Genomic DNA, 72,089 nt, shown 5'->3' with positions numbered 1-72,089 from the left:
TAATCAAATGTGAATAATAAAAATGTTGTACGATTGATACAAATGTTACAGACTATATTATGACCAGTGTTTTGAATGATTGTTACCCACATACATTGGTACCAGTATTTAAAAGGGTTTGGATCTCTTTTAGCATATTGTCCTGAGAAAGCTTATCCCAAAACATATTGAGAAATTCACTTCTTGTGGTATCCACAGAGTGCAATTGGTATACCTACTGGAATACCAATTGCAAAGTAAGTGTCTGAATTATATAAACATGTCAAACAATCTCTAATTGTAAATTGTAAGCATACTTTTGAGCTCTACAGTACTTCCCACTGCTCACACCCGTAGACCCTCCCCTGGCTTCCTGTAAAAGCAGACCACTTCCACTTCCGGGTTACCAGTTTAATGCACCTTGTGCACAAAAAGGAGCACACCTGGGATACCTGGGATACCTGGGATACCTGGGATACCTGGGAGATATGCTAATAGATGGATTAGCTGCAGGTGTGAGCAGTTCAGCTCAAAACTATGTTGTGACAGTATTGCTACCGTTAAATTGCTGGCAATCCCGACTTCAGGACACTGAGGGGGTATCTTTAAAGGTTGAAAGGAAACAATTAGAAAACCAATTGTTGCAACAGAAAACTTACCTTGTATCGTATAGCCTCTTACCTTAAAGACAGACTACATAAGCAGGTACATTCCACACGCAATGTAAATCAATATTTAGCATTGTAACACACACTGTATCTTTCTCATTTCATTGTCAGCAGTCATCTAGTATAGGCTTATAGTATAACATAACATCTTATCTCTGGAACGTTGCGAAGGAAACATATATTTAAAATCATGCATGGCTGTAAGGCTCCCTTCCTAGATGAACAAACTGTATGGTGTAACCTGTACCGGTGGGTCACAGAATCTGTTATTTTCAGGGAAGTTTTGTGTTGCCTACAAAAGATAAACATCAAAGAGACTAAACTTGGCATGTGTATTCGCAGAGAAAGACAAGAAAAATGGTTTGGTTTGCAGTTGTGGCTTTAAAAAAGGTATCGAGTCTCCATGCCATAATTATACCTGCCCAGAATACTTCTCATGAAACAGGCATAAGCTGTGTTTATAAAAACATCCAATTATGATCTATTGACATGATGAACAGCATCGTTTGTTGTGTGTGCAACTGATACAGGCAGAACCCTCCAGAATAAAATCAAATAAAAAATGGATTTTCCTAATCTCTTCGTGGAGTTAAATTGACTACTGTAAATGATATATTATAGTGAGAGTTTCATTAATCTGTAGCTTGGCAACAAAACAGCAAACAACTTTTGTTAAAATAAATCTAACTTGGCTTTATAAGAGATTGAAGAAGCATGGAACTTCAATCATATTGTATTGTAAAATGTTTAATTAGAAATGGTTTACATGGAGATCGCCATTAAAATCCAATTTCCAAAGTAAAAAAGCACTTCAATAAATATTTCAATAGAAAAGGGACATTCGCATGGAGTTTTAATGAAGTGTTTATATTTATTGTTATTTTACTGTGAGTGTACACTAAGAAATCCCCGAATCCACATCTCGTGTCACTTTGCTTTCAGGGCAGTTACCGACCACTTGAACGTAACTACGCAGCCCATCCAAAGGGATGCAAAATCAAAATATAATTTCCATGTTTTTGCTTGAATCTGATCTCTTCCTGCGTTATTTCCCACTTAAAATATGTACTTTCCTTCAATGCCACCTTTTTAGTTCTGCATGAGGGGTTTGGAAGGGTGGAGTAGCCATGCATAACAGCACAGGGCAGCAAGAAAGCATTAGCAATATATTAGGCATACTATAGGAATTAAATCCTTTTTGATTGTAGCGGCTGGTGGTTTAACCCCGCAATCACATTCACCATTGGCATTTTCTGCTTTAACTTAAAATCAAGTCTTGCAGTTAGCACACAGATATAGCTGCTCTATCTTATCTCTGATTGTACACGGCAACAATTAAATAGAAGTTTAGAAGTTCATTACCGTCTCCTTCATCAGCTTTGCTTAAAAATAATAATAATAATACATTTTTGAGAAATCTATATTGCATCAAACAATCCCTCCCTTACCTACTCCTAAAACCACAACCGATAGCTCCCAATTAATTCTATAACTGCCCCCTACAACTCCATAACTTCTCCTTTAAAAACTCTTTAATCCACGCAGTGAAGCAAAGTTGCAAACGCTGCGGCAAACAGAGGCAACATGAGATAACTCATCAACTAAAGTCATAACATGCCCATACGCGGCCCTGAAAACATATATCCCACAGTAACAATGCATGATGGGAAGTAAAAGGATGTGCTACACTTAATCCCGGGACTTCTATGAGACCCAAATTGCTGAGAACCACTATTTCTGGATACTCAGGGGGGCGTCCTTCAAGGCTGAAAGAAGACTATGAGAAAACCAATAGTTGCAGCACAGACGTTTCGGATATATGTATTTAGGGCCACATATGGGGATTTGTATGAGACTTCTGTGTAATTTTATTAATATCCAAAACATATATCCAAAAATTATTTCTATTAATTCATTGATGAGTCACCAAAGAATAAGCATGAGGTTTACTATTAAACACATACATTTTGTTTTGAGTTATAATTGTTCTTAGTTTCATTTTTCTGTTGCCTGTAATTAGGTTGATGTGTTAGTCTGGTGTTCTTGCAGTCTGTAATATTATTCATATGGTTACTGTATGTGGATATTGTTTAGTTTTGTTTATGTCATATGGATGTAGTTTTGTTTACATTGTATGAATGACTTTGATCATTGGGTATATATCTGTCTGAACCATTTTCATTGGATCTCCGTATAGCCAGTGGTGGCTGTTGTCTTTTCTACCTGCTCTTGTAGCCGGGGGCGGATTCCGACCTCAGTCTTGGTATTGGAGTTTTTTTGTATGATGGTTCCAGCTTTGGTTTTTGCTTTTTTTGAACCTTTTGTTGCTCCTTTCCTCTTTCTCTCTCAGAGCAGTGTTGACGTCAGGGAATAGTGCCGATCAGTGCGCATGCGCTTTGAGATTCACGTCGTGATGTCACCACGCTATTTTTGGCATGAAACAGAGCGCAAAAAGTAGGTTTAAAAAGACTGCAGAACACCAGTAATGTTAACTCCTTGAGAAAGAACATATAGTTCGAAACGCGTAGGAGGTTATCCTCCATGCATTGGTTATTCCAATAAATATGTTTTGCTCATTTGGATCCTCTCCTTGCTCTTTTTGGCTGTGAACTACTCCTCATTTCTAAACCTCCGTTTATTCGAATCAGCCTTTCTAAAGTTTAAGGACTTTGTTGAACCCAAGAAATATGTTTTTTGATAAATTATTTCAAATGAGGCCATGTTATGATCACTGTTACCCAAATGTTCCAGGACTTGAATATTTGTTATTACTTCTACATTGTTTATATTACCAAATCCAGAACTGCCCCTCTCCTGGTTGGTTCCTCAATAATTTGGGTCATATAATTGTCTTTAAGCACCCCCACAAACCTGTTTCCTTTTGTTGTAATGCTAATCTCATTGCCCCAGTCTATATCCGGATAATTAAAATCCCCCATTATGCAAACATGACCCAGTTTTGATACCTTGTCCATTTGCAAAAGTATTTTAGCGTCCTCAATCTCGCAGATATTTGGTGGTTTATAGCATATCCCCACAAACATTTTCTTTATACTTTACCTCCACTCCTAATTTCTATCCACAAGGTCTCTACATTTTCATCATTCCCGTCATAAACATCTTCCCTTATAATCGGTTTTAGATCCGGTTTAACATATAAACATACTCCACCTCCTCTTCTATTTGCTCGATCCTTCCGAAAAAGGGAATGAACCTCTCGGTTGGTTTAGCTTATCTTGTCTATGTACTGTATATAATAGCCAATATATTTGCCATTATATATATATGACACACAGGGTTAATGCCAGCCTGGAGCAGGTGATAAAAGGGCAGTATTTAGGGCGTTAATCCCGTTCTGATAAATATTGGAACTTGATGTATGGCCATTAATACCTAAAAATGCAAAATACGGTCTGTTATATAGTGCGAGCAGGTGCGCTATCGTGCGCATCAATGATATTTGACTGTGGGAGGCTGACGTTGATACAGTCGAGGTGGCGCGGCAGATCAGAGCAAATACAAGAAATGTGCATTTTTGCGCAGCTGCCGCATCACATGACACCGCAAGCCAATCACAGCTCGGCCTAACGCTGTGACATCAGAGCCACGTACCCTAGCCATGCGCATCACCACTGGCAACATACAAACAAAATGTGCGTTCCACGTGCACGCGCAGCGCCATGCGCGCCCGCACGTGCACCAGCGTGCACTAAATTACAGACCTTAGGCCTCTTTTTATCGGATCTGATATTTTTAACTTATCGGATAAAAATTGCTATCTTTTTTGGTGGTGCAATGTTATGTATTGCACTATAAAAATAACACACTTTTATTTGGTGATAATACTGCATTTTTAGGTAACCGCGGTCTGATGTATCCGGACCTATGTATTGTAGAATAATGTTGTGAACAAGTGATATTGAGGTTTTTTTCACAGGCCGATTCCTGCCTTCCTGGGGGTATTCCTTTTTACGAAACCAAACCACTACATAGGCAAGTGAAACAACTTAGTAAATCAAAGTAATAGTCCATATCACAAAACTGGTAGTCCTCTTTAAACTGTAATGGTAAAACCTCAATTAATATTTAAGTCCCATTGAAGAAAGTAAAAACATAACCAATGGGGTTTACCAAATAAAACACACCAAGGGTGTGAAAGTTGTTTTTTTTTTACTGAGCAAAGTACAAAGCAAGACTTATGTTCAACAAAGACCAGTTACAAAAGAGGAAAGCAGAGAACTGAGCACAAAAAAGAATGAGTCCAATTTAAATACAACCATCCAGTGAACTAAGACATTCCGACCTTCGACCTGTGACCAGTTAACCTCAAACATATTCTATGGTACAATAGCAGGACTTCACAGAAGACCATTGGGGGATTTTTTTATTTGTTCTTGTACTTATAAAATGCAGATGATGGTTGGGTAAATGGGCTACTTTTAGTTTCGGGGCTCAATCAGGCTGATCTGACTTGACATGGGAATCTGAGCACTTTTTTTCCATTTGATTCTGCTGCTGTGAAAAAAGCTTTAGGACAAATATGGCTTATCCCAAGATCTGTAAGGAGAGGGCATGGTCTGGTTCAAGATAGATATGTTTGGGTTTGTCTTTTAAAGGCCTTCATGAGCCTTTACAGATCATCTCCAGTAGTTTTTAGGAATATTGTTTTTCTTCTACAACTGAAAACCAAACAAACTGCAACATGAGGACACCATGTTTCTACTAATATGTTATAGTTCAAACTTCTAGCAGCCCTATTGGATGTAGATAAAGTTTTATACCTTATCATTTGATATATATATATATATAATTGTAGGTTCTGATACCTTTTGGGGGATCAACATGAAGGTTCTTTGTAGCTGACATTATCATGCACAGTTTTACACGGTGCACTTATGACATTTTGATCACAAACCAATCGTTTGCTCCTCAGTTACACTAGGATATACTCAGGATAAGCAGAGAAAGTAAAATCAGACTGAGACGATCTTACAGGCGAGAGTTTTGTGGTTCAGATACATTCCAAACAGTGCCTCGTGTATCCTCGTACTTTGTATTGACTTTGCTTGTATTAAAAAAAAGTCAGTGATACTGCTCAATAGGTGGAGTAACTCAAAATACACACTAATCACCCGTTTCACTTTTAGTGAGCCTGGTCTTATCCCATATTTATATTGAGAATTACTGATGTAGCTGCCTTCTTTATTCCTCCAGAAAATATAACATATTCTGTTATAACTCAGAGTTTCCATAGGACTCAATGGCAGGGATGGGGCAGTATATCACAACATTCCTCCCCCATATACCACCAGAAGGGAACAATGAATACTGCTACATCTGTATGTACCCACATCTGTGCTGTCTTTAATCTAGTCTGCCTACAATTGTAATAAAAAAAGCTTTTTTGCAATTGGTACAGATTACAAAGTGATCATTAATCTGCCCCAACATCCCCCATATTCTACTTGTTGTCATGGCGATTTTGATGAAAATGTAGATTGCTGTGGGGACTCAGCCTTAGGGTCTCAGGCTACGAGCGCTAGAAGCAGGCAGCAGGATAGGATCGCCCAATCCCTTTAAAAAAAGCTTTGAGTCCTATTGGTAGAAAAGCACTAAATAAATAACGCTAATATTATTATTATTGTCTTTTTCAGCGAGCACAGAGAACATACAGAGACATAAACACATAATGGCCATTATACAGCTTTCATACTTGTGTGAATACACAGAACCCCATCAATTATTTTAAAGAAGATTGACTAAAGAAAAAATAATGCAATTAGTCAGTCCAACTTAGTAGCAGCCGTTCCAATAAAATGAAAGCACCCAGAAATGTAGTAGCTTCTCGTTTTAAACATTTGCTTTATAGTTAGGGTGACCATTTGTCCCCCTTTTGCCGGGACAGTACCGTTTTTTTGTGTCCTGTCCCGGCTCCCTTTGTGTCCCGGATTTGTCCCGGGTTTTGGCCCCGGTCCCGGTATGCGGCGAGGCGGCGGCGGTGAGGAGGATGCCGTGCGGGAGCAGGTAAGTTTTTCCTATGTAGAATGAATAGTTGCCGGGGGGCGGGACTTAGCATGCCGGCCGGGTCGCAGGGGATTGGCTGCAGGTCAGAGGGTGCCGGGGGCGGAACTTCCGCTTCCTCCTGCAGAGCACACGTGGTGTGTGTCTCTTCCCGCTCCTGGCTCCTCTGATGTCTGCGCAGTGTCTCCCCCCCTCTGCCCGCCCGGGGGGATAGGAGGTGGGTTTTTGTGCCTTTGCCTCCTGTCGCTCCCTTCCCCCCCGGTCACCTTGGTGTGGGAGATGGGCGCGACGGCCAGGCAGTGGTGGCTGCCCACTGTGGGGGAGGGGGGCGGCAGTTTGTACCTCTGCGTACCAGCACTCCCATGGTGCGGGGCTGGGTGCAGGAGGAGGCAGGGAGCCGCCTGCTCATGGCTGCCTCTGTGTGTGTGTGTGTGTGTGTGTGTATCTGTGTGTGTGTACCAGTGTGTGTGTGTACCAGTGTGTGTGTGTGTCTATGTGTGTGTGTACCAGTGTGTGTGTGTGTGTGTGTGTGTGTGTGTGTGTGTGTGTGTGTGTGTGTGTGTGTGTGTGTGTGTGTGTGTGTGTGTGTGTGTGTGTGTGTGTGTGTGTGTGTGTGTGTATCTCTGTGTGTGTGTACCAGTGTGTGTGTGTGTGTACCAGTGTGTGTGTGTGTACCAGTTTGTGTGTATCAGTGTGTGTGTGTATCAGTGTGTGTGTGTGTGTGTGTGTGTGTGTGTGTGTGTATCAGTGTCTGTGTGTGTGTGTGTGTGTATCAGTGTGTGTGTGTGTGTGTGTGTGTACCAGTGTGTGTGTGTGTGTGTGTGTGTGTGTGTGTGTACCAGTGTGTGTGTGTTTGTGTGTGTGTGTGTGTGTGTGTGTGTGTGTGTGTGTGTGTGTGTGTGTGTGTGTGTGTGTGTGTGTGTGTGTGTGTGTGTGTGTGTACCAGTGTGTGTGTGTGTGTGTGTGTGTGTGTACTAGTGTGTGTGTGTGTGTGTGTGTGTACCAGTGTGTGTGTGTGTGTGTGTGTGTACCAGTGTGTGTGTGTATCTGTTTATCAGTGTGTGTGTGTTTATCAGTGTGTGTGTGTGTGTGTGTGTGTGTGTGTGTGTGTGTGTGTGTGTGTGTCAGTGTGTGTGTGTGTGTGTGTGTGTCAGTGTGTGTGTGTCTCCCTCCCTGTCTCCCTCTCCCTCCCAGTCTCCCTCTCCCTCTCTCCCCGTCTCCCTCTCCCTCTCTCCCCATCTCCCTCTCACCCCATCTCCCTCTCTCCCCATCTCCCTCTCTCCCCATCTCCCTCTCTCCCCGTCTCCCTCTCTCCCTGTCTCCCTCTCTCCCCGTCTCCCTCACCCTCTCCCTCCGTCTCCCTCACCCTCATCCTCTCCCTCCCTGTCTCCCTCACCCTCACCCTGTCCCTCCCTGTCTCCCTCACCCTCACCCTCTCCCTCCCTGTCTCCCTCACCCTCACCCTCCCTGTCTCCATCACCCTCACCCTCCCTGTCTCCCTCATCCTCCATGTCTTATCTTAACTGCCGTATACCTACACCGAAGTAACCTATCCTGCTTTCTTCCAGATCTGACTCAAGCTTCACACGGGAGACATCGGAAGACAGGTAGGGAACACCTCCCCTCCAGTATAGTACCTTGAGGGACTGCGGATCAGGTAAGATCCTGACACTGGTTAATGGGTTCAGAATCATTCACATCTGGGTTTTTTTTTTGTTCGATTAGTGAGGTCATCCGACACACACACACACACACACACACACACACAAAACTATGTAACAAGGACTAATGGTAGTAAAGTATAAGTGTACTACAATAAATAAACTGTTATGTAAAAAAAAAAAAAAATGTGTCCCGGTTTTTCATTTTCAAAATCTGGTCACCCTATTTATAGTTTAAAATGTTATTTAGAAACTCTCAAATTTGGCCCATAACGTAATGTGGCATATCACTATAAATTCAATAGTGGGAAGGCAGTGGGCACTGAAGAAGTTGAAGAAAAAGTATCTTTATTGAATGTACATATTCCTCCTACGCGTTTCAGTCAGAGCTGGGATTGAAATGCATAGGAAGAATATGTAAATTCAATAAAGAAGCTTTTTTTTCAACTTCTTGAGTGCCCGCTGCCTTTATACAATGGAATCCATTCATACTACAGGATCAGCACAGAATCAGACACCTGACAGCACACGGGGCGCGACAATTCTTCTGTTCCAGTACAGTGAGTACAAGCATACAGTATCACAACCCTTATTAAGGTACAGATAATACAAGCAACGTAATTCAGGAGCTAGCATGGCAAAGCAGCAGGAAAGATGCATCAGTTACTGATGCAGCGGACGTTATTCGAACACTTCACGCGTCATGTACATCGGAATCGCGATTTGAAACCGCGGGATGAATTCCAGCCTCCCCGCACTAAGATGCGAGCGCGGCGAGAGCAGAAAAACGCATTTTAGTGTTCTGGCTTTTAAAAACATGAAATTGACACAGTAGCACAGTAGCACAGTAACACAGTGACACAGTAGCACAGTAGCACAGTGACACAGTAGCACAGTGACACAGTAACACAGTAACACAGTGACACAGTGACACAGTAGCACAGTGACACAGTAGCACAGTGACACAGTAACACAGTAGCACAGTAACACAGTGACACAGTAGCACAGTAGCACAGTGACACAGTAGCACAGTGACACAGTAACACAGTAACACAGTGACACAGTGACACAGTAGCACAGTACTGTACACATTACAATTCATCCATTTTATTGCAAAAGAAGAAACAGAATCCATGAAATTCAAACAAAACATCCGCGATAAGCACGGGTCCCCGGGGGGATAAGCGCGGGTGCCTGGGGCGATTAGCCGCGTTCATGCTGCGTGGGGAACAGCAGAGAAATCAAAATCGGCGCCGAGATGTGTTCGAATAACGGCCGCTGCATCAGTAGGTGGATTTTTAGACCTGTAACTGCTCCCACAATTCCGGAATATTTTGCCTGATTCCTTTAGTACCCCAAGTTGGCAGCTCTTTCTGTATCAAGTCCATAGCAAACTCTGTCCTTTTGTACTGGGAAGCATTATCAGGTATTGTTCCTGAGTGCGATCTCACCTGCACTGAACATAACTTGTGCTGGTTACAATAATCTGTGGCATGAACATAGTTATGGGCTGCCCGACCGTAGCATTTCCTGGCAAATCAGGATTTCAGACATCTATAATGTTTGAATTAAAAAAACAGAGTTAGACAGAAATGTTTTTTATTGTGTTCTGTGTGAGATGCTCAACAGCATATAATGGGGAGCTAGGGAAATACACTGCAAGTTATGGGCAATATACTGTATACATGCCAGGAAAAGTGTAGGCCACATTCAAATGAACAGGTCTTAAATCTTCCCTGATAAGGAGAAAACAGCTTTACATCGAATTCAGCGGGGCAATTAATCATGTTTTTGTAAGGGCCATTTGAAACAAAAGAGAGATAAAAGCAAGGTATTTGATTTGAACATTTTTGGTATATGTGCAGTCTGCAGAAGTGGAAGTGCATCTTTGCTTCGGCTGCATACCTTTGCATTTTTTTAAGAGACCGAAATCCCTAATGTTTTTGGGGTGATCTCAGGATTTTGCTTCAGGTTCAGTTTAAGCATTTTCTTTGAATTTTTATTTGCTAATGATGCATACATTTGCTGTTACAAAAATAAATAGGGCTAATTGTAAAAATCTCTACATATTATTGTACAATTGGACGTGTACAGTGTCTGTATAGGGGTTACCCCAATACTCCCTGACCTCGTTCCTCACACTTTGTAACATGAAACATATGATATGATGAAGAAATGTCACGGGTCTCCGTACAAATCTGTCTGTAAATTCAGAATTACGGGTCTCCAATGTATACTGCTTACTTTGCGTTTATTAACTCATATCACAAATAGTTGTACTTTAGACACAACAGGCAGGAGCGTAGCACCCATATAAGCAAAAAAGCACAGTGTTACCATTTCCGCAGCACATAACAGTATGCAAGTATGTGTCAAATCATTGTACATGTGTATATCACATGTGTATTGCTGTATACTGTATATTGGTGTGCCTGTTTTTTTAATATGTGCATCAATGTATTTTTGTGTGTATCAGTATTGTAATGAACCTGTACTGCAGTAATTGTGCATCATATGTGTAATAGTTTGTTTTGTGCAGTGCAAATACAGTAAATAGTATCAGGTACTGGCATAAGTGACCATCAGCTTTAAATTGCAGAAAACACTTTTAGACCCAATATATACCTCAATACACAATGCACAATACCACACACCTATTACACCGACGTGGTTAATATTAGTGCTTACACAATATTTCCCTTTCTGACAGGCTATTTTGTTCTCAAGCTTAATGTTTTGAAACATGGTTAATCTCCAAACCAAAGTAATGTTGTTATGGATTATAGACACTTTTAAGCTTTTGTCATGTTTAAGTAAGACAAAAAAAAGATCCTCTCTGTGTAGGTTTATGTATATTTCTTAAAAAGATAAATGTATAATCCTGTTTCTAAGCCAACATATGTACAATATTTCATAAAGTTTTGTATGTACCGAAACATCATAAATTACCCCAGTTAAACTGCTGACCAATATCCACACATTAAGTAACTGAGAGCTGTTGAAAGGGAATTAGCTTCTAGTTGTTGGCTATATATCAAATTATTTCCCTTTTCAGCTGAACTTCTAGCTAAAAGGGATGTTTGAATGATTGTGACATCATGGCCTAAACATTTCTCTTTTTTAATGTAAATTCTTTTCTACATTCCTTCCTATTGCACAACTTTGACTTTATTTTTCTGCTAGACACAGGAAAACCCAAATGTTGTTTGGTTTTGCATAGTTAACATTGTGCTAATAGGTAGCCAAGATTCTCTCAGCAGCTCAGCAGCATTTTCTATAGCACACTCGCGTTGTTGTAGCAACTGGTGGCTGATATGTGAATAAAGCAAATGTCACAGAGGCAGTGCAAAGAAAGCAATCTATCACAAAGTTCTTAGCACTCTCTTTGCCCAAGCAAGTTATCAAAATGACTGTTTGGTTCTAGTACTCATTAATTACATAGTAAAAATGCATGTGTTCATGTCACTATTGGAGAAACTGATATGCTGATACATGCTTTGAATATTTCTGCACTTCCCAAAGGTTTTCATAGGAAATAATGAATGAACAAAAAACTGATGTGTGTACTGTCAACAAAAGATCCAATGAGAAGACACAATGATCTATTTCAAATATATAACGAAATATGTTTGGATACCATTTCTTACAAATAGGTGAACTCAGAGGTCCTCAACTCTAGTTCTCAAGACGCGCGAACAGGTCAGGTTTTTAAGATATCCCAGCTTCAGCACAGGTGGCTCAATCAGTGGCTCAGTCGAAGACCTGTGTCCAAGCAGGGAACAACTGATGGAGCCACCTGTGCGGAAGCAGGAATATCCAGAAAACCTGACCTGTTGGTGCGTCTTAAGGAGTGGAGTTAAGAACCCCTGGAACTGTAAAACGTAAGCAAAAAAGGGTTTCAATTCAGTTACCACAAGAAACTAAATCTAGCACCACTTCCATGGAGAATTCTGTATTAAGATATTATTAGTAATAATTTAGTCGCCTGTTCATTGAGAATAAGCGAGAAGTTTATGAAGCTCTAAAAGACTCAATACCTACTTGTTGTAGCCAATGAACAATTAAGGGATTGGATATACTGTATGGAGCAATAGGTTTGATTTAGGGGAGGAATTACATGATGTGTATATTATAATTTGATGTATCAAGTTCTGTATCTAATTTTTCGACAGAATCAGCAAAAGGATTGTGGCCCAATAATAGAGCAACCAAGTTTGTTAACTTGGAAATCAGGAATCAAAGTGTCAAAGGTGTTTACAAAATAGTGCTCCTTCAGAGTGGCCCTGATCGGTGCCACAGTGAATTTCAGTCCGTTGGTGGTTTGTTATATTCACTTTGAGTAATTCTGGAAATGTTTAAAGCCTTGTGTGGACAACATTGGTTATTTTGATTTAGGTGCATTTAAGTGAAGCAATCACTTAGAAAATCAATCTACGGGTTTCATTTACTTGAGTGGACATTAACCACTTCAGTGCCGGAGAGCATGCAAAACACTAGAGTGGTTACCAATCCTGAATTGCTAGAGCAAATTAGTGAATATACCCCTTAGTTTGCTTTTATTGCTAAAATATTCAGTTGTGGTTCATCATGTTGACACTAGGGGCATTACTGCATAGAAACTCCCATGGAGGGTCTCAATATAGCTCTACCAAATCACAAAGATGTCATCAATGTAGCGCAGCCAGAGCTGCACACACTTTCTGCATCTGGGTTGCAAAAATATATATAGCTACTTATATTCACTCTGAAGATATATATATATGCATCTCTCATGTTAAAAGGATGTGGCCATGTAGACATTCTGTCAAATTATACTCTCTGATTATGGCAGGATAATGTTAATATGAGATATAAGAAGACAAAAATAGTCAAGGTGATCACTAAAAAAATTTAAATATAGCATGAATCACACAGACAGGGGAAAGCAATTCCTGATAAAGTGCATTTTACTCACGTCATATTAGTATAGGTAGAGCAGGACAATAACATTTCTGGGCAGCAGCTCCTTCATCAGATCCATACTTTCTGCTCATTTTACTACATTTGAGTATTTTCTTACCATGTTTCCCAGTTGGCACCAGTATGAAGTGGTAGATCTGACATGCCTTCTGGTATCTGGTGCCAGGAAGTTGAGAGTATATATAACAAACTCTATTCACCTATTCTATATAGAATACTATTTATCCCAGACTGCAAATCTCAGCCCGTTACTATTCCTGTGATGCCACCTTTAGTATTTATATTTGCTATGGCCTCACTTCTTTTCAAATTATGCACTTATTTCAACCAACCTCATGTCTCCAACACTATTAATATATCTCCATCTCTCCTTTCTTTGACACTTCTCAGTCCACATGAACTATTTTCTTACCTGCACCCTCTGTCACTGCACAGCTATACCACCTGCACTAAAACACACCCCTACAAATCATCCTCACACATGCTCTTTCTATCCATGCTTCTCCTCCTTGCTTCTGGGGATATCTCTCCCAATCCTGGTCCCTGCTTTATTTCTACATGCTCTCGTCCTCGCCTGCCAAATGCAACTTCTACTCATTCTGGTGTCAACCCCTCCAACCTCATACCCATCCCCTGCCACCCTCCCTCCTCTCTCCCTTTCTCCTGTGCCCTTTGGAATGCTCGCTCCCTTTCTAACAAGTTCATCTCTGCGCGTGACTTCTTTCTCTCTCACTCCCTGCTTCTCTTTGCTATAACTGAGACCTGGCTCACTCAGTATTATTTGTTATTTATATGATTGTTATGTATATTACTGCTGTGAAGCGCTATGTACATTCATGGTGCTATATAAATAAAGACATACATACATATACTGTATATACAATTATGCATGGATACACTTATACCACTATTGCCTCTGTTTCTTCTAATCCTTTCCTCTCCTTAAGTCATATATGAGATTTATCTAGCAGTTATTCCCTTACATTGAGTATTGAGTTCCTACACTGTTATGTAATTAAACATTTACTGTGTAGTCTTCTGTGAGTATCCTGTCCCCTCTAAGTACCATCTGTGTTCTCCGTCCTGTGTAGGAATTGTGTATTTGCTCTTTTAATGTGAAATATCCCTTGTTTTATAAGTAGGTATCCTTAACATAACGCTTTATAGTGTTTCCAGTTTCCTCTCTGTTATTTTATGTGTCATCATGACACAACATAGCCAGCATAGCATAGAAGATGCCAATCCTCATCATTCCCATCTAACCTCACTCCAGAACCAGCATGTTTTGATGCCATTTGGGTTGGGTGAGGACTTGAAGCGCTGTTTGTGTATATTTATATTGAAAATAAAACTAACTACTATTTACGGAACCACCAGTGAATTCTGGGATATCTATACAATTACTGGATGCATTTTTAAGTGGATTGAGTGATGATCGACTGCTTTCCATGCACCAAAGAATCGGTTTGAGGACCGTGGGAAGTAACGATTTGGTGAGTGCTGTTGACACCCTCTTTTGATAATTTAATGAATAAGCCCCTAAGTATCATAACATTTATAATGTTGTCATGTATATTACAGATATGATCAGCCAGTCAATGTCATCTATGTAATGTACATGTACATGATTTGATGGACTCGAGAGGTCGTCCAAGAGAGGTGACTGTGAAGGGCGCATACTCTAGGTCAAAGGATGAAAGGTTGCTTAAGTAAGGAGAATAAGAAAGCATCTGACACTGCTTGGATTAAGATTTAAGAAACTATTTTCCCATTCCTTTAAAAAAAAACATGCTAAATAATAATACACAACATGGACTCTAAAAAGTGAATACATGAATACAGTTGGAGATCTATTGAGCTCTTTTTTTCCTATCAGTAGACATTAATTACAAAGCTTGCCCTATGAGCAGCAAAAAAAAACAAGAAATGAAAAGAAAATATGAAATGTGTGATTCAGAATAAAAGTGATGTAGAAGTATGTGTGAACATTTAATGGAGTATAACATTTTTGGACTCCGTTGATTTCTGATACAATTTGGAATGACCACGTGTTATTGTACGTGGGCTTTGGAAATGCACACGTCATTCTTGTAAGCCAGTGCTCTCTTTACTTGCTGAATGTGTATATTAGACATTTCGTTTTCACTTCCCGTGCAGTCTCTTCTTAACGCAGCATCCTGCAATCAGCTGTGAGGTGATACTTAGTGTAAAGTGCTAGTTATCGTGTGAATATGTGATAAATATCAACAAGTATAGCGTGCACAAATATATATCAAAATTAAAACATTTCAAAATTATTCAGTGTCCATTGACATAACAACGTAATTGTCCAAAGACAATAATGTCCTGCAATCAGCTGCTTTCAAATGCTCATGAAATAGAAGTTCACAGCAGCAGCAGGACAGGAATAGTGTGCAAATATGAGCAAACCGCACAGTTTATTACATCACATGCAGGGTAGAAAAACAAGCACCATATTCCAGGAGGATACACCCTCCCTTCGTTGGGTAGAAATGCCACAGTTGGAATTGATGTAAAAATGTTTTTTTGCCAGTGCTGGAAGACTCCCTGTTGCCTATTGACTTTAATGGCCTGTGAGGTGTCGTCCAGTGCCAGATGGTGTCTTATTGCAGAAGTCTCCTTAGTAAATATACCCCAAAAGTAGGAGTGACATAACTACAACTTGCAGTAGTCTAAAAAAGATGACTGGAGCACAAACATCTTCAAGAAACCAGCTAATGCTTAGAAAACAGATTGTTTAGAGCAATAGACAATTGGAGCATGTTTGTGGTGCCGCTGTTGACAGTTTTGCTTCAAGTGAGGTTCATGGTAGTTTTCAAGATGTCTTCCAACTGTTGTGATTCCCTATCACTACCTTCAGGTGTTGCAATTCACAACATAGTCATAGGCATAAGAGCTTGCTGTTCTGTGTGCATTATATTTACGCCCAGAAAGACTGCTCCTATGGTCTCACTTAACTTTGAGGCATTGGTGTTAAACATTGCCCTAAACAATAAAGGATTTGTACTATTACATTACCGTTACCACTTCAACCACCATATTTATATTCACAATAACCAAGATGAACGCTCTGCCATGCATTATAACTATTACTTTGTTGACTCTTTACAGGCACCGCCAATGTCTCTTCAACATTCCTCGATGTCCAAACATGGTATCTTATCATTTCAGTTTGATTCTATTGACATTTTGCAGCAATCCTAAAAAAAGAACACATCTTAGGAAAGAATAGTACCTACTGTGACACAGACATCCTGGGGAAGTATATTAGCCTCAGGATGGGGCTAATTGTTTTCCCTGGATGAACTCCATCCCCAGATATTTGGCTGACTCCAGATGCGCCTTAATCAAGTTGAAGCACCTGCAGCCAACTGAAAAAGTATGAAATGCAGCATAGCCCACAAAGGGTTATATCCACAAAGCTGAGTTGAATCAGGACTAATAACTATGTTTTCTAAAACCAGGATCAAACATTATGTTCTCAGAGTTAACATTATACCCTCAAAGCTAATTATATGCAAAAACAACATATGGATTACATCTCATAAGCATAGGCTTAACATGATGTTATTGTAGCGTAATGTTGCATTATCATTCAATAACCAGACAATAAGTACATGTTAGCGTTACTCCGATCTACACCTGCAATAGGTCTTTAGATTGAGTTGAGATAGAGAGCCCTGAGATTAACATAAGGGAAGGGTGCCATGACCGCAGCACCAAACTGTCCCCCTTCCCCTTCTCCCAGTGTGGGTGCCATACTTCCATGCCCCCCCCCCCCTTTTTTTTCCCTCTTTCCCTGTGTTGGAGTTTAGGATCCCTTGGTCTGTTGGGTGGTCGCTTTCCTCTGGCCCACTTAGGGGGGCATGAATTGGTTAACTATACATAGGTAGAGGGAGGGGGGGGTGGCAAGTGATAGAGGGCTGTGGAGGTCATGAAGGGGAAGCAAGAGGCCTGGGAGCTCAGTCACATGCTCCCATGCTGGGAAGATACAATTGTGGCTGCAGTTTGCCTATCTGAAATATGTCAGAGCTTCAAGGAACAGAGGAAGAGTTCCTTCAGAGGTTTAATGAGCTGGCTAAGTGGCGCGAGGCAGCCGTAGTGTCGCAAGCCTGAGGAGCAGGACTGGATCATCAGTGAAGCCTGGGGGAAAGATGAGGACCATGTCCAGGTCCTCTGAAAGTACTTCACATGCAGCTTCAGGAGTGGAGCATTGAGGGTTAGAGGACAGAGTTTGTACGAGTGAAGGAAAGTAGGGTTGCTTGTCAAGGAAAAGTGCAGTGTTCTAGGAAGAGAACATTAATTTATTGTGGAGAAAATCTGCTTTAGCATGGGATTTCCTCCACTAACGTTCTGCAGTGTGAGCACTTTAGGAGGTAGCAGGGAAAGTGTGTATGCTACGGTTGTGGCTTAGATTGTCGGGAGCAATGTGTGGTGGCAGGAGCCGTCTTGTCTCAGGCAGATGAAAGTGAACTGTTACAGTATATAGAGAGGTTGCTAAATCAGGGTAGGAAAGGGTAGAGAGATTAGAGACAGGAGAGGTTAAAAAATGTTGAAAATTGGACGATGTCTAGAGCACATACAGTAGATTTCTGTATGTGCGTGTGGAAGCAGGTGTTGTGGAGGGGGCAGAGGGTAAAGTGAGGCAGAAGGTGAGGTGATGATCAGAGAGAGGGAAGGGCGTGTTAGAGGAGTTAGTGAGAGCAGCAGCAGGTGAAAAATAGGTCAATGCAGTGTCCATTGCAGTAACTAAGAGAGGTGGTCCATTGGGAGAGACCATAGGAGGAGATTAAGGACAGGAGATAAGATGAGCAGCTTAATCAGCATTGTGATTGACAATAGTTATGTTAAAGTCTCCCAGGATGACAGTAGGAGTCTCAGAAAAGAGGACGTGAGAAAGTCAGGCAGAAAAGTTGTCAAGAAATTGAGATGTAGGTCCAATGGAGCGATAGGTGACAGCAACACAAAGGGAAAGAGGGGAAAAGAGACAGACAGTGTCTACTTCGAACAATGAGAATGAGAGAGAGTGAAAGGGGGGAAAAGAGACAGACAGTGTGGACTTCGAACAATGAGAATGAGAGAGTGAAAGGGGGGAAAAGAGACAGACAGCGTGGACTTCGAACAATGAGAACGTGAGGGAGTGAAAAGGGGGTATGATGTGAAATGTGCAATTTGAGGAAAGTATCATACCTAGTCTGTCGCCTGTCTATTTCCTCGTCTGGTGGTGTGGCTAAGGGAGAGACCCCCATAGAACAGTTTAGCAGGAGAGGCACTGTCTGAGGCCTACAGTCAAGTTTGTGTAATGGCTAGGAGGTTGAGAAATGAATAGATCATGAATTGCCGTACATTTGTTGCAGACATGTTAAGGATGGTGATATTTTTTATTTCATGGAGATAAATCAATATCAGTGGCAAAGTCTTGCAGATGTGCAGCTATAAAGAATCGCAAGCTGCAAGCACAGATCTTACAGAACCTATCAAAGCCCATGATTGGGGTCACTGTAATTCAAACAGTTTAATCATTCATTTTCTGCATTCCTAACTCCTGATGTTGCATTCCATGTATCTAGAAGTAATCATATGATGAACATATAAAGGCAGTTTTTATTGGCTGAAGTGATAGAAATATTTAGACCAATCTGGGCAGAAATTACTTATTGAATCTGTGAGGCATAAAACTTATTTCAAGCTTTTTCTGCTACATGCTGAAAATCTAAAATGTAATGAAAAGAATACCTGTACTAGTATTATCTACATGCACTAACCAGCAGTCATCCTTCCGATTGGAAACATAGGTTTGTAAAGATGATCAACTACTCTATATGTTGTATTAAAATGTAACAGTAAGAGTATCTGTAGTACTGCAAAACAACTTACCTTTTGTGTCCAAAAGTGCCTGTAAATTTGTAAATGTAGATAATAAAACAAAAACAATCTTACTTTTTCAGATCCAATTTTTATTGTGACTAAAATGGGTTGGGGAGCTGATATAATAATCGGTTTCACACTGCGTGTGCCCAATGTGTTGAAAAGAAGCCATTTAAACAGAGTGCTTTAAGATTAAAACATACCGCAGAATAACAATTGTAACCATTTTATACAGGACATCTTTTAGACTCTAATGAATCATCGCACCCAGTAGTATCAATGCACCTGGAATGAAATGTTAAAGAAAATAAACTTTGTAAGGTGTAAGAATGTTTGGATGCTCACAAATCCGCAGACTTCTTTACTTGGAGTTGTTCATTATAACGCAAGTTTATGCATTGTTTTTCAGTAGTTAATATGACAAGAAAGAAAAAAATCTTTACAAAAATATGTGTAGTCTTATTTTACCTGTTCAGTAGTCTGACATTTTGACAATAAATTAATCTCATCTACAATCTATTTTGACATCTTATACACTGATGTATAAACTGGTCTAATACTGTTTACATCAAAAGGTTTTTTTTTTTAAATTGGTCTGAAGAAAAACACTGCTCTAAGTAGTAGTTGTGTATGAGAAGCTGAAGAAGTTATGTGCTTTCAATGTAACCTTGTAGAAAGGTTTGGAAGGGGAAGAAGAGAGGACAAACCATGTGGATGAGATTTGTCAGCGTTGTACGTTATCTGTGAGAATCAGACGTGTGTGTCATGCTAGTTTTTACAGTCATAGTCTACAGTCTGTCACTGATAAAATCACATTTGACAGTAGCACAATATAGAGGTTTAATAGACCGCACACACAGCAGATTTGCTAATAATAACGCCACTGTTTAATGACTGACGCACGTGAGAAGCAAATTCAGATTTATTTCTTTTTCTTTTCAGAATGGTTTAAATGAGCAATTATTTAATGCTAATTATTAATTTAATCTATGTGATAAAATAATGCTACACGTCCTATCCTTCTTTTGTGTATTCTGCAAATTGATCAGGAAATATACACATCCAGAAATAGTTAGTCTAAAGTAAAAAAAAATTGTGCTTTTTGAACATCTCTCACTTACATCGGGATTAATAAAATCCATATTGCTGCTATTATGCCAAACGTTAAATCAGCAATTATCTGTTAAATACCTCAAAATTACAAATTGGATGCATTGTGTTCAGAAAAGTATGTTATAGAATTATACAAGCAGACATAGTATAAATAAAATATTCATATAAAAATAGTCTCTTACAAAATATACTCTTTTATCCTATGGTCCATTTTCCAAAAGTTGGAAATTTTGCCTGGAGTATCCCACTTACCATCTATGGAAACCAAATTGTTTAATTAAGAAAACTTAACCAGTAGACATTGAAATATTGAGCTAATTAGGAGATTGATTATTCCAGACAACTAGCAGCAAACAGCATAAAAGTGTTTCAGAAAATATGTCTGCTTTATGTTTTTAATCACTTAGCCACACGGAGTATCCCATGTGTACAACTGTAAGTAATATCAGATTAATACTGTAGCTATTTACACCTCCAGTTTTTCCATGTTTGTATTGCCATACTGCAACGAAATCAAACTTCTCTATTTGCAGAATAGTTCCAAATGGCAGCATGTTTCTTCCATTAAATAAATTAATATTAGTTTCATCTAAAATATACTGTTAAATATTGTTGCTAATATTCAATGTCCCTGTGCCAAAATATGACAGCGCATAAAAACCAGCTAAACCAGTGATCAGACCAGTATGGGAAACATGTACAGGGGCTGAAGCCAATTTGGTGAGAATGGAGATAAGCAAGAAAAGTAGGAGCTTTTCACAACCTAAATCTGTATAATCCACACCCTACGGAGAGATTCACACCAGTTCATTGTCACCCCACCCGGTTTGCTTGTTAAGATTGTAGCTGTATTTGTAACCATCTTTTTCCAAACTAAGGCACGTTCCACACTCAGGCAGCTCTTATTTGTGTTCTTCAGCATTTCTCCCTAATAAGGACAATCCATATAATTCTATGTGTGGCATTTTCTGCATTTGTTTCCTCATTGGCTTTTTTATATTAGTCTTTGTTTACGAATAAGTGACCTCATAATTACTCATACATCAGAGAACAGGGATCCACTCACTTGGCTACTTAAAGGTAGACAGTCTCTAAGCCACAGTTCTGCAGCATGTAAATTGAGATCTTGTGCAAATGTACAGCATTAGTTCCCAGGGGTTTTAGACTTCCTTAGCCTGGCCGTTTTCTCATTTACAGGTGAACACTTCTGTTCTTTCACTGCATGTGTTGCATTTGACATAGCAGCACCAGTGGAATTTGCAGTTGCATTGCCACACCCTGGAGTACTGGTGTGTATTGTATCCTCTGCCACAACACATCAGATCACAGCCACTAGTGTGCTGAGCTGTTTTGTTGCACATTCGGCCTTGCGTTCCCACGCTGCCAGTCACAGGGTCTTCTTCACAATAATTGGGGGATTTTTCAATGTATACTAAATCAGTATCCATTGGCTTGCGATAGGATAGCGGCTTTTTGATTTTAAGGAACGTTGGCCGCTTGTTTCGGCTTGCTCTAACGGGTTCAACCTGAACCGCTTCATTGTATTTGTCTTTAAGAACGAATCCCAGCTCCCGAAACTTGGAAGAGTGGTCCAACATGTTTTCGTGGTGCAGGATCCAGAAACGCCATGGCATTTGCATTCTAATTTCATGTTTTCTTCAAGGATCTATGGATCAAAATGCAAACAGTTCTATGTTTAGTAAACTGTCCTGACAAAGCAAACATAAGTACATCATGACACCATTCATGTCTTCTGTGATACAATGTTCATTTAGCAAGAGCGACCTGTGAATAAATAGCAAAAATAAAATGTATTCATGCGAGGTGCAAACGTATGCTGTACCAGTCAAGAAATTAAATATACTACTAAAATTGCATATATGGCAAAATACAGGAAAGCACAGAAAAAATATATATTTTTGCAAATGTATAGGACCATATCCACATACTGAAATGGGTATTTAGCTGGAGAGGAGAGAAATACACTAATTGTGTGCTAATTAAAATATTTGAAATGTATTCAATGATAACATATCTATGTGTGCCCACAGGTATCCGCCTCCGTGGAGTATTGATGAATCGATTCCAGGGATGGAAATATGACAGGCACCAAAAATGTGGCCTCTTGTGCCTGTGCTGCTGTGCTTGGCTGACTTACCAGCGATAGCGCTCCCTGTCCTGCTCTGCAAGCACAACTGCAAAGCAGGATAGGGCGTCCTGTCACCTGCGTGGTGCTGACTGCGCTGCTTGGTGTGACACGCGGGGGGAGGGAATGAGGGCGTGACATGGAGTGCACTCTGCCCCACCCCACTCTCAATTGTGGCAATTCTGGCTGGCTGCTCCGTTTTGTTACATTTTTGTCCACCCCTGATCTAGGTTAACTCTCATAACTCTCCCTCTCCGCATCTCTCTCATATTTACCGTGTCTACCGATAAGGCCGTCCCTTATACAGGATGGTATATACATCAGTGACTAATGAATGAGGATTAAAAGAAATGAATTAATATTACCGTCACATTAATTAGGCTAATTGAGCGCAGTGAATCTGGGTCTGAGTCTTTCATTTACTGAGTTTGGTACGGCAAATTATTATTATTTTTAAATGGTAGAATAAAGTCTTATTAACTTGTCTGTGATGGAATATCTTTCTCTTCTGTACACTGGAACCCTATAATATTCATATAATATGTGACCCTCCCTGCCCAGTTTTTAGGGAGATTACACCGGGGTGTTTTCTATGGCTTTTGCGCACGGGTTACCTGGACTCGGGCGCTGTATTCAGGCGGCCGGGCGATGTGGGAGTTAGGTTGTAGAATAATGGGTGCCAGGAACTTTTGAAGTACAACACTCATTTATTTGTGTCCCCAAGCACAGGGACCCTAATACATATAGTAATAATGTTGCACTGTATGTTATATCAGACAGACATGAATACAGTCCTTCCATCAGTGCCCAATCTTAACACTCCAATGAAGGTACTTTGACTTCGTTGCTCTGGGGAAGTGTGGGACCCCGGCCCACCTTGTTGCTTCGGAACCACCAACGGTATTGATCCTATTACTCGGCGCCCCTACAGGAATCCCAATGGGTCTTTTCTTACTTGACCCAAAACTTTTTGCCTGCTTGGGAACTGCGATTTCTGCACAGATGGATGAGGAATATTAACGACGATCCGCAGTTAGAGCTGATCGGCCGGCACACGGGAGCCCTCTTTCCTGAGGCCCTCTGTGGCGTGCTGTAATCCTTTTTTATTACTTATGCAGGACTCCGTTCCTTCTTTTGGGTATCCTAACTGAGCGGGGCTCAAACTGGGAGCACACCCCCCAGGGGGCGCTACATTTTCTGGGTGGGCCGCGGCAGTTATAGAGGTCCCGCGCTCTCCCCCCAGGCATTTAAATTAAATGCCGGGGGACTGTGCGAGGCCTCTATAATACACTTACCTTCCCTTCCAGCGACGCATCGTCCTGGTAGCGGGTCACGTGACCTCACCATGGCGACACACGAGTAGGGGGGGTGCGAGGCACTGAGAAGAGCAGGCAGAGGTGCGCACAGGGAAATGTTTGCGCACCCCTGTCCTAACTTAACATATACTGTCCCTATCTACAACATAATAAACAGAGGGGTCTGGTCTATGCTATTACTTTATAAACATTACCTATCTGCTCTCCCCGAGGCTCCTCTCCTCATGTCCTCCTGGAACATTCAACTCAATGGTAATTACCCTTAGATTGGGATGTGTGATACGCTGTATTAGGGCTTAGTAAATCCGGCCATAGCCTACCAACATATACCTCTGATTTTCTTAAGGAAGGAAGGGAGGTGAACCAATTGCATATTGATACATGTACCAAAGAACAATCAGGATTGTGTCAAATCCATTCATTTCCAATAGTGTTAAACAGGTGAATACTCCACATATTCTTAAAAAGAACACCGCATTCAGTGTTTTTGCAAAATATTTTAGATTTGAGACATACTTAACTGTAAAACAGAATAGAAAACAAAAAAGTTCATCTTTGTGCTGCCAGGAATAAACTGAGTGCAAACCAGAGCTGCTAATTTCAACTGTCAATATATTCTGTATCCAGCCATGTGTTCCTAATATGCTTCTCCCAAACAGCATACATTTTCTATCCACGTATTTCATTAACAGCCAAGCTGCAGACAATAGTAACGCTCGGAGGGAATAAACAGTTTGATTGAAAAAAGCTGAGTGTGCTGGTACATCGGATCAACAAGCGAGTGTGCCTGCTGTTCTTAGGGGCCCTATGCAATAACGCACAATATGCCAGCTGAGTCAGGAACTAGCTGAGTAGAGAGGATTCTGGGCCTGGCATACCTGGCAAGAGGACAACAATATGCATTAGGTGTCTCTTCTAAACTAATAACTAAGGAAACAAGCTCAATCTCGCATTACCAATCTGCATTGTATTTAACCCAGACATGATGTGTGGTGACTGTTAGCAATGTTAACCTACACCAGATTGTATCAATTGCAAGAAATAAATTAGCTAGATAAACAACATGGACCAAATGTTTGAATTTCTGCAGTATTGTGGCATAAAAAAGAGTATTTTCTATCACCAGTAACCACACTGTTAACATGACGTCGGTCAGATTGGAGATTGTCCCAAAAAGGCCAACAGAGTTTTGGTATGTGGCAGAAAAAACAACTCGTCCCGCTGTAATGCAGAATATCACAGAGGTTCCATAGGATTCAATGGTACAGAATATCAGAACATATACCCCTGTATACCACCAAAAGGGGACAATGCATTCTGATACATCTGTACTCATTGAAAGGAAGAAGGGAGGAGAGAGAGACAGAGATAGAGACACAGAGAGAGAGAGAGAGAGAGAGAGAGAGAGAGAGAGAGAGAGAGAGAGAGAGAGAGAGAGAGAGAGAGACAGACAGACAGACAGACAGACAGACAGACAGCAAGAGAGAGAGAGACAGAGAGACAGACAGACAGAAGGGAAGAGAGAGAGAGACAGAGAAAGAGAGACAGACAAACAGAGAGAGACAGATAGAGAGAGACAGACAGAGAGAGAGACAGACAGAGAGAGAGACAGAGAGAGAGAGAGAGAGAGAGAGAGAGTGAGCGAGAGAGACAGACAGACAGCAAGAGAGAGAGAGAGAGACAAAGAGAGAGAGAGAGAGAGACAGAGAGAGACAGACAGACAGATAGACACGGCTACATAACTTATTCAAATATGTTACAACACTGCAGAGATGCAGAATGAGGATAACAGATGACTAAATGGACACGAGCCCCCTCTAAACCTTTATAGCTTGAAGAGATGCTGACAGAACTATGTGTTTAACACCTTGGTATTTCCACTAAATGTATAACAAGAACACATCTTTGCTTTATTCTCTTATCTTTAAATAAATCACGCCATTACATTCTGCAAAGGGAGTGCACACTGTATGCTGTATAGTCAAGGTGCAAGAGATTAAAGAGAAGATATTAGCAGACACGAAATACAACAATGTTTCCAACATAAGACATCAGAACAAAATGTTCCAGACCTTCAAGATACACAAAACGGGCATTTCCTTTACCTCCTAAAGGAATGGTATCGGTTCTCTATCATATGCTGAGAGAGAGAGAGAGAGAGAGAGAGAGAGAGAGAGAGAGAGAGAGAGAGAGAGAGAGAGAGAGAGAGAGAGAGAGAGAGAGAGACAGAGAGAGAGAGAGAGAGAGAGAGAGAGAGAGAGAGAGAGAGAGAGGGAGAGGGAGAGGGAGAGAGGGAGGGAGGGAGAGAGAGAGAGAGAGAGAAAGGAAGAGAGAAAGGAAGAGAGAGAGAGAGAGAGAAAGGAAGAGGGAGAGAGCGAGAGAGATAAAGAGATAAAGAGAGAGAGAGAGGGAGAGAGATAAAGAGGGAGAGAGGTAAAGAGATAAAGAGAGAGAGGGAGAGAGATAAAGAGGGAGAGAGAGAGAGAGATAAAGAGATAAAGAGAGAGAGGGAGAGAGATAAAGAGAGAGAGAGAGAGAGAGAGAGAGACCTACTGTACGTACATTTTCAACAAATGCAGACAAATCTAAAACCTTCTTTAAACCTTGATATTTGGTCCTTTCTGTGCGTACGCTATTACTCTATTACTCTAGAAGTATCAGAAATTGCATTGCTGAAACATAAAGCAGGGGTACGCAAAGTTTCCTTCATGTGCCCCCCTGTCTCTTCTCCCCTCCGGCTCGTGCCCCCGCCCCCTGCACGGCTCCGGCGTCAAATGACGGTTTGCCATGGAGACGCGTCCCCGGAAGGCCAGGTAAGTAAAACGTTACAGAGGCCTCGTGCGATCCCTGGCATTTATTTTAAATGCCTTCGCTGAAGCGCGGGGCCTCTGTGACAGCCGTGCCCCCCCCCCAGAAAGTCTCGCACCCCCCACTTCGCACATCCCTGCCATAGAGCATCATACTTTGACAAATAGCTTTTGCCGGTCCTAATAGATGAAGAAACTCGTCTGACGCTGAGCACGTGACCAATGCTCAGCAGCTGACATTGCAGAGACTCCGCGCAGGCGTTTAATTTATCCTCATTCTCTGGAGATATGTGGTACAGTGAATATAATTTGTCACCAACAAATTGTAAATGATTCAACCCTGCAACGTTATCAGCAGAATCACTCACGCTCAGCTCAAGTCTGTGATTAACACAGTGAAAAAAGGTTGCCTTAGGGAAATCAAGGTTAGGATAGAGCAATGGTGCTCAGAGTGCTGTGTGTGTGCTTCTGAAGGGAGGGAGAACACTGGGTATTAAGGTATCACTTAATTATATATATACTCAGTCCATATTAATGGGGGGGCACCAGAAAACCCTGAAGGTTGGGGTAGTTTGTCCTAGGACAACCTCCTCCACCTCATTGGGATAGCCCCTTGTGAGTACTCACTGTCTTGATCACCTCCAGAGTCTCCCTTGCAATGCGTGCCGCTGTATATAGTAAATTCCAGAGATATAGGTGTGCAGCGCACAGCATCCAAACGAGAGCAGGTCTGGCGAAAACTTTCTTTATTAGCAAGGCATAAAATAGAGGGACGCAGCCCTTCAACGCGTTTCGTGCAAAGCACTTTGTCAAGCTTTGCACGAAACGCGTTGAAGGGCTGCGTCCCTCTATTTTATGCCTTGCTAATAAAGAAAGTTTTCGCCAGACCTGCTCTCGTTTGGATGCTGTGCGCTGCACACCTATATCTCTGCCTTAGGGAAATCATCGAGGAACAATTTTCCAACTCCAGCATTTCGTCCGAGCATAACGAATGCACCAGCAGATGCAAAAGAAATTACATTTTTTCTTCAGATTTTGCATTGAAAATCTTGAATTTTTTTAGACTGTCTAAAATTCATACATGTTTTTTGGATTTTGCACCACATTGTAAATGCCAAATCAAAATAAAAAGATACTGTATCATCAGATTAATGAACAATGATCCTTAAGCAAATGACAAGAACGGTTTGGCCAGTGATTGTAGTTGGTTCATCGATCATAACAGAAAATGAAGATTTATTTGTTCAAAATATTTGAATTCCGGTCTCACACATTTTCTGTCCTTTGCGGCATCCCTCCGCATCCTCCCGCAACCCCCCGCCTCCTCCCACATTCCTCATCATCCCCCCTGCATTCTCTCACATCCCTCCGCATCCTCCCGCAACCCCCCCGCCTCCTCCCACATTCCTCATCATCCCCCCTGCATTCTCTCACATCCCTCCACATCCTCCAGCAACCCCCCCCGCCTCCTCCCACATTCCTCATCATCCCCCCTGCATTCTCTCACATCCCCCCGCATCCCTCCTGTATCCTCCCACTTTCCCCCTCATCCCTCCTGCATTCCCTCGCATCCTCCCGCATCCCCCCTCATCCTTCTGCATCCCCCCACATTATCCCGCATCCTCCCTGCATCCCCCTGTATCCTCCCACTTCCCCCTCACCATCCTGCATTCCCCCGCATCTACCCGCATCCCCCTGTATCCTCCCGCATCCCCCTGTATCCTCCCGCATCCTCCTGCAACCTCCCGCATCCTTCTGCATCCCCCCCGTATCCTCCAGCATCCCCTACCATCCCCCTGGATCCCCCTGCATCACCCCATGCATTCTCCCGCAACCTCCCACATCCACCCCGCATTCTCTCGCACCCCCGGCATCCTCCCACCTCCTCCCACATCCCCACCGCATTCTCTCGCACCCCCGGCATCCTCCCGCAACCTCCCACATCCCCCCCCCGCATTCTCTCGCACCCCCGGCATCCTCCCACCTCCCCCCACATCCCTCCTGCATCCCTCGACATCCACCCGTATCCACCTGCATCTTTCCGATGGCCACACCTGCAATAAGGAGTCAGAGCTATATATTTATTTGTTTTAGCTATAAAAATGGATCAGTACTGGTGCCAATTAGCACCAACAATATTAAACGAAACAAATCCACGTGCATGCAGACCTAGCGCTTTATTCTGCATGAGTTTGGCACTGATGAATGTTTTAGTGCGGTCCTTCTCACCGTGTATACAGAGCAATGCTCCACTTGTGTTGTGATTTTACTCAGGTATTTGGTTACACCTAAAGAAGGTAGAACCCACCCTACAACAAAGTGATAGTAGTAATTTGACACTTACAGTCTAAAATGCCATTATATAACAACATATAAAATAGTATATCAAATATTATACACTTTAATGCTAAAGGATAAGTGCAAAGAAATGCCGCCCGTTCCAACCCTACAGAGAGATCCCATCAAAAGAGACCATTTCAAGTGATATGCTTTTTAATTTTTGGGGAGTATTAGTTATGGAAGAAATCTCGTACTGCTGATAGTACTACTATACTCATACTGCTGATAGTACTCCTATACTCATACTGCTGATAGTACTACTATACTCATACTGCTGATAGTACTAATATACTCATACTGCTGATAGTACTAATATACTCATACTGCTGATAGTACTACTATACTCATACTGCTGATAGTACTAATATACTCATACTGCTGATAGTACTACTATACACATACTGCTGATAGTACTACTATACTCATACTGCTGATAGTACTACTATACTCATACTGCTGATAGTACTACTATACTCATACTGCTGATAGTACTACTATACTCATACTGCTGATAGTACTACTATACTCATACTGCTGATAGTACTACTATACTCATACTGCTGATAGCGCCAGACTGTAAATTACAATACAATGCTGTATTGCATCTGCGTATTGAATCGTACCTATAACGTTTGGCTTTCATAACAATAATGCATTCCATAAGTAACGTGACACATCATTGGAACTAGGAATGGTTTCTTTAACTATTTGATGGTATAGACGCAAGCCTGTACTTACTAAGCAGCCTCTTACATAAACACCTTCTGGCATTTGAAATAATGATGTCGTCTTTAAGCTTTTGCCGCTATAGAAACCTGTTTCTACCGGCTGATGTCTAAGTTCTGCTTTGCCATGTTGGGTGGGATAGTCCTGGATGCTTTCTCTCTCTACCACAGAACAATACCGTCCTCTCGTGAAGCCTACGCTGCGTACCCCACATATACACTATGTATTATTTATTAGTGCAGGGGTTCTCAACGCCAGTCCTCAATACCCCCCAACAGGTCAGGTTTTAAGGATAAACCAGCTCCAGCACAGGTGGTTTAATCAGTGGCTCAGTCTTTGACTGTACCACCTGTGCTGAAGCAGGAATATCCTGAAAACCTGACCTGTTGGGGGGCTCTTGAGAACCCCTGCATTAAAGTGTAAAGATCAGTTTTGATATATATATAACATTTTTGAAACATTTGTGTATTTTATGTCTTCTCTGCTATATGGACCTACATATATTGGAATGCAGGAAAATACTGTACGGTAGAGAGATAGCAATTATTAAGTAAACAAGTGGTAGAACAATTGATAAGGCATCTCAGTACAACATACAAATATGAATCTGAAATTCTTCTAGTATTAAAAACATACACTAAAGTTTTGACATCCTACTATTTTAGTTAGTTCCCTTGATGAGGTGTGAGGTATGCTTTGAAAACCCTTTTTAATAAGGTAATAAGTTTTTACAAAATAATTGTATAAGTGATGGGAGCCGGGTACCACTGAATGGTGCTTTGTAATTTGGACTATCATTTGAACATTCTTTGAACTCCCATCTGTTATTGCTCAGCGGACATTCTGTGCCCACTCCAGTTTTATCCCATGGCCAATGCACTTTCCAAGGAAATCGTCTGCTGCTGGTTTCAGAAGCGGCATTAAACCTTCCGCCAGCACCCACACACACAACTATCAGCACATGTACAGTGCGGCTGCACCTGAGAATACCGTCAGGAGAGTGTTGCCACTCAGCTTTTCTGTGCAATAGGTGATTTACTGTTAGGTTTAGGTTTAAGATCCCAACGATCTCCTGTAATTTGTTGGTGAATTTGCAGAGAAACAATCAATTATTTCGTCGACTTGCAAATACTTGCCAAATATTCTCCCATTTCAACTGTCATGCCAATAAAGGACGTGATTAACAGTCTTCTGCAAATTCTTCTTATTGTTATTGCAAGTTATTTTAGGAAGAGTGGAAGGAGCTGGTTTCATTATTGCTTTTGTTATAATAGTTATTTAAAGTTTTATTGTCAATGTTCAGATAGAAAGCAGGACAACACACTCAAAGATGCTGAGATATCATGGTCCGATTGTCAGAGAAGTTTTGAGTAGGGATAAGAAACCCCGCAGTAAATCTGTTACCCCGAATTCTGGGAATTGGGTACAAGCTGAGCGGATACATTCAAATTCATCATTGAATACAATCAAGGGAGACAACAGCTTTCAAATGTAATAAGTGTCCCCAATTGTGTATGTGTGTGTGTGTGTGTATAAATATAAAAAGTCTGTATTAGGCATCAATACAAAATGAACAGGCCGCCCAATCCATATATATATATATTGGGCGGCCTGTTAATTTTGTATTGATGCCTAATACAGACTTTTTTGTCTATACTGATCTGAGTGCAGTCTTCCTTTACCGGACGTGAGAATGGTAATGTTGTTCTATATATATATATATCTATATATATATACCCAGGCTGTGCTGAAACGCTGTGCATGCAGCAAGCAAAAGCTTATTGGGATCCTTGTCAAAATGGATTTGAAGCAAAAGGTTGCACTGTGTGCTCATTTGCATGTAATTTCCCAGAATCCCTTGCTGCTGTGGAAACACTGTATGCTGGGTGATAATGGTGAAAGGCGGGGTTGCAGATATGTCTAAGACATGCAAATGAGCACACAGTAATATTTCCATTTGATATATATAAATATATATATAGATATCCCCTCAAACGTCCCTGCAAATATATTAGGGAGACACGCCTGTGCTGAAAAAGGAGCACACCGGAGATACAAGGCTGGGACATATGCAAAGTATATTTAAAGGAGTCCCATGACACAAAGGATGTTCATACTAACTATATAAAGTTGATAAGCCTAAGGCACCAACCTAATGACTGGAACGGTGTACTGGTGTCAGACCCAACCGGGCTAGAACCCATGATCACTACTTTTCTAGCCCACAGCTCTATTAGTGTGAGCTAAACCAGCTAATCTAGTTTTAGCGTATCTCACAGGTATCTCAGGTGTGCTCCACAATAAATATTAAACTGTCAAACAGGAAGTGGAAGTGATCTGCTTTTTAATGAAGCCAGGGGGAGAGAGCTACTACAGATATATTCACTCACTTAGGTGCTTCCAATACATGACGGATATGCACAAAGGTGGCTGTGGTATAACAGAACAGGGACAAAAATATTCACTGTGCCATCTGCTAGAGTGCCAGACACTTACTGAATTGAAATATTTTATTTTTAAATAAATAAAACTCTACAAACTGGCTTCCCACGGCACACAAAGTGTTATTGGGTTGACTGTCTAAGGCACCATAGGAATGGGGTCAGAAATGGAACCCACAAAACCTCTGTTATTCAGAACAGCAGCTCTAGCAGTGTGAGCTAAACCAACTGATGTCTAGCACCACTGTCACGCATACTTTTTAGCTCTTCTTCTCATTGAATGCTCATACCTGTACAAAGCACTTTAGCCTCTTCTGAGATAGAGAAGTATTTCTAATAAGTAGTCTTCTGCCATGAGACACCTTCTGGCATGGGGAGATGCTTTTAAGGAATAAAAATGTCTCAGAAATCAAACATATCTGCCATCAATTGCATTGTTTCACCAATGAATCGCAACTCAGTTAAAGTTCGCAAGTAATTCGATAAGAATTTCAACTTTGTTAAAATATTCTAACTCCCATCCAGACACTGAAATAGACTTTTTGCCCGAGTGATAAGAGAGAGAGGGAGAAACCTATTTCAGTAGTGTACTCATTGCCTTGTATACCTTCTTAAACACTCCTTTAATACAATATGTGGACAGATACTAGTGAACAAACCTGCACACACCTGAGATACCTGGGATATATGCTAATGTCAAGCATTTGAATATACTTTGTGTATCCAAATTAGCATATGTCCCAGGAATCTTAGGTGGGTGTAGGTTTGTTCGCAGATATCTCTCCACATGATGTATTACAGGAGAGATTTAGACTTGTTGTCAGTGAGTACTCTACCTAAATAGATCTCTCGGCCTCTTCAGCAAAAGTCCTATTTCCTGGTCTGGATGGGAGTGAGTATATTTAAAGATGCGCATGGACTTACTACATAGCGAGTCGCTCGCATGCTGTTACTGAGCAGTGGCAATTTACACACGTTTCGCATGGTTTGCAAAATTGGGGCGAAAGCTTCAAAGATCTCTATCAATGAGGCATGTCAAATACATTAACTCTAGCCCAATAAATGATTTCCCTTCTTTTCCGTGGTCTTGCTCAATTTGTAAGACTGGCAAGCAATAAATGAGTGCTTTGCCGTACGAGTTAAAAATCGGCCCATAGGTTGGATTATATGCTGTGTAAAAAATGTATTTCATACTTAAAATATAGATTTTCATTTGTATTAGGGAAAATGGTGAACGCATTAATGACTCCATAGCACTCAAAGTTATATGTCAGTTATATACATGGCCTATGAGTACTTAATATTAATATTCAATTTGTAAATATGGTAACAGTTAATAATAAAGCTCGTTAATAGCACTGTTTTGAAATGGGCCACCCAAACATCAGTAATTCATATATTACCATAGCATGGCATGATGAGAATTTAAGGCAATAAATCACTCACTTGCTATCTTAACTCTGGAAAGCAGATAAACAAGGATCAGTTGCTTAATTTGCCATTGTGGAAAAAGGCACATGTGGTTTTATTCATATAAAAGAGTATATATGATGTTATTTCGTGCTCGAATTAACAATGGGGAAGTAAAATTCCTATCCACTAAGGCAGCGGCGCTTATCCCAGCTTCAGCACAGGTGGCTCAATCAGTGAGCTAGCTGTGCATGAGCCTGGGACATCCTTAAAACCTGACCTGTTGGCGGGTCTTGAGGACTGGAATAGAGTCCCCCTGTACTAAGTTACTCAAATGAAATCTCCACCCCCACAAAAGCTGCTTATATGGTGGTGTGTAACACCAATCGGGTGTGATCATACTGCTGACTGCTAAATGCCACGGATAAGTGCAAATAATACCGGAGCTCAATGAGGGATGGGATTTTCTTCTTGCATCACTAGTAAAGTCCGCCTGCTTTTGGCCAAATGATTCTGTCACAGAGAATGAAAAATTAGCTTCTCCCCTCTGCCATTGTTGAAACATTGACTTTATGCTTCAGGAAATGCTATGCCTGACCCTTAAATAAAGCCAACTCCCAAATCCTAAATCATTTAGTTTACAAATGCAGCAGGAAAAAAAAACATTTTTTGCCGTTTTTAACTATTTCCTCGCTGCAAATGTGGAGCAAAAAAATAGAACTATAAAATAGAATATATCAAAGCAAAACATCTCACTTATAGCCACGGGATCTTTTTTTCTTTGATAAGCTCATATTGTTTTTATCCTGTTTTGCAGCCGGGAGACTTTGAAACATAACATTCTTTCTGTTAAAATGTTACTTTACAAGATAAATGTACTTGGGTTTCCATCTTCAGATCCACTTGTAATGGTCTGTATATCCAAGCAATGCTGCAGGAAAATGGGGCGATTCTTATCCTGCACCAGCGTATCCACGAGCTTGGCTCCATATGCACCAGCTTGAAACTTGGAGTGGACAATAGGAATGTTACATTGTGCACATATAGTAAATAAGATGTACCAAGTTCTCCCTTCAATCTGCGTCATACATCCCCCCAGTTTTAGGTGGTATTACTCTCTAGCTTTTAATATATACATACGTAGACCCAGAATGGTTTCCTACAGGTAACTTGGTTAGGGACACCTGAGCCTAGCAGAAGGAAGCTCTGTTTCCAGTGGTCTGATCATTGGAGTGATGTACGTTCTAATGTGTATTTTAGGCTCTAGCTCAGCCTGAAGAAGATCCTGTTCCCTTTATGATGTTAGGCGTTAACGTTGGCTCTGGAGTACTTTATCTGCAGGCGTGTCACATACATGAACTGAGGAGGTAACATACAGCTCAGTTTTAAGTATGATATAGGACTGGGGTTCTCAACTCCAGTCCTCAAGGGCCACCCGCAGGCCAAGTTTTAAGGATTTCGCTGCTTCAGCACAGGTGGCTCAATCAGTGGCCACTCATTGAGCTACCTCTGCTGAAGCAGGGATATCCCTAATACCTGGCCAGTTAGTGGCCCTTGAGGACTGGAGTTGGCCGCTCCTGGTCTAGGAAGAAACTGGAAAATAGAGTGATGGCCAAAATCTGACGGAAAAGCCCATTCAAGTCAATGGGGGATTCTGCATAGGGTTCTGTATAGGATTCTGTATGGGATTCTGCATAGGATTCTGTATAGGATTATGTAAAGGATTATGTATAGGATTCTGTATAGGATTCGGTATAGGATTCTCTATAGGATTATGTATAGGATTCGGTATAGGATTCTGTATAGGATTCTGCATAGGATTCTGCATAGGATTCTGTATAGGATTATGTAAAGAATTCTGTATAGGATTCTGTATGGGATTCTGTATGGGATTCTGTATAGGATTCTGTATAGGATTATGTAAAGGATTATGTATAGGATTATGTATATGATTCTGTATAGGATTCGGTATAGGATTCTCTATAGGATTCTGTATAGGATTCTGTATAGGATTCTGTATAGGATTCTGTATAGGATTCGGTATAGGATTCTGTATAGGGTTCTCTATGGGATTCTGTGTAGGATTCTGTATAGGATTATGTAAAGGATTATGTATAGGATTATGTAAAGGATTCTGTATAGGATTCGGTATAGGATTCTGTAAAGGATTCGGTATAGGATTCTATATAGGATTCGGTATAGGATTCTGTATAGGGTTCTCTATGGGATTCTGTATAGGATTCTCTATAGGATTCTGTATAGGATTCTCTATAGGATTCTGTATAGGATTCTCTATAGGATTCTGTATTGGAGTGCATAAACTGCACTATAGCATTTTAATGAATAACCCCATATAATGTAAGTACTTAAGAACCAGTAGGTCATACCAACGTCTTAGCAGCACACACTGGTTGCAGCAATAATAAAAGATAATAAACAATTTAATGATTTTTAAAATATAACTAAATCAGGTGTTAATTAGGAAATCATATACAGTATTACTGAGGACATGACAGTATATTGCAGGAATTGTAAAGTGAAGGAGTTTCTGAACCATTTATAAGAATCCCGTTAAATGATTTCATTTCATCTCTCAGAAAATGAAAGCTTTCTGAGACTTCACAATGAGGTAAGAACATGAAAACGGAAAGAAAACACGGTTCTGGACTTCACTGGATCGGCATCTTAAATGCACTGATAATGTTCAGACTCGTCTAATTGCCGGAGTGTAAGGACTGAATGTGCTGATTGGTGAGAACATATCTATCATTTCTCCAAACACAATGCCTAATCTGTTAATATTTGACAAATGAAATGTAATTGCAAAGCTTGTGACGGGGAATGCATCCCCCGGTGCTTTTGGATCATGCTGCTTCTGTAACTGTTAGTACTGTTCGCATTACCCCCCCCCCCCCCCCCCCTCCTCATTTCATTGTTTCATCTGGGGGATTTCACTTTTTATTTAGGAAAATGAGAAATCCTTCAGGGTTGGAGTTATTGAAACATAAACGTAATCAAACCCTGTGTATGATAGCCTGCCCAGTCTCGGGCGCACGCCTTCACCACCTTCTGTATGTGTCTGCGCGCGTCTGTCCTTATTTGTATGTAACTCCGTTTATGTAATATACATCTCTCTGTTACCCCCATTGTACTGCGCAGTGGCATATGTTGGCGCTTTACAAATACACGATAATAATAGGTAGTTGAAGCCACTGTAGAGTCAGTAATACAGATCACGCTTAGGGCGATAAGTATCAAGGGTAGAAAAAGTATGATAACATGACATTGATATTATGGTTGAAAATTAATTTCATGGTCAATCTCTTAGTGTCAATGGCACCAATTTATCAACATAGAGAAAAGTGTGTTTTAAAAAGCTGCCCCACGCACACGCGCACACGCGCACACGCGCACACGCGCACACGCGCACAAACACACAAAGCGGTACAGAGACACCCTGTGACAAACAGTGACAGACACGCACAGTAACAGAGCCACACACAGTGACACACAGTGACACCCACTGTAACACACAGTGACACACACAGTAACAGAGACACGCACACAGTGACTGAGACACACTGTGACTGTTACACACACAGTGACAGAGACACACAAAGGTACGGAGACACAAACAATGACAATTCACATACAGTGACACAGACACACACACAATGACAGAGACACACACACAGTGACAGACACACACACAGTGACAGACACACACACACACAGTGACAGAGACACACACAGTGACACAGACACACACACAGTGACAGAGACACACACACAGTGACACAGACACACACACAGTGACAGACACACGCACACAGTGACAGAGACACGCACACAGTGACACAGACACACAAACAGTGATAGACACACACACAGTGCCAGACACACACACAGTGACACAGACACACACACAGTGACAGAGACACACACACAGTGACACAGACACACACAGTGACAGACACACACGCAGTGACAGACACACACACAGTGACAGACACACACACACAGTGACAGACACACACACAGTGACAGACACACACGCAGTGACAGACACACACACAGTGACAAACACACACACACAGTGACAGACACACACACACAGTGACAGACACACACGCAGCGCTTCTGCCTCACTCCCCTCTCCCACAAGGTAACTGCAGAAACACAGTCCCAAAGCGGTGCGCTTTGTGCCCCTGCCCGCACCACACCTAAGGGCCGCAGTGCTCTCTGACCGGTCAGTCACCGCCGCCCCTGGCACCTTCATGCTTTGCGCTCATGTTAGTAAGACGGTGACTGATTGCGCTGTGTCCAGTCTCAGCGGTGACAGTTCATTCAGCACCAAGTGCCAGAACAGAAACGTTAGGTGACCAGGCGATGATACTTTGTATTAATGTGTGGGGGTCATGTAACAAGACAGATTTGACTTAAAATGTATGAAAACAGCATAATTTTCATCCTTAAGTAAAGTGTTTCACCTCTAATTCTTATCCTGTACATGAACTTGCATTTGGGCATGCGATACCAGCTTAATTGAACAGGTCCCTATATATCAACGTCCCTGACTGTAAAACTGGAGCAAATAACTGCACTATATCAACCCAACCAAAAAAATCCATGGCATACTATGGGACTTTATTCTTTCATAAATCTGGTGCAATTTCTTTGCTCCAGTTTTCTATCTGGGAGAATTTGATCCATGACCCGCTATGCGCCAAATCAATCATTGTACATCTCGAGGGGGGGGGGCTACAATATCATTTTTTTGTTTGGCACACCTGGAGCAGAAGTTTTGCTCCACTTTTGTCTTGTCACCTAAACCCCCGGGACGCCATGAAGTGGTCAGGCGGAAATCCATACCTTGCGTCCAGCTTCGTTGTTGTGCAAATTCATAAGTGTCCTTGCGTTCTGCTTAATCTCCCTGGCATCCACAAACACTTTGGAAAACCCTATTCCGTATCGGATATCAGCAGAGCAGCCGCCCCATTTCCAGCCTTCTTCCTTGTGGAATTGTCCCTGTTTTTCTTTATCACAACCACAGTCGCTCATGTTCCCCTGAGTACAAGCGGCAGTGATTGCATGGGCTACTCCGGCAGCAATGATGGCGTACGTGAAGGCCGCTTCTCTACTGCCTGTAAAAGAAGAGGCTATATGTAAGGTGCAATACACAGGAAATACTATTCAAGTATCTACTTTGGGTTATGTGCCGCTCATCCGATGCGTATACAGCAAAAACGTATTTAGATCAACTCATTGGGCTAAATTTACAAACCAGTGCTACCCAAAATGGCACCTTCCAGCACGGCTTCGCGAATATAGACCTAATCACTTAAATCAGGCCTGCACAACTGCAGTCCCCGAGGGCTGCAAACAGGCCAGGTTTTCAGGATATCCCTACTTCAGCACAGCTGGCTCAATTAGTGGCTCAAGAAAGAAAGAAATTGTAAATATCAGTCAATGACTGAGCCACTAATTGAGCCAGCTGTGCTGAAGTAGGGATATCCTGAAAACCTGACCTGTTTGCGGCCCTCGAGGACTGGAGTTGTGCAGGCCTGACTTAAATTGTCTTATTGCGTAGCACTTCTCAGTCAATATGGCCCATTATCTAAGTGCAAGAGGCTTTTCAAAAGTGTTTCTCTTAACCAACGTAGCATGTAACACTAAAATAATCATGTCTTTATTTTTGCGCTCCACAATGCAATCAAAGACCGGTTGATACTCCCAGAGATCTATTTGGTTTTTATATTACAATCATTTGGGGTTATATAAACTAAAGTAGTCACTATGATTTCTTAAAAACCAAAGTACATATGGACATTTAACCTTTCACAGTATGGTGACTATATACAACAGGGACACGGTTTGGACACTGCCCCGTGCAGGATGGACTAGCCACTTCTATGTAAAGCAAACCCCAGTGTTAAAGTAATCCACATGTACACAAACCCCAGTGTTAAAGTAATCCACGTGTACACAAACCCCAGTGTTAAAGTAATCCCCATGTACACAAACCCCAGTGTTAAAGTAATCCACATGTACACAAACCCCAGTGTTAAAGTAATCCCCATGTACACAAACCCCAGTGTTAAAGTAATCCACATGTACACAAACCCCAGTGTTAAAGTAATCCACATGTACACAAACCCCAGTGTTAAAGTAATCCACATGTACACAAACCCCAGTGTTAAAGTAATCCACATGTACACAAACCCCAGTGTTAAAGTAATCCACATGTACACAAACCCCAGTGTTAAAGTAATCCACATGTACACAAACCCCAGTGTTAAAGTAATCCACATGTACACAAACCCCAGTGTTAAAGTAATCCACATGTACACAAACCCCAGTGTTAAAGTAATCCATATGTACACAAACCCCAGTGTTAAAGTAATCCCCATGTACACAAATATGTATCTTTCCAGTGTGATCGCCACGTGCATTCCACACATTATTTCATGTTATGCAATCCTTATTTGGAAAGCAGGGACATGTCTGCACCTCCTGTACAGTACACACCGTCTCCCGGTCCCTGCCAGGATAACTCTTACTCCTGTCTCAATATGGATATATGAGCAGGGCAGATTTAGTGAGAGAAAGACACGATTAAGCCCACGGCACGCTCCTTTTTGATCTATAGAATATTTTCTTTCACAAATCTGTCGGTATTTTTGCCTCCGTGCAAAACTGCAATAAATATTTGAGGAATTCCCTGCATTGTCTTCCCTGGGTGCCTGCTCAACTCCAGTCCTCAAGGGCCACCAACAGGTCAAAGGCTGAGCCACTGATTGAGTCACTGATTGCGCCACCTGTGCTGAAGCAGGGATATCCTGAAAGCCTGGCCTATTGGGGGGTCTTGAGGACTGGGGTGGAGAACCCCTCCCTTAGCCAAAAGCTGGCAGCAAAACATGTACTGAGTGCCAGGATTACCCTGCCTTAAATATCTGCATGAATATCTTCAGCCTTAGAACATAAAAGCATGCTGTGATATTGTTACTATGCAGAGTGTTCAAACATTGATGATATATTAGTTATACTCAACAAAACTAGTCATTGTGTGGAGTTCTCATATAGGGCTCAGTTAGTATGCCATCTAACTTATGGCAGAATGGTTCAATATCCACCCAAAACTGAACTCCCATTTCTGCTTTTATGCCTGATGGATGGACAAGTCACATGTTATTGTACACAAAGCTAAATAACCAACTCCAGTCCTCCAGACCCCCAAACAGGTCAGGTTTTAAGGAAATCCCTGCTTCAACACAGGTAGCTCAATGGGTGGCTCAGTCGAAGGCTGAGCCACTGAGTGAGCTACCTGTGCGGAAGCAGGGACTGATTGAGCCACCTTTGCTGAATCAGGGATATTCTGAAAACCTGACCTGTTGGGGGCTCTTGAGGACTGGAAATGAGCACCCTGCCTTAGATCAACTGTTGACTACAAAACAGTTTGAGCGACATCATTTTAATTTTGGTTTTGTGGACTATACAACTACTGATGTCTCTAAAAGGCATCAGAGACAGTTCTATTTAACAATGATATTAGGTACATACAGTATCTAGTTAGCATTAATTTCATAGTAATCAGTTTGGCGACTCTACTATTGAATCTATACTAGAGATTGAGTATGTGGACTTGTAATCCGTAGGATTTGTAATCCATTTTTGAAGGAATTCCCTAATGTATTGGAACTTTGCTAATTGTCTTTAGATGGCGAAGTTACAGTGTGTACACATTGTCTTTCTTGTCATGTCTAATGTAGCCTTGGTATATCAAAGCTCTCTCCAATGTTTGGACTTTGCCATCCCATTCTCACATCTCCTTCCCTCCTCGGAAGGATTCTCTTACGTCGTGTTTGCGATACAGGTTGTTACACTGTGATCTCACGTTATCTGCCATGGATTCGAATGGCAGCTAGGGCGCGTTCTATAGTGCCGGGCGCGTGCTACGCAGTGCGAGCGCGCGCAGATTTCTAGTTGGCTGACATTAGTCAGCCTTTCTATAGAAATGCCGCGCGCGCGCACGGCAGGGAGAGGGGAGCCGACAGACAGTGGCGAAGATGAAGAAATTCATCTTTTCGCGCCGCTGCCTGCGCTCAAATGTATGTATTGGTGTGTATGTGTGTATGTGTGCGTTTATGCGTGTATGCGTGTATGCGTGTATGCGTGTTTGTATGGATGTGTGTGGGGGGGGGGTAAATAATTGCACACAAAAAAAAATTATTAAACTTTTTTTTTAATTTAAAAAATCTTACTTACACTCCCCTTACACACATACACGCATATACACGCATATACACTTACCTGCCGCTCCTGGCTCTATATACACGGAAAGCATGCGGCACGTGCACGCGCGTTCGCATAGGAACGCACGGCCGCATGCTGTATAGAACGGCCCTAATGTGGGATTGTAGGGGGATAACCTGTATCTCACCGTTGTGAATCTTCCTGTATGTCCTCTTAAATATCTCCAGAAAATTAGCATGATATATATTGTATAATTATCAGTATATAGTTATTGTATTTAAGATTATGGAAATGGCAAAATATTTCATAAGATTCCTACAAAATTGTGAAACAATTCCAGAAAAGGGTGTGAGACTGTTTTGTGTTGTACATCACCTGGCACAGGTATTAAAGTTAGGGCTTCCGGATTGTGTCCCTACTGACTTATTCAGAGATTGTCTTTAGTACAGTAACCTGCTCTCGTGGAAGAAATACATGCTCTTTGCAAGGAAAGGTATAACATGCTATTCAACTGTGAATGATTTCAAACAAAGAGCTGCAAAAAAAAAACTTATTGTCCCTAAACCACCAAACTATATCCCCTGGACACAAATATGCTCATGCATAGCTGAATGAAAAATATCTCTCATTAGCATGTTATAAATGTGAACTAAAAAATAAAACATACAGTATACGTTTTTGAGCACAAAACCCTGGTTTTAAATTACTGATGTGTCTCTATGCCTTTTTGAAAATGACAGTAATTTAGAACACATGAAATAAAAAAGATATGAATTTAACATGTGCAATTTTTCTCCCGAAGTTCAAACCAGCACATTAGTGAGTTTTGTATTTGTTCAAAACTATTGTTCAATAGCTCCCACAATTTATGTAATCCGTTTTAACAATGACCTATTTTTAAAGGAATACTACTACAAAACTCATACTATTAAATCCTGGAAATTCAGTCTGTCATACATGACTGACGTATGCATATAATTATCACAGTGGAGAGCGGAGTATATACTGTACAGGCATACCCCGGTTTAAGGACACTCACTTTAAGTACACTCGCAAGTAAGTACATATCGCCCAATAGGCAAATGTCAGCTCACGCATGCGCCTGTCAGCACGTCCTGAACAGCAATACCGACTCCCTACCTGTACCGAAACTGTGCGCAAGCGGGGAGACTATAGAGCCTGTTACACATGCGTTATTTACATCAGTTATGCACGTATAGGACGATTGCAGTACAGTACATGCATCAATAAGTGGGAAAAAGGTAGTGCTTCACTTTAAGTACATTTTCGCTTTACATACATGCTCTGGTCCCATTGCGTACTTTAATGCGGGGTATGCCTGTATACAGTATATGCTCAACGCCTGATTTTTTATATGTTGTTCAATATACAGTTAAGAAGTGACCGTATCATGAATCTATAATATTGCCTTTCCTGTGAATTTGACACACAGGCCTCTCCAATATTTCTTATTTATTTATAAAATTGTTTTACCAGGAAGTAATACATTGAGAGCTACCTTTCATTTTCAACTATGCCCTGGGCACAGAGTTATGACAATACATGGTTACATTCAGTGAACAGAGGTTATATATTATATTTAAAGACATTGCATGGACAGTTACAGATAATATATGTTATAGGCGTATGTAACAGTCACAGACCAGATTAAAATGTGAGACAACTGACGTCTTGAAAGAACTTAGACTGGTGGCGTGAGGTGCACGGTAAGAGAAGGATGCGCGATCGGATCGCTATAAAAGCTTTCTTTCCTAAACTAGAGAAGTGGACTTACTGTTCATCTCTATTAAAATGAAATGAATGAGAGCAAAATATTCTTTAGCATCCCAGAAGATATCTTCATAGATAGATATGAAGATACCATGCAGCAAGCTTAAGCCTATAGGGCAACCATGTTGAATGGTTTTGAAGCAAAAGGTAGCACTGTGTGCTCATTTGCATGTCATTTCCCAGAATCCCTTGCTGCAGTGGAAGCACTCTATGCTGGGTGATAATGGGGAAAGGCGGGGTTGCAGACCTGTCCAAGACATGCAGATGAGCATACAGTAATATTTCCATTTGCTATATGCTTTGCTGTAGAGGGTTTTTGTCACTTTTTTACCTACCATAACTTATATATATATATATACATACATACATACATACACAGCCTTAGCAAAACTATTTTGTTTTTTGTTTGATAGATAGATAGATAGATAGATAGATAGATAGATAGATAGATAGATAGATAGATAGATAGATAGATAGATAGATAGATAGATAGATAGATAGATAGATAGAAGAGTCGTCAAAAGGCTCCATTGGGATGCTGTAACGTTGAGCTAAAAAATACACATTTATTGCACCATTTGGTGTGCCGCCTTTTTTAACCCTTCTATATAGTACAGTTTGGTACGTTACCAGCAGCACCCGCTCCAATCTTTTGGATTATATTGTGTGTCCTGATATATATATACACACATATAGCAGGGGTGGGGGATTAGAGATCAGTGGTAGTTGGGGGAGGGATATATATATCAGGACACACAATATAATCCAAAAGATTGGAGCGGGTGCTGCTGGTAACGTACCAAACATAAAAAAAGGCGTAATTTAAATGCCTTGGGGAAGGGTGTGGGGCCTCTGAACCGCCGTCCCACCCCATTAGAAAATCTTGCGCCCCCCCACGACTGCAGAAAAGCCGCGTATTTGGGCACACATTCTGCAGTACATTAATGCTCTGGGAAATACTGAACTGTCTTTACCAATGAGATGCTGAAAAAACAATGGGTGGACAGTAAGGCCAAGAGAATAGGAGAAGGCCGACCTGACCCCTGCACGTGACCCGGATGGAGGAGCGGGTCAGCTCAGTCTTCTCCCTCTCAGAGGTTGTGGGACCACCTGGCCCTGTGGGCTCGGGGGATTCCAAGAGACCTGGTAAGTGACAGCACAGGACACTATATATCAATCTCATGAAAACATGTCACTTAAGATACATCCTTGAACATTCAAACACATATGACTGCCTTATTTGCAGTGCGCTCACACATACAGGTGAGGAGTATCGAGATAATAACCTATGTGACATGCTTACACGTGTGCCCCCATAAGACCTGTGTCCCTCAAATCATGGTCCTGGATAAATGCGTTCCAGGCTTATGTTAGCCATAGCAATCATGTTAGCAATAACACTTTCCAGCTACGTTATGTCACTTATTGCCCAGGACATACGTGAAAATTAGACTTCACTCTAAATGTTAAAGCGAAACAAGAAGGCGTATAAACCACAGCCGGCTTCCTCTCTCATTCATGTGAATAAAGGGCAATCGTGTGTCAATCAGGCCCTCTATAGACTCTACTACTAATAAGCTAAATAATTAAAGAGACATGTTTAAAAATGGCTGTTTGGTCTAAGCCTGCACAACACGCGGCCCGCGGCGGCTTTCCGCTCTCCCCCTCCCTCCCGAGTCCGCTCTCCCCCTCCCTCCCAAGTCCGCTCTCCCCCTCCCTCCCGAGTCTGCTCTCCCCCTCCGCCTCCCTCCCGAGTCCGCTCTCCCCCTCCCTCCCGAGTCTGCTCTCCCCCTCCCTCCCGAGTCCGCTCTCCGCCTCCCTCCCGAGTCCGCTCTCCGCCTCCCTCCCGAGTCCGCTCTCCGCCTCCCTCCCGAGTCCGCTCTCCCCCTCCCTCCCGAGTCCGCTCTCCCCCTCCCTCCCGAGTCCACTGCTCCCCGGCCATCACCATTTGCTGCTCCCCGTCCATCACCCATTAAAAGCGATATGGATATAGAGGCTGCAGCCCATTATAAGTGGCCCATTATAAGTGGCCCATTATAAGTGGCCCATTATAAGTGGCAGGACTACTGAACAACTCAAGTTTAAAATGAAGTTCAAAAGAAGTGAGGAAGAAGTGGACACCCCCATCTGGCCCTGATTCCTGCATTTGAACTACGCTGGAAAGGAGGAAATCATCTATACCAGACTGCATCATTACTGCTGTGATGCTGCCTTTACCATTTATATTTGCTGTGACTTCACTTCTTCTCAAATGATGCACTTCTTTCTACCAGCCTCAGTATGTCTCAAACTCTATTCATATATCTCCATCTCTCCTTCCTTCCCCACTTCTCAGTTCACATGAACTCCTTTCTTACCTGCGTCCTCTGACACTGCACAGCTATATCCCCTGCACTAAAAAACACCCCTACAAATCATCCTCACACATCCTCTCTATCCATGCTTCTCCTCCTTGCTTCGGGGGATATCTCTCCCAATCCTGGTCCCTGCCTTATTCCTACATGCACTCGTCCTCGCCTGCCAATTGCAACCTCTATTCCTTCTGCATCCCCTGCCACCCTCCCTCCTCTCTCCCTTTCTCCTGTGCCCTTTGGAATGCTCGCTCCCTTTCTAACAAGTTCCTCTCTGTACATGACTTTTTTCTCTGTCACTCTCTGCTCCTATTTGCTATAACTGAGACCTGGCTCACTCAGTCTGACTCTGCGCTGGAAGCTGCCCTCTCCAATGGTGGCCTTTCCTTCTCCCACACTCCGCGCACTGATGGCAGGGGTGGAGGCGTGGGGCTCCTGCTCTCCCCCCTCTGCCGTTACTGAACCCTTCCTATTCCTCCATCTCTTGCTTTTCCCTCCTTTGAGGCTCACACTGTCCAGATCTTCTCTCCTCTCCCTGTCCATGTGGCAGTCATCTATCGCCCACCTACCTCTACTCATCCCCTTTCTGCCTTTCTCTCTCACTTTGAATCCTGGCTCTCTTTCTTTCTCTCCTCAGACTCCCCTGTTATTCTCCTTGGGGACTTCAATTGCCACATTGATGACCCCTCTCTCCCTTGGGCTTCCCGCTTTCTCTCTCTAACCTCTTCTTTTGGCCTTCAACAGTGGACTGCAGCCAGCACCCACAAGGATGGCCACTACTTAGACCTGGTTTTCACTAAAAACTTCTCTCTCTCCGATTTCTCCATTTCCCCTTTTCCTCTCTCTGACCATCATCTCATCTCATTCTCTCTATCTCGCTTCTCCCCTTCTCCACCTCCATCTACCCCCCGCTTCTGCAGAAACCTGCGCTCTATTCACCTACCTGACTTTGAGTCCACTTTAAGCTCCTCCCTCTCCTCTCTAAGCTCTGCTACAGACCCTGACAACCTGGTCAGGAACTACAACTCTGTCTTGTCCTCGTCTCTTGATCTACATGCCCCGCTTTCTCTCTGCCGCCCTCGCCCTTCTAACTCTAGACCCTGGCTAAATTCCCACACGCACATGCTGCGTTCCTCCACTCGTTCCTCTGAACGCCTCTGGAGGAAGTCTCACACTCTCGCAGACTTCCTTCACTACAAATTTATGCTATCCTGTTTCAACTCTGCCCTCTCGCAAGCTAAACAAGCCTACTTTTCTGCACTAATCAACATGCACAAGTCTAACCCACGCCGACTGTTCTCTGTCTTTGATACTCTACTCAAACCACCCTCAGCTGCCTCTCCTTCCTCCATCTCCGCTCAGGACTTTGCTGACTATTTTAAGGAAAAGGTGGAATCCAAACGTCAGAACATCCCATCTGTTTCTTCCTCCCATCCTACACCTCTTCCTAACTCTCCTCCTGCCTTCCTTGACTCTTTTTCCACTGTCTCAGAGGAGGATGTGTCGCTGTTGATTGCCTCTTCTCCCTCTACCACTTGCCCTCTTGATCCCATTCCCTCCCATCTTCTAAAACCTCTTGCTCCTACTATAATCCCTACGCTCACACACATTTTTAACTCCTCCCTCTGCTCTGGAACTTTTAAAATCCTCCTTCAAACATGCAACAGTCATACCATTACTCAAAAACAGCAAGCTTGACCCTACCTGTCTTTCTAACTATCGACCTGTCTCCCTCCTGCCTTTTGCCTCTAAACTCCTTGAACGTCTTGTATTCTCTCGCTTGCTCCATTTTCTCAACACCTATTCTCTCCTAGACCCTCTACAATCTGGCTTCCGCACTGCTCACTCCACGGAAACAGCCCTCACTAAAATAACTGATGACCTCCATGCTGCCAAAGACAGAGGTCATTACACTCTGCTCATATTACTCGACCTCTCTGCAGCATTTGACACCGTGGACCACCCTCTTCGCCTTCATATTCTGCATACTCTTGGTATTCGGAACACAGCTCTATCCTGGATCTCATCCTACCTCTCCCATCGTACTTTCAGTGTCTCTTCTGCTAACACCTCCTCCTCCTCTATTGATCTCTCTGTGGGGGTACCCCAGGGCTCTGTCCTGGGACCTCTTCTCTTTTCTCTATACACACTCTCTCTAGGTGACCTAATAACATCTTTTGGGTTTAAATATCACCTCTATGCTGACGACACACAAATATACTTTTCAACACCCGACCTTACACCTGCTGTACAAACCAAAGTTTCTGAATGTCTCTCTGCTATATCCTCCTGGATGGCACTCCGCCACCTTAAACTCAACATGGCTAAATCAGAGCTCCTCATACTTCCTCCCAAACCTGGCCCTACTACCTCCTTCCACATTACTGTTGGAACTACGATCAGCCCAAGCACGCTGCCTAGGGGTCACACTCGACTCCTCTCTCACATTCGCCCCTCACATTCAAAACATTTCTAAAACTTGTCACTTTTTCCTCCGAAATATAACAAAGATACGCCCTTTCCTCTGTTGCTCGAATGCTAAAACTCTGACTCAGGCCCTCATTCTCTCCCGTCTTGATTACTGTAACCTCCTGCTGTCCGGCCTTCCTGCCTCTCACCTGCCTCACCTACAATCTATCCTAAATGCTGCTGCCAGAATCACTCTACTCTTTTCTAGATCTGTCTCAGCATCTCCCCTCATGAAATCCCTCTCCTGGCTTCCGATCAAATCCCGTATCTCACACTCCATTTTTCTCCTCACTTTTAAAGCTCTACACTCTTCTGCCCCTCCTTACATCTCAGCCCTAATTTCTCGCTATGCACCATCTCGACTCTTGCGTTCTGCTCAAGGATGTCTTCTTTCTACCCCCTTTGTATCTAAAGCCCTCTCCCGCCTTAAACCTTTTTCACTGACTGCCCCACACCTCTGGAATGCCCTGCCCCTCAATACCCGACTTGCATCCTCTCTATCCACCTTTAAGACCCACCTTAAGACACACTTGCTTAAAGAAGCATATGAATAGCACTGTGGATATTCTGAACACATGATACATAAAGCCTGGCCCCCTGCAGACGCACTTACCAGAACTCCCTCCTACTGTCTCTGTACGTTCTTCCCACCTAACAATTAGACTGTAAGCTCCTCGGGGCAGGGACTCCTCTTCCTTAATGTTACTTTTATGTCTGAAGCACTTATTCCCATGATCTCTTATTTATATTATCTGTTATTTATTTGATTACCACATGTATTACTACTGTGAAGCGCTATGTACATTAATGGCGCTATATAAATAAAGACATACAATACATTACAATCTACCAAAGTCTCCCAGGTGCACATGTGGGAAAAATCTGGTGCAAAAACTGCACCACATTAATTAACAAAAATAATCCCAGTGGAGTTTTTGCCCTGATAAATTTGGGGTGGTTATTTGGCTCCTCTTTTGCAGCCCTTTCATGCATCAGCCCCTACAGCATTTATCAAGGTTAATGGGGTGCAATTCTGGAGCACAAGATATTATACTGTATGCATGAAATATAAAAGTCCCGTTGGAATCAGTAGGATATGTTTTCCTTGATACATTACAGACTTTTATATCTTTTGTATTAGACAAATACACTGTACAAACAGAAAGGTTTTCTAGACTTGCAAAGCGGCCCATTCAAGTCCTCTATAATTTAAAAAGTATATGTTTTATAACATTATGGGATTCATTCATCAATGGCTCCTGGCTGCAAAACTCGTGCAAAACTGGACGTATATAAGAAAATACAATTAAAAGCCGTGCATATTTAACTAGAGATGTTCGAATGAGTTGAAATTAGCCTCGTGGGTTAATATTCTACATGTTCAAAAGAATATTTTAAAAAAACTAGCAAATCTTTCAGATTTGTGTTTTTTTTAATTCTTTTGAAAGTTTGAAAATGAACCAACAATTTCAAGGTCAAAAAGTTACTGAAATTGATCAAATTTGCTGAGATAGTACTGTATATTTGCTTTTTTTTTCATGGAGGAGAAGGTTGCCCACATATTTTTTAAACTCTTGAATTATTCATTTTGGGATTTTTTATTTATTTATTTTTTTGCACTCTTAAAAATATTCTAGAAACAAAAGAAGAAAATAAATGACAGTTAACAAAAAACATTAGCAGCAGTTATTTGTTTTGTTTTTTTAGACTCCAGTGATTTTGTGGGTATTTAATAATGTTAAATGTTGGTATTTTCGTGTTAAATTGGAATTGGGCCAAAAATTCACCCATCTTGAAAATAATAACACATAGGAATTATCACAGAATAATATGTCATTGATTTAAATGATTTTCCGTGATAAATTTGTAGCCCAGAATGTTTGATAGCTGAACTTGTGCAATTCTTCTGCACTGGTTTTGCATCTGGGAGACTTTAGTACAGGGGTGGCCAACTCCAGTCTTCAAGGGCCACCAACAGGTCAGGTTTTAAGGATATCCCTGCTTCAGCACAGGTGCCTCAATCAGTGGCTCAGTCAATGACCTGTGCTGAAGCAGGAATATCCTTAAACCTGACCAGTTGGTGACCCTTGAGGGCTCGAGTTGGCCACTCCTGCATTAGCAGATAACACCCTTATTGTTCAATACTGGAATCCATCATTATAAGGGGTTTCAGGCCGTAACCTTGCAGGATCAAATCATTGGTAACATACCCACTTTCAGCTCTTTTCCAAACACTGTTCTTTCTCCCAGGGCGGAGCAGTTCCACCGTCCATGTCTGAACTGAAACTGACACTCGTTCACTCCCATCTGAGCGCCTTCTCCGATCACAATGATAGCATCAGGTCTGCTTTGACAGATAGCCCTCTGTCTAGGAGCCAAACCTGGAATCTTGTTACAGATTATACTGGCCCCTAGAGCCACCACGGAAGAAAATCCTCTATTATAAGAGACAAAGATAAAGAGGGAGAAAAGAGAAATCAGTACAGAGAACTGCCCGTCCCAAGGAGAAACTAATCACATATTTTAAACTGTAACCAGTCCCGGAGTATATTAACAAGTGTGCTCAGTGGTTAAGGTGTAGGGGTTGTAGCGCAGGGATGGGCAACTCCAGTCCTCAAGGGCCACCAACAGATCAGGTTTTCAGGATATCCCTGCTTCAGCACAGGTGGCTCAATGAAGTGGCTCAGTCACTGACTCAACCACCTGCGCTGAAAGAGGGATATCCTGAAAACCTGACCTGTTGGTGGCCCTTGAGGACTGGATTTGCCCACCCCTGTACACTAGCAGGTACCAAGTACAGTACCACTACTTTCTTTCCACAGTCAGGACACTACTACTATATTGTATATTAACAAACGTATTATTCAACTTCTTTAAATAAAAAGGAATCGCTTCAAAATAAAATCCGTCCATCTTCCTGTTTCGCAGATCAGCATCTTTATAAAATACAGTCTCAAAAACGTTTACAGCATTTTTTGCAGCGGGAGAGTCTGGTGAATGACCCCCTGCTACTATAAAGGAAAGCAACATTTAGGGGCGTTCACTTTACGCACAGAAATCACACACTGGGGTCAATTTGCTAAACTTCCGGCTGCGAAATTCGGGGGAAAACCAGTGCAAAGAACAGCGATATTCAAGGAAAAGGAATCCCAGGGAAAGTAACGGGAGTTTCTACTTTGCTGAATCTGGTGCAATTCTTTTGCGCAGACTTTGCCGCAGTTTTGCACCTGGGAGACGGTTGGTAAATAACCCCGGTTATATCGCGCTTGTGAGCGTGTATGTGCTAACCTTTCTTATCCAATTGTGCGCCAGCAGCATCAAACATGGTTTTGGTGAGGGGTGTTGGTGCAAGTGAATAGGACGCGCACGACGTAGAGATGTAAACGGTATTTACTTATAAACCGTATCTGGGCGACAAAGACATAGTGGAACCTACGTCAAACTCGATTTAAAAAGCCAACAATGCGTCATATACATGAAGTCACGTAACGACCTTCCCACGTAGGACGCCCAGTTTATAAAGGTTTGTACTTCTTTTTAAAACGAACATTTTGATACGATCGGAGTGCAGTGCCCCAAATGTATCAAAGAAAAAAATCCTATTGATTTCAATGTTTTTTTTCTCTATGATACATATGGTGCATTATTTTAGCCCCAGAACGGCACTTTCCCTTGAAACATTGGAGCCTACAGTACTAAAATTATATTTTATATTTTTTTGTGTGTCAAAAAGCTATAAAAGTAATACTAACCTTCATAATAGGTGCGTCACACGTAGGGACGCTTCCTACATATAACGCATCATTAGTTTGAAAATATTTTTGCTGCGTCACATCATGTTGAATACCCGATTGATACAATTTAAATGAAAAGAAAATTACGTGTATTTTTGTATTTAGAACTAGTGTCAGTAAATATCAATAGCACACACAAGCGCAAATTAAAATAACATTTCCAGGCACTAATATTGGGCAAAAAGAAAGAAACGTTGGCAGCGCTTAGTACACAGGCCTATAGACCAGCGGTGGGCAACTCCAGTCCTCAAGTGCCACCAACAGGTCAGGTTTTCAGGATATCCCTGCTTCCGTACAGGTGGCTCAGTTTTCGACTGCACTTTCTGTGCTGAAGCAGGGATATCCTGAAAACCTGACCTGTTGGTGGCCCTTGAGGACTGAAGTTGCCCACCACTGCTGTAGTCCCTTTTAGGGGTTATCAACATCTACCGGCTGCCAAATCAGGGCTAACCTGGTGCAAAACACAGCCCTGGATTTTGTCAAACAAGAAAATTGGTTTCAATAGGAATTCCTAAATGTGGTTGAGTTTATTCGTCCACGTTTTGGAGATAAATAATCCGCTATATACTAAACTCTCCCAGCGGCAAATCTGGGGGCAAACTAGTGTAGTACAATTGCCCCAGAAACTCCAATTGGGATTCCTGATCATTGATAAACTAGGGTGCAGTTTATTTTATAGTGCCCCTGTGGGTTTTCTTTTAACCCTTTCACTGCGTCATGCAATGCTTGGCTTCCATCAGTGAAGGGGTCAAATGGGTATACACCTATTCGTCACTATATGACTATTACCCCTACAATGTTGTATATTTGTCCAGCAAATACAGAAGCAACTTTTCAGTAGCAGTAGCAGTTTGTAATGAAATCTTTTGCCCTCCCACATGTACCTCATAATAATAGACAAATGACGTTGAAAGGAAAGATTGTGTCAATTTCGTGGGCATCTGAACCTCGCCTTTTCCCTATCACTCTTTCTTTTTTGCTATAATTATACCACAGATAAAGAGCTCGTGGGCTCATGCCAAATCGTGACCAAACTTCCTGACTCATAAATGAAAGAGCGTCCATCACAAGGGTGCAGCCTCTGAGAGGCTGCTCAGGGCACAGGGACCTCCAACAGGACAATTCACAGTACAAACCAAGATATTTGGGAACCGCAGTATGTACATATATCTAAAGGAATGATGAACAAGGGCTCTCAGCTGCAAAGCTGGGACAAAAACAGCATCAGATTCATGTAAAGAATCACATTGCTTATTATAAGCTTCTCTCTTAATGAAAAAATTATACATAAACAGTAGATATTGTGCTGTTTATTGATTTAATTTTGCTGCTGAAATACTTTAATACACTGGGGGGCAACTTCGGTCCTCAATCGCCACCAACAGGTCAGGTTTTCAGAATATTCCTGCTTCAGCACAGGTGGCTCTGTCATTGGCTGAGCCATCTGTGCTGAAGCAGGGCTATCCTGAAAACCTGACCTGCTGGTGGCCCTTGAGGACTAGAGTTGCCCAGCCCTTCTTTAATACCTAGCATCCCTCTATCATAGCAAGGAATAATGTATGTTCCTTAATACACAGGAGGCGTTGATTTTTCAAAGTCTCCAGAAAGCAAAAAGTAACAGTACAATGAACACAACACAGAAACACATAGTGATACCTCTGTTTTGTAGTCAAAAGACTTTGGGGTCTTTTAGCTGCAAAACTGATTTAAACGTGTGGATGTATAGCAGCAGGTTTCTTGCTGTGACAGATCCTGAGCAGGGAAAGTTCCCACCATGTCAGACTGACAGCCATGCATCACCTTTCCACACTGTACTATAATATGTGCACTTTGTAAGGAAACTGCTCAGATAGGTCAGAGTCATGCAAATGATGGTGAAAGGCAGGATGAAAATACCTCAGAATATAGTCCAAGTTCCCTTCATAGATATGTATCCTCCTCAGTCCTAACCCTTACAATACTGCAATGCCTTCCACTGCACATTAGGAAATCAAGTATCTCATCACTAAACCCATTCATAGCTAATGTCAGTGAAACCCTGCTGTGTAAGCCACTGGTTTGTAAAAGCGTTTTGGGGTTTGTTCTAGAAATAAAGCAGTGGGAGCTTCTGTGGGGTTATGGGTCTGTGCAGAGAAGTATAGGTTTTCCTTATCGATCTGGGAACTTGGTCTCAGAAGCTTTCATTCAGCCCATGCATTTATGTCATTGATTAACAGAGAAAGCAGCATAGTGGTCACACCATGGAACCTGCTGTTTGTTTTAATATAATGGGGAAAGACCTTGACTGATCTGCTGTGCAAGGTGCTCACTGAGGGGAAAAGTGATGATATATATCATCTAGTACATTCCCCTCATATCATGTGGATGTATTATTATTATTATTATTAAAATAATAATAATAAAATATATACACATACAAAAAATATACAGATATACCAATGTGACCAAAATATAACACACACTCACACTCACACTCACTGACTCCTGATGCTGAAGGGTAGCTCAGTGGCATTGAAGTGGGTGAGCCCGGTATCGATACACAGTATCAGCACTTTTGGTAACTTTGTACAAGTCACTTTATTCGCTGTGCCTCAGGGTGACCAAACTAGATTAATTGTACAGGGTCTGCAAAGTGCTATCTACAGCAAAATATCATTATATACAGATGTGATCAGAATGACATATATAACACGTGCACATATCTATTAGTACAGCCATATACTCTATAATATGGAGATTATATATATAACATAAACATGACATAAATATATATGACCAAATCTGTTTTCTGACTTACTCTGCCTTCAGATCCTGTGTATCTTTCACATTACCTGTATACAGCCCAATTAATGAAATCCTTATTAAAACAACACCATCAACTGTTCTCCTAAAGTGCAGGAGAAAGGGATGAATGCGCCATCACATTGCTGTCAGGACTAGGAGCAGTAGCAGCAGGGAGCAGCAGCAGGGAGCAGCAGCAGGGAGCAGGCACTGTGCTACTGTACTTACCCTATTTTAATATACACAATCCCCAGGCTGAGAAAGATATGGAAAATCCAACGCCTGGTCTTCTTGTTCATATTCCTCGCTTGCTGGTCTTCAGGTTAGATACACAGGTGTTGGGGACCGTCCCTGGCTCGCAGGCAGATTGGGGGGTTTCTATCTAGTCCTCCCAGGCAGAAGAGCTCCAGGTCAAGGTATTACAGACAAAACACAGCAAACCAAACCCCCTTTGTGGGATCTGCGCCACCCTGATCAGGCAGTGTGTGTCTGTGACTCCCAAGGGAGGAAAGCCATGTCCAGCTCCCCCTCCCAGCCCCCCACCCTGCCTCTTCTTCTTGGTGAGGGGGTTATTTGGGTATTTGTATGCGTGTCACACGTTAAGTGTAGCGATGTGAATGTATGGGCAGAGCCTGGGCAGCAGCGCTAAGTGACCGGCAGCAGCGCTAAGTGACCGGCAGCAGCGGGGGCATCAGCATTATTCAGCTTCATTGCGCGCTGTCTTGTCCCAGTGTCTTCTCTGTAACTTGGGCGGGGAATTGGGGTGGGAAGGAAAATAAAGTGTGTCCCAGAAGAAGAGAAACAGAACAGATCGCAGCATTCACCTGTTCCCCGAGCAGAGGGGGGTGCAGCATGGCTCTGGCTGCAGGGACCAGTCCCATATATACAGTCTCTATACAGTCCCCATACCGTATCACTCTGAATGGCAATGGGCAAGAAATAGTCTCTTCATTTGCCAGCAGTCAGACACGTCCTGTGTAATGTGCAGGTATATAGGGTTGCCAGATATTGCAGGGGTGACTGGAGCATTTAGATGCTGTTTCCTTTGCACACTCACCTGCTACCTGTGCCCAATATGTTTAGTACTTTCTCATTTCCCCCTGCATGGCTGGGTCCCTTTTTGTTTGTTTTTAGTTCCCACCCTTTGCTCCCTATCAGTGATGAAGGTCTGGAGTTTGATGTTTGGATGCTTTTCCTGTTTTGTTCATTATTATGGACAAAACTACATGGGGGCTGGTTTATCTGTTTACCGCCCTGCTATAACGCCCCTCCCTCTGTATAGCCTCCCTGGCTTTGTGACTTCTTTCCCTTTATACTTTTCTATGGCTTCCCCCTAGATCCAGGTCAGGATTAACACATGATGGTCACACAGGATTCTATCACAGCCCCCCTGCTGCACCCCTGAAGGCAGTGACAGGATATGAGAGCCAGGGATAGGCTGATGTGACCTGGCTCCTACCTGCCCAGCCCTATATAGATCCTATCACCATGTATTAAAGAAAGGCTAGACTATCAGACAGCACCCTCAATGAAAAAGCCCATTGTTGTCTAAACCAGTTGCCTCTTTCCACTTATTCTTGATTGATTTATTTAAAGACCAAAGGACATTTAAACATTCACCAACCTGCACCAAGTGTTCTGCTACAGTAGATGTCTCAGTGACGTTTGTATTCGCTATCACTGTATCTTAATACAGGGTTACATGGATAGCAGAACACTTTATGGAGTACATGGAGATAAGTGAGCTTGAATGACCTAGTCCTAGACTCACACATACTATACACACACAGGATATACATTCCCAGTGCAACCAATGCTAATTGGTATTTGTGGCTATCATCAGAATATTATATCAGGTAGAAGTCAAAAAAGTGGATACTTAGTCACAAATGTAAAAGTTACTACAATAAGCAACTTACTTTTTTAATTGTATCACAGTATCTAATATGTACCACTGAATAATGGGTGGGATTTGCAAGCCACTTTTAGTTATTTTGACAAAAAGCAATTGTGCATATTTCATGGTAGCATAATATCAGATACAAATATAATAATGTCAAATTGAACCAAATGAAACGCTTTTCATAGTCCTCCAGTAGGATATTTTCAGACACATGTTAGCTGTGACTCCCAGATGTGTGTGGTATATATTTGAATGGCATTTCTCATACTGTATATGATTTAATCGCACATGTATTTAACATAATTGCTTAAGAATGCAACATAGAATTGGTTTAACTTGTAACTGAATGACTTCACAATGATTACTACACTACATCCAAAGTCATCTATTTGTGACATCAATATTGAATTTCCTAATAAATATGTGCTGAAATTGTAGTGCTGTATAATAAATTAAAATATGCAAGTGAATTAAATTGTATATTTGAAACATTTTGAATAACCCTATTGTTCTTGATGTCTGCTCTCCCTGCTACAACTCGAGACTATTACTATACTCAGAACTTTTCAGTTGCTTCATTTTTACAAAATGATAAATATTAGCCTTTGATATTTGGCTGTTTATTAACATTATAAATGTTAATCGCTAGTTAGACTGCATGAATTGGAAAGAAAAATACAAAAAAGAGTAAGTGTGAAACAAAGTAGGTATCAGGTTCATAACCCAGGTTACAATAGAACAAAAGGTATTTTAAGGTTTTCTGATAAAAAAGGGAAAAGGGATCAGTTTCTTTGTTAATACACCCTCTGCTGGAAAAAAACTGTTGTTGCTGCTTATAACACAATAGCAGTTGTCCCTTATGCCAGGGGTGCTCAACTCCAGTACTTAAGCCCCCCAACAGGTCAGGTTTTCTGGATATTCCTGCCTCAGCACAGGTGGCTTAATCAGTCCGGCTTCAGCACAGGTGGCTCAATAGTTCCTGCTTCAGCACAGGGACTGATTATTGCATCACCTGTGCTAAAGCTGGGATGACCTGAAAACCTGACCTGTTAGGGGGGCTTGAGGATTGCACCCCTGACTTATTCCACCCTTGACAATTTTCATACATACTGTAACTACGAACATACAGTATGTTCCTCATTGCATATCCTTTGCCAACTCCCATTATAAACCATCATACTACAAATTGAATATAATCTTTGACTTGCCATACAACTTGCACACCTGAAGAAGGACCCTGTGAGGTTGGAAATCTTGTACTGTACACTGTAAACTAATGTTGGCCCAATAAAAAGTATCACCTTTTTTTTTTTTTTACAATGAAAGGCTTGTCAGAGGAGGAGGAGGGACCATGGCGTGTGTGTAACTAGCCTGGTCTCTTAGAAGCTGTTCATGTTCAAAGGTGTCCATAATTCTTGGTTAGAATTGCTTGTCTAATGTTTAAATATTGGCCAAACATTTCTATTAAGTTATTTACATTAGCTCCCTAATGATATTAATGTGGCTAATTATTAATGTCTTCTGACTACAAAACGAAGGTAAAACTGGTGAAAAAAACGGCACCACATAGAAAAATATGAAAAGATATCATTATGTTCAGTAGGATTACTTTTCTTTGGTAAATGCTGTTTTTATATTAGCTTGGAGACTTTGATAAATGAACACAAAGGAGTCTACATGCTAAGTGCTGCAAATAGTTTTTGGGTTTAAAATTGACGCACGGAAATAACAAATTATATTGTGCCTGTGCGCGTCTTCGTACTAGCCTTGTTTTCCTATTGTACGCCATGAATGTAAAAAATAGTTTAACTCGGGTATATATCCCCCCATATCAGTTCCTCGTTTGTTTGGCAGCATTCTACCCACAATCTTTTACAGTTGAACCTTCTGAGGAAAACCTCCTTTACTTGTAGTTCTGCCCTCGACTCTTTTGTAATTTGGATGCGGTGTCAGAGCTTTTTTATCCCTGCTTTGGCCTTCTCTAGCCTGTGGTTAAAGATTGTGCCGATGGGAATGACTCTGAAGGTGAAATTCAGGAAACCCAGCCGTGACTGCATCTGTTTAGGGTCGCGTTCCTAGCCCCCCTGAACTGACATAGAATAGCTCTTAGCTTCCTGACTTTATCTGCGGGTAAGTGTGATTCTTTGGCCAATGTGTCAATCTCAATGCTCAGAAATGACAATATTCCGTTTTTGTAGTAGTAGTCCCTTGCACACCAGAGAACAGGGGGGGCCACTAGCAGGACATCGTCTACGTACTGTGCTATTGTGCTGGTTCCTGTTTGTTGACTATACACCAATCCAAAAAGGTGCTGAATGCATCGAAATATGCACATGATATGGTGCATGCCACAGAGCAGGGGTCTCAAACTCAGTCCTTAAGGCCAGCTTCAGCACAGGTGGCTCAATCAGTCACTCAATCCTGTGCTGAAGCAGGGATATCCATAAAACCTGACCTGTTGGTGGCCCTTGAGGATAGAGTTTGAGACCCCTGCCATAGGAAGACATTTGTCAATCTAATATGCCTCTTTGAATTTGCAACCCATGAATCTGATTGGGCAGGGGCTTAGCTATAGCTCAGGCACTTGGGGGGCCTGCTGACAGGGGTGGAGAGCTGGGACATTTGGCCCAGCTGTGACTGACCACTGAAGTCAGGGACCCCTTCCTCCTCTGGATCCCTTAACAACTGTTTGCTGGCAGGTCCACTCCTGGCGGTGACTTAGCTTCAGTTGTTGATCAAAGCTGGATTGGGAGCTGGCAGCCGAGGCTGGAGGGGGAGAGAGAGCAGGCAGCAGAGGCTGGAGGGGGATGAGAGCAGGCAGCAGAGTCTGGGGGCGGAACTGAGGCAGAGAGCTGCAGAGCACTGCCCGCCCCTGCTCTCCATGACGGGGGGAAGAGTTACCTTGTGCTGCTGTGGGAAGGTATGTGTGTGTGTCAATTTGATGTGTGTGTTTCAGTCTGTCAGTTTGTTGTGTGTGTCGGTTTGTTGTTTGTGTGTCAGTTTGTTGTGTGTTTGTGTGTCAGTGTGCTTTAGTGTGTCAGTATGCTGTGTTTTTTTCATCTGTCAGTGTGCTGTGTGTACCTCAGTGCCTGTCAGTGTGCTGTGTGCCTGTTAGTGTGCTGTGTGAGCCTCAGTGTCTGTCAGTGTGCTGTGTGTGCCTCTATGTCTGTCAGTGTGCTGTGTGTGCCTCTATGTCTGTCAGTGTGCTGTGTGTGCCTCAGTGTCTGTCAGTGTGCTATGTGTGCCTCAGTGTCTGTCAGTGTGCTGTGCATGGGCCTCACTGTCTTTCAGTGGCTGTGTGTCTGTCAGTGTGCTGTGTGTGCCTCAGTGTCTGTCAGTGTGCTGTGTGTGCCTCTGTGTCTGTCAGTGTGCTGTGTGTGCCTCAGTGTCAGTGTGCTGTGTGTGCCTCAGTGTCTGTCAGTGTGCTGAGTGTGCCTCAGTGCCTGTCGGTGTGCTGTGTGTGCCTCAGTGTCTGTCAGTGTGCTGTGTGTGCCTCAGTGTCTATCAGTGTGCTGGGGGGGCGCAGTTGTGAATCTTGCCCGGGTGCAAAAACACCAAGTTACTCCCCCATTTACACATATTTACATTATCAGACGCCTCAACAGCAGCTCGGTCAGACCCCCCTCCGCTCCTCAGCTGCTCCCCCCTAACCACCGCTCCTCATCTTCCCAGTCAGACCCCCCACCCCTCGGGGAAGTATTATTGTAATGTGTGTGTGTGGGGGGGGGGGGGTTATTGTAGTGTGTGGGGGGGGGGGGTTATTGTAGTGTGTGGGGGGGGGGTTATTGTAGTGTGTGGTTATTGTAGTGTGTGTGTGTGTTGGGGGGGAGGTTACTGTAGTGTGTGTGTGTGGGGGTGTTATTGTAATGTGTGTGTGGGGGGGGGTTACTGTAGTGTGTGTGGGGGGGGTTATTGTAATGTGTGTGTGGGGGGGGTTACTGTAGTGTGTGTGGGGGGGTTATTGTAATGTGTGTGGGGGGGGGTTACTGTAGTGTGTGTGTGGGGGTTATTGTAGTGTGCGTGTAGGTGGTTATTCTAACGTGTGTATTGTGGGGGGGTTCTGTATTGTAGGGGGAGGGGAGGACTGAGGGAGCATGATTAAGTGTGGAGGGGGGTTACTGAGTGATAGCGGAGGGGGGAGAGTGAGAGGAAAAAGGGGGGAGTGAGGGAGGGGGTGTAAGAGGGGGGAGAGAAATATTTGAGGCGGTGTAAAAGAGGGGGGGGCTCGCAGGGCCGCCAACACGTTGGGGGGGTGGGGTGTGGGGCGATGGCACTACTGAATCTACAGAATATGTTCACTCATAATGGGGCCCCGGAAAAAATGTTGCCCGGGGGCCCGCATATGCCTAGCTACGCCACTGGCTTGGGCCTAGGAGTAACAGACGGAAATCTGATTCTATGTCATTTTCTGCCATGAGTGCTCCCTACCCGTACGTTTGTATGATACCTCGTCATTTACAGAGCTACCTTTTGTATAGGAGAAGTGCCTGTATTTACCTGGTTCTTTTTCAGGGACATCTAAGTGGGAAAGGATCAGTTTCGGAAGCGGGGGTGTGAAGAAGGCGTCCGCCACGCGCTCCAATCTTAAGTCTATGTTTAACTGTTCACTCACTATGTGTGCGTCGGTTCTAAATCTAGCCGGTTTGACGTTATGCAGAACATGTCTAGCCTTTATCTCGCATTGTATGGGGGTGCAGAAACCCTAAAACCCTCTTCAACAAATGTCACTTTTTGAGTCATGGGCTCAGGTTGCTATGACTGACTGGTGTGGGGCCCTTGTATGGGATGATTTTCCCTAGCCTGATTGTGGATGCCTGGTCGCCTGATGGGGACAGTTTACCCCACACTGATTGCCTGTATGTTTGCATTTGCAGCACTGTTTATTATTGTATCTCCCCGCATTCTCCTTCTTTGCTCCTAATCTGTGGTTGGCTTTCTGGCTGCCCACATGGCCATTTTGTAAGGGACCTTAACTTTTCAGGTGTGACTAAGTGCAACCATAGATCAATATCTTTGACCCAAAGTTTAAAATGTAATTTGTTTGCATTTTACGCCTAAATTGCTTGTGGTTTCCTGCCACACTGAGCCCCCCGCACGTGTTATGTGTGATATACACCAACTCCATGTATTTCATAAGGTTGAACCTTTGCTCAGGTTTCTAGTAGACAGCTCCCAAATACTAAGAAACCCTTGAGCCAGTTATCTTGGTCTTATAACTTCCCTCGCCTGTTGAACTGCTCTCGCCCGACGTCTGTGCTCGCTTTTTGTCAGCCAGACCCTCTTTAGACATCTCAAACATGTCAATATATTTAGTATCCTGAATAAAGGAAGGGTAAATAGAAAACATACATAGTCTAGACTGTATATAATACGTTTAATAGGTAAAAAGGTAAAAGATTGCACTCACAAAAATAGTACATCTTAAGGTTTATCGGTACTGCACCAATAGTCCCTTCGGGGTCCATCTGTACTTGCATGCTTCCCAACTTTCTGGCGCATCTTTCTCGCTAAGGATTCTCATCAGGGGTAGAATATCGTCCAACACGTTTCGCAACTATAATGTTACTTCATCAGGGAAGTGAACACCATTTGGGAGTTGCTGGCTTTAAAGGGGGAGAACTCTCCTCCCTCTCCCTTGCTTTGGATAACTACTTACACCATTCGTTTGGTATATTTTACCTTTCTGTCTATTAAATGTATTTTATACAGTCTGCACTACATTATGTATGTTTTCTGTTTGCGCTTCCAAGCTTCATGAATGTAGTTTGGGTTGCACTTTGATAGAAGGGAAGTAGAACACCCCACAAAGGTTTCATTGAATGCGTTTGCAATGTCAGTGGGATTTGTCAGAGAAATATCATCCTTTTTTATATTAGATGGTTGTTAAGGGTTAGAAGGCTGGAATATACTGTTGATAACCATCCAGAAGTTAGCTGGATTTGATGTATTCTGGCGAAGGTTGTCAGAGTAATATTGGGCTTTTGCATGCCTTGTTTGCCTTGTGCACATATTCCGCAGGCATCTATAGTTATTAAGATCCTTGGTAGTGCCAGTTACTTTGTAGCTTTTCCACAAGTCACCCCTAAAATGATAAAGCACATTAAGGTTGGTTGTAATTCACAGAATATGGGCCCCCTTATTCTTATTCTGCAGAGCGGAGCATGGGTATAAGAGTTTTAAGAAATCAAGTGCAGAATCGGGATGAGGTATCAGGTTGATTCTGTACAAAGGCAGTTGGTAAGATCAGCCAGAAACTTTTGTGGGTTAAAGTTTCTTAATGTTCTAGTGACTAGTACTTTGGGACTTGATTTGGATGTTTTGGTTTTCCTTTACACAGTACACTATTGTATGGTCACTGAAAATGTCAGGTGAGATACCAGAGGATTGGATTCTGTTGGGACAAGAGGATAGAATACAATCTGTCAAGGAATGGTTGCCAGATTTTAGGTTTGGTCACGTGGTTTGGGAAATTAGTTAGGTTAAATTTAACGACTGGAGTTGTGTCTGGATTTAGTTGTTTTAGGGTCAAGCCAATTGAGGTTGAAATCCCCAAGAACTAATAGCTCACTCTTCACGTTCAGAGCGAAAATTGTGCCAAGAAAGTGAGTGATATCAGTCAGTGATTGTAATGGGGCTTTAGGGGGGCGGTGGATGCCAGCAATATGATCCGGCTTAGAGAAGGGGAGACAAATCTTACTAACTAGGAATTCAAAAGAGGATGGGGTTGGGGTAGGGCACTTCAGCAGAGTAAAGTGTAAGCTATCTCCAATATAAAGTAACACCCTACCTTGTTTCGGTGAGAATGATGGTATAGGCTTATGCAAAAGGCACCGTGCCCTTAGTTCATCCAGTTTAGGCAGCAGGCTTCAGATATTTATATGGGTGACAGAGACCCATTTTTGGAATTTGAAAGGGCCATTATCAGGGGTATGGGACTGAGTTGAAAAGAGGGGGTCTGGCTTCCATTCAATATTCCCTGCCAAAGAGAGTATAAATAAAAATATGAGTAATTGTTTGCAGGCTGTAAGGCTGCGATATTTGCCATTAGAGTGAGCGGTGGTTGGTGTGCTGGTTTTCAGAGTTCTCCACCAACATTCAGTAGATAGTACAAGACTTTGAGTAGTCCAGGGTGAATGAGGAAATTGGGTGTGGGCCTGGAGGGAGGAGTGGATAGAGAGAGTAACATTTTCATGAGGCCACAGTACAGAACAGAATTGAGGTAAATAGCAGGTTCATTATCAGAAAGATAGGTAACATTGCATAAAGTTGAGGTGTGTCCAGTTGGCATGTACAGTGAGCAGACAGCAGACGTGTGCCCCTTACCTGCCACTAAAAGCGTGCTGCATTTAGCAGTAATAGGGTGTGTTAAGGGATTGCCAAGGGATTTGGGGAATGGGAGAGTAAATTTTGTTGAGTGTGTGCAGAGAAATGTTGGGAGAGATTGCAGTAAATGAAGGTTGGGGGGGTGAGAGGGGGGGGGGAATTGTGCCAGCTAACAGACGTGGGATAATAGTGTTGTCATATGAGCTCACTGTTTGCTGCTTTGTGATATTCGTGTGTAGATGAATTTGCAGTAGGATCCAGTCTCCAGTCCACCTCCTGTCCAACTACTTTCTAACTACATATTCACTGAAAGATTCTCACTTTAAGATGCAAACTCTTCCGTTGCTATGCTATATATGCTGCCCTGTTATGCTTCCCAGGACTTTGAAATTTATACTTCTAAACAGTCACATGACCTCCCACCCAATAAATCTAATCTACTTTTATCTACTTATATATATTATTTATTTATTTGCCTACTTTTATTCTTCTATTATTCATACATTTTATTTCTTGCTTCATGTGTTCATTATATGGTTTACCTATAGCCCATATCTGACCTCTCTCTACACTTATAGAGGTACACATACATATTGGCTCAATGGATCTCCCTATTTATAAGAAACTTACCGTTTTAGTTGTCACTTCCTGGATTTTCAAAGGTGGCGCCCGCAGTCATCCAATAGGAAGTCTCAAAATCATCCACACGTCATGGTGGCCATTTGTATTTCCTAAATTGGAGCTAAAACACTGTAAAATGAAACAGCACCAACCTGGGTTAATACCTTTAAACCAATGTACTGTAGTAATTTGGGCAATTACTGTTTAATGGTACCTATATTAAATCAATAGTTCTTAATACTTATTTTTTCTAGTGGGTATTTCTTTTATATTACCTGAACCAAGGAAGGTTCCACAGTGACCCAACCAATGTAGACATCCCAGTTGCTGAGATACTATATAACTTATTTGTCCACTCTGCAATAGTACTTGCCCAGTAGACACAACATGGACGCATTGGGTCAGGCTCACTCGGGTGAATAAGTCAACATTGTATTAGAGACCCTTTGGCCCTTTGTCACACATAGGCACGAAAATAAACTACAAGTACCTCAGGAATGGGAATTCGTGGCAGTCGAATGACCATGGATCAGTTCCGGGGAGTGGGACCCACCAGTTCAGATACAACATATATTAAAAAAATGGAGATTGCTGCTTTATGGCCGGTTTTCTAATTAACTCTTTCATCTCAAGATGGATACGCACTGCTTTTATGGAGCCCTCTTTCTATGTTCTTAAAGTGGTGACAATGTAGCTGAATCCAGTACTGAACTCTTGTAAGCAATTATCCAGTCATAATCGGTCCGTGTAGGAGACACCATTGGATGTTGGCCAAACATGGTTCCATAGTCTGGCTCAGTTTCCTGCTGAATGGCTTGGCAGTAATGAAACCAGCAACCTTCCAGTCACAAACTTGCTCAGACAATGAGAATATTTGAAACAGTTCACTCAGCTTATTTTCTAGCCTGCATCCATTCAATGTATTATTCGTACCAGGAGAATCTAAAAGAGATAAAACTAATCCTCATTTAGAGAAGCAATGCTTTATATGTCTAACTATGGTAGCGGATATGGAGTCATGCTTCCAGATAACATAATAAAAAAACATTAGTTTGTAGTTTGGTTTATTGAATTATGCATTTAATGTGGGCTGTTGATAACGATAAATCCATTCAGATGTGCCATGATAATGAAAGAGAATCCGTTCAATGAGATCCCAAGAGCTGTTCTCTGATAGAAAAGCTACATTGTTAATGTTATTTTCCTGCTTGTTTTAAACCTCACTAATCTCAAACTCATTGTTAAAATAATTAGTCAGTTATAGTGAATACAAAGGTTCTCGAAAAATTATATTTGAAACAAAATGTATCTTGTTATCTGTTGATCATACGTACAGAATGTTGACTTAACAGTAAAAACACAGCTGTATTACCTTATAAAAAGAATTCATAGAAGCTATTTAATTCTGAAAATATTTACATACCAAGTTTTTAATTCTTAATCTATTTTTGTCTATATTAAATTGAAATTTGGTATTGCATATTAGATGTTAATGTTAAGGCCATACCATGACTTGGGCCTTAAACAAATAGTGGTTTCCTAGGTAAATTGAATACTTTATATAAAGCTTTAGCCCCTGTTTATATGCTGTGAAGTTTTAATATTCCTGCTCCATTCATTTCACTGGGGTGAAAACCCTAACTCCTGTATATGCCATTTTATTATTGTTATTACTAAACCCTGCCGTTCAGTGTATGTTTTTGTAACCGAGTTGGTCACACCAGAAATCCAGGCAGATGTTGTATTTCCCTTCCATGCTTGTCTAAAACAGACAGAAATGATACTGTAATTCTGCACTGAACACGTCACACCTTAGCTGAGCTCAGAGGTCTGTGCGCTGTCCTCAGGTGGGCGGAAGTCTGCGTATTCTCTGTGCTCGTGCTACAGGTGCAGCTGCTGTTATTGTAGATACTAATGCATTAAAAGATCACGGATAACTAGGGTTGCCAAGTGGCTTCTCCAAAAATACTGGGCACAACGGTGAAAAATGTGGCGCACTCGAAAAGCCGGTGGGGAGGAAGGGGGGGGGGGTTCTGTAATTTTTAAATTCTCAGACCGTTTTTTTCTTTTTTCTAAATTTCACTCCAAGTTTGCAAGGCAGCGTCGCAGAGTCCCAGAGTCTGATTGAAAGTCCCAGATATAGAACAGGTCTGGTGCAATGACCATCACTAGTAAAAACTAGTATCCCTACGCGTTTCTTCACACTTGGGTGATTTCATCAGGGGATAAATAACGGATATACATCATATGTATTTATATTTGAATCCACCAATCAGCAGACTCTATTAAGTGGGGATAGAAATAAACGGTTAAATCTAAGAGAAACCTACTGGATTTATGTTCTTAACACACTTAGCCCATTTGGTCTAAACGACTGCATTGATATCAGTACTGTAGTATGATGGGCAGATTCTCCCTTGATGACATGATTTAGAGGTCTGGGTTGAACATGCTTGACATGTTCCCTCTGTGTCGGTCTCATGGAGTCTCTTTCTCACACATCTGTTTATTAGATAGGTCATTTATTAGAATAGTATTAACATTCATCACTATATTGATAGGTTCATTAGATAGGATATTTATTAGACTAGCATAACATTTATCACTTTATTACACACATTAATATTTATTATAGTTCATACACTTTAATATCACTTTATATAGGAACATTACATCATTGGGTAGTATACACTGATACACACTATTACACTTTTTCAATTCACTGTATTCTTTTATTGTATACATACTAGTGATTTAAAACATATAAGAATATATACACTAATATGTACATTTTCATATTTTGAACACTTAAAATGATTTTCTCCATAACTGACAGTGATATATAGATTTTCTGCTGTATGGTGCATTCTTTTCAGTTTGCATTATTTGTGATCTCGGATACAAAGTCTCTATTTGTTTGATGTTTCTTTTCTCTGTTCTTTTCTTCTCTTTATCTGAAAGATATATCACCATTAGTATATCAGATACACATTTAATTACAAAAATTGTTTCAACACACTATGGGTTAAATATATACCCTGGGGTATCTATTATTCATTATTAACATAAATAGCAATACCCTTGTAATTTTATCTATTACTCATACACTCTGTTGCATGATCATGGATATTCCTGATTAACACTAAAATTAAACACAGATTATTTGGAGTTATATATAAGTGGGTTTCTTCTTATTTGTTCTCCTTTCAAGTACATTTCACAAGTATCTTAATCATTTATCCTCCTCCTATATTTCAATTGTTGTATATATATACACAGTGAAGTGGGAATTAACCCAGTCAATGCCAGTTAGGCTACCTAGGCTGTTTTAAGGCCTTAATAATAAAATAAATCCTACCCAATGTATATTGCTTGCCTCCATGGCCTTTAGGGTCAATGATGACCCCATGGAATTAATCCACTGTGGTAATCCAAAGGTCAAACCCAACCATAAAAAAATAGTCCAGTCTTCATCACTTGGTGGCCCATGGAGAAAAAAAACCAGGGAGCAAAATGTGGACACATAAAATAAAAGCCAAGGCCTCAAATGAGGCCTTATCCACCATGTAGTGTACATGTGCAGGGGGTCTCCGGAGCTGAACCGCATTGGTTTCAGGTCCGGGGACCCCCTGCTTCCCGAGATACAGGCCCCTTTATGAGGTGCCAGTATCCCTCTGCATTTAAAGGTCCCGATCACGTGACCGCGGAATTTAAACAAAGCAGAGGGATACCGGCACCCCCTAAAGGGGCCTGTATCTCGGGAAGCAGGGGGTCCCCAGACCTAAAACCAAAGCGGTTCAGCTCCGGAGACCCCCTGCACATCTACACTATCAGTAAAACACCCATATCAATAAACACTCGTTCCTTACCTTTGCGGCTATGTGCTACGGTAACGAAGCACCATGAAAGTATTTTAAATAATAGTGTACTGTAAGCAGGGGGTCCCCTGAGCTGAACCGCATAGCTTTGTAGACCAGGGACCCCCTGCTTCCCGAGTTACAGGCCCCGGTATGTGTCATCGGGTGGCAGTGTCGCCACCATCTTTATAGCACCCCATACGCGACGTGCCCGCTATAAATATGGCGGCGACACTGGCACCGGTGCCCCAAACCAGGGCCTGTAACTCGGGAAGCAGGGGGTCTATGAGCCACAAATCAATGCGGTTCAGCTCAGGGGACCCCCTGCTCCCGCACAATATTATTAAAAATACATAAATGCTGCTTCATTACCATAGCGGATAGCCGCTAAGGCAATGAAGGGGTTAAGGCAGAATAGTATGTTTATTGGGGACATTTGCCCCCAATAAACATAGCAATAAACAACATACACCCACTGTGTATTTGAAATACATAAACAACAATAAATACAATAAATACATATAGTACTCACCACCCATTTCCGTCTGCCACGATGAAGACCATCCTCCTCTTCATCCTGCCCATGCCCCCTCCGCTGCTGCAAAACAGACACAAGAATGAAAACATCCAATGTAATGTCCCCTAACCCCTTAATCACCATAGCGGTTAATAACCGCTACAGTCATTAAGGGGTTAACCCACCCTCACCCACCACTCGGGACGCCTACATACCCTCCCACACTAACCCCCCACCCCGTGAGGCCTAACCACCCTCACCCACTACCCACAAGGGAGGCCTACCCACATACCGATGGGGAACACCCCCCCCCCCACCCCCAGTACCCACAATAAAAACAATACAGTGACCCACAATAAACATCATTATATTTATTAAATACATTACCTACCCCCTGTGCCCCCCCCCCATAAATACAAGATTTATCCTTTAACAAACAGGATTCATAACACAGCCCCACGCGAGTCCCCGGTGGGCTGGCGGGGCACCTGACAGACCTACAGGGTACCAGCAGGCCTTTTCAAACAGGTTCTGGAGGCCTGCTGGTGGGTCCCGCCAAGCGCCATGGCCCCCAGGTGGTCTCCTTGGGTCACCGTGGGCCACAATTGGGTCACCGTGGGCCACAATTTGGTCCCCACGGTAGGCCCAAGGATGTCTGGGAGCCCCGGGTCAGACCCACAGGTGTCTGCGGGGCCTCGGGTGGTTCCCACGGGAGTCTAGGGAACTCACGAGTGCTCACTACGGGTCCGCGGTGCCCCCACGGATGTGGGACCACTGCTTCATCCCCGCACCTATGGGTCGGCGGTGCCCCCACAGATGTGGGACCACCGCTTCATCCCCGCAGACTACGGGTCCGCGGTGCCCCCCACAGATGTGAGGCCACCGCTTCATCCCCGCATGTGTCACCCGTGGAACCACCAGCCTGATACCCGTGAGATACCCGAGGAGACCCGCAGGTGGTCTCCAGAGGTCTCATGCAGAACTAAGAAACCAACCCTGAATGTAAAAAAAATAAACCTGGCCTATACATTCAATACATACACCCCCCTCCCCCCAACACCTACAGTACAATAATGTGCAAAATAACTATTATCCAGATAGGGATAATAGATTATTTGCCCATTATTAAAAACATTAACTAGCATATTCAAATAAATAAAGTACTACTGACCTCATCAATAAGAAGTCTCCATTGCCAGCAACATCCTTGTCTTGCCCACAAAATACATAGCCAAAACAAAGCCAATACATTGCAATTACATTCAGATATCAATTAACCCCTTAAACACCTTATCGGATAATAACCGCAAAGGTAATTAAGGGGTTAAGCCACACTGGCCCGATACCCACCCGTCACCCATGAATTTGTACAGTGGCTTCATCATGCAAAAATATATATATATATACAGAGAGAGAGAGAGAGAGAGAGAGAGAGAGAGAGAGATACACACACACATGATGAACCAATATTCAAATAAATGTAGAAGGGTTATCAAAAACATGCTGTACTCCAAATAACACTTCTCCATACAGACACACTACAATAAAATTAATTTCCTTTAATAATCCTAACTGAACTTACAATCACAATCATCAACTGCCAAACAAATACCTCAAATGCCAATCAACACATAGCATTTACATTGTATATATGATGCATACAATCTATGCACCATATACATTCTGCAAATGAATGTTAACAATAACATTGCAAGCAAAATACAGATACCTCCCAACAAGTATACAATTTAAACCAATCCAGTAAACATAAATCAATTACCATTCATTAATGACATCCCTAAACAATTTACATTCCATCCCTAACAATTAAACAATTAACAAATTCAAGCCTTTAACATAACAATTTAGCCTTTGAAAAAATATAAGTACCAACAAGAATACAAAATTGAAAACCAAGGCTAACCCTGACCTCATGTACACCATACAATATCAACAATTACATCTATCTAATTTTAAAATACTTTAAACACACATTGAAGCATAGCAGCATAGACAAATTAATGTAAAACACATCAAATCAAGCTTTTAAAACAACATCATTTCTTACCCTGTATGTATATATCTCTCTAGACATACATACAGTGGCAAGAAATGATATACCACAAAAAAATAAATACACATGTTAAAAAAGCATTAAAAAAAATTAACAAGTTAAATAAAATACATTTCTTTAGTTCACTTACCATTACTTGCCCCCACCGACTCCCGTTGAACAGCTTACTCACGAACCAATCCACCAGGCACAGGAACACATAAAATAAAAAAACATAAAAAAATAAACATTAAACTAAAAATCCAAATCAATCCACGGGTCTTCTAATTGTAATCCTTCTTCATCTGTATTCTTCTTTCTTCTATCTTCTTTCGGGGTCTTCTCCCCATCTGGTGCCACGCCCTGGTCTTCTTTCTTCTGCTTCTGTAGGAGGTCCTTCCTCCTCGGCGGCTGGCTTCTAAATGAGACGACATTATTATTGTATTAGGTTTATTAAAGGAAATTAATTTTATTGTAGTGTGTCTGTATGGAGAAGTGTTATTTGGAGTACAGCATGTTTTTGATAACCCTTCTACATTTATTTGTATATTGGTTCATCATGTGTGTGTGTATCTCTCTCTCTCTCTCTCTCTCTCTCTGTCTGTATATATATATATATATATATATATATATATATATATATATACATATATATATCAAACAAGAGAAAAAAAGCTGCGCCTTAAAGGAACATATAACTATGTATGTCTATGTAGATATATCTGATGTATAACCTAAATAGTCTAAGCAATATTGTAAAGGTATACAGACCTATAACCATAAGATGGGCCAAAAACAAACATACAACGACAATACATGAAAAAGCAAATAAAAGGATAAACCAGTCCTCAAATAGTTCCGATGATAAAAATGGATACTGGTATGTAGGGTCTCCGGCAG

At 42.0% G+C, this 72,089-nt stretch overlaps 1 protein-coding gene across 1 annotated transcript; it reads right to left on the bottom strand.

The window, feature by feature from the left end:
- Positions 1 to 19,245: 19,245 nt before the first annotated feature.
- On the bottom strand, positions 19,246 to 56,206 carry LOC142468388 (protein Wnt-7a-like). The gene is given in 5 exon segments (XM_075574931.1): positions 19,246 to 21,869; positions 21,872 to 21,956; positions 38,349 to 38,620; positions 50,551 to 50,777; positions 55,144 to 56,206. Coding segments are annotated over 5 exon segments (1,047 nt in total). The 5' UTR covers positions 55,215 to 56,206; the 3' UTR covers positions 19,246 to 21,477.
- Between the last annotated feature and the right edge of the window lie 15,883 nt (positions 56,207 to 72,089).

The sequence above is a fragment of the Ascaphus truei genome, chromosome 17 (assembly GCF_040206685.1).
Source record: "Ascaphus truei isolate aAscTru1 chromosome 17, aAscTru1.hap1, whole genome shotgun sequence".
Classification (NCBI taxonomy): Eukaryota; Metazoa; Chordata; class Amphibia; order Anura; family Ascaphidae; genus Ascaphus; species Ascaphus truei.
The sequence above is the reverse complement of the archived record's forward strand: the minus strand, read 5'-3'. Positions and strand labels throughout refer to the sequence as shown.